Here is a 72,089-nt window from a genome sequence, read left to right as displayed (position 1 = left end):
AAGTTTAGTGTATTCACTTGATGTGTTGAATGTCACTTCGAATTAAGTAGCCTTTGTCTTTGTGGCGGACCCTACTTCGGATGGTGTATTGTAGTTAGTGGTTCTATGGAACATACGTTTCGGACGGTGTGTAAGGCGTATGGGTGCATTATCATTTACATAATATTCAGACTGTGATTATCATTGTTTGATTCGATCTATGATGTGAATTATGACTTTATGCACTTTAAAGCCACCGTGTGAATCTTTTTGTCAAGGTGTGTCACTATAGGATGTTATACTTTGTTTGTGAGGTTTCTGATTGACTTACATTTTCACTATTTATTACGATAATGATTGTTTTGCGATTATTTGTTGTCTGGTATTTTGTTCGAAAAATGCTACGTGAAATAATTGATATATCAGACTTAGAATTTATGTGATGTATTCGGATTATTTGTATAGGTAATATGCTTACACTCAGATGAAATTTGTTATAATTTTTTATTGGGTTGATATTGATAAGGGAAGTTTCATGTATTTATTCGATGGGGTGAAATTCACTTCGAATTCAGGGGTTTATGCTTTTGTAGTGAATCGTACTTCGAATGGTCTATTGGAGTTAGAGTGGTTCCGAAAACTTACTTTTCGAACGATGTGTAAGTCGTATGAGTGCATGATCATTTGCATAATATTAGGACTGATTAATGTTTGACTTGGATTATAATTTTTATTGGTTGATATGGACTATGATATGAATTGTGATTTTATGCTTTTTAAAGATATTGTGCAAATCGTTGGTCGTTGTTATAATATTTTTTCACAGTGTATCTCTCTAGGGTGTTGTATTTTGTTTCTGAGTTATGTAATTGACCGACATTTTTTTTGTTTATTATGAGCATGATTGTTTTTTTTTGTTTGGAAAATGTTGTGTGAAATATTTTATATTTCAGACATAGAATTTATGCGGTGCATTTGTATTATTTGTATATGTAATATTCTTCCATTTAGATGAAATATGTTATCAATTTATATTGGGTTGGGATTGATACGAAGTTTTAGTGTATTCACTCCATAGGGTGAATGTAACTTTAGATTCTGGGGCATATGCCTTTTGGTGGACCACACTTCGGATGGTGTGTTATAATTAGAGTGGTTCTCGGACTTTACTCTTTGAACAATAAGTTGTATGTGTATGATCGTTTGCATAGTATTCAGACTCTGATTATTAATGTTTATTTTGGAATATGTTTTTTTATTGTTGTTTAGGGCTATGATGTGAATTGCGATTTTACACTTCAAAGATTGGGAATTGTTGGTCGCTGCTAGAATATTTTGTCAAGGTGTGTATTTATAGGGTGTTATATTTTGTTTGTGAGTTATCTGATTAATTAATTTTTTTATTTATTACGGACTTGGAATTTATGCGATGCATTTGAATTATTTTATATTTAATTTTTTACATTTGGATCAGATTAGTGTTCGAGTGAAATATCTTATCATGTTATATTGAGTCTTGATTGATAGTTCAATGTATTCACTCGACATAGTGAATATCACTTCAAATTCAATGGCCTTTTCCTTTGTGTCAAGCCCTACTTTGAATGGTCTGTAAGGTGTATGGGTCTATGAGTATTTGCATAATATTTGAATATGATTATCGTTGTTTGATTTGTCAAGGTGTGTTCCTATATGGTGTTATATTTGGTTTGTGAGTTTTTTTTTGATTGGGTGTCATTTTCTTTGTTTATTTCGAGATTTATTGTTTTGCGATTTTTAGTTGTCTGGTATTCTGCTTGAAAAACGTTATGTAAATATGTAGATATATTGCACTTAGAATTTATGCGATGCATTCGAATTATTTGTATATATAATATTCTTACATTGTATCTGATAAGAATTTGAATGAATGTATTATCATGTTATATAAGGTTTGGATTGATAAGAGAAGTTCAGTGAATTCATATGACGGGGTAAATGTCACTTAGAATTTCGAAATTAATGGTATATTTTTGTGATGGACCCCATGGGATTTCCAAAATGTCTGATAGTAAATCAAATTTTTTGGTCCCATCCCCCTACGGGATTTCTAAAGCTGAACGTGGATGCTGCTATTAATGTTGATTGGAAGGCTTGTGATTTAGGCGGGATTTTAAGAGACGAGTGTTGCACAGTGTTAGGATCTTTTCAAGAAGCTGCTGGTCTGGGTCATTCTTTAATGGAATTTAAGGCCATTAAACATGGTTTAATTTTCTTTGAATCTTCTAGCTGGTGCTCTAAGAGACGGTTGATTATTGAGAGTGATAGTAAGTTGTCTGTGGAGTGGATTAAGAAATTGCAGATAAGATAAGGAACTTGGAGGGCGTTATTCGTTGGATAGCTAGGCTAGCAAACTTAGAGGCAGACATTTTGGCAAAGTCTAAAATTGGCTACGATAGGGAGTTTTGGTTTGGTTTTGCTTTTTTCTTGTTTTTTGGTATTATCTATTGTACGGAGGGTAAGTTTGGTTTTAGCAAAATCCCAAATACATTGTGATGAATGTAGATGCGGCCATGTTTCTTGATTTTTTAGTTTTTTTTTTAATTTGATTTATTTTCTGATTATATATTTGGGATTTTGTTTTTTACCTAAATCTAATAAACTGTTGACATTTTGGGTTTTCTTTTCTGATTACATGTTAGTGTTGTTTTATTTGTAAAGGTTTGTCGGTTCTACATGTGACCAATTCATTTTCATGTATGCCTGGTTTGGTTTCTCTTTTTATGTTTTTCTATGTCTTTGCTTTCTAAGAAAAATTATTAGAAATAAAATTTAGGACATTGTTATTTTATATTATTTGTTTGTAAAAGTAGTTTCTATATATATGTCTACTTTTACAAACAAATATGTCTTCTTGCTCTATACTTTACCTATAAATATGTCTTATTTTCTCTCTTTCATATGGGAATTAATTTTTATGGAAATTGTAAAGTAGGTTTGGGACTCGGAAAAGAGGCTCTTGTCTCATGTATATGTCTTTAAAGAAGAAATTACTTCTTTTGCAGTTATGCAAACTAGTCCCGACATGCAAGTCTAGCTTCGGTTCTTTGCTCTACTGTAGGTTATTTCAACTTTCAAGAGAGCACATGCGACAATTGAATTTTTCATATCGAATTAATTTCTAAATTTGCAGGTATGTTGATGATTCTGATGGCAACATCAAGAGTTTTAAGATTTAACCAGAAATACGTCATGTTATACAAATGAAATACACTATACCTTTCTCAGCTTCTCATGGTAAGTAGACGTACATATTAGCTTAAGATTTGAAGTGTGTTAAGCATTATCGTGCATCGTAATCTTTTAACAAATAAACTTGACAAGGCTCAAGCCTTACACCTTTGGGACGTTCTTGTTTACTCTCTAGTCTAGGCTTGATGACAGTGACATCATTATGCTCTCCTTGCCTACAAAATCCTCTTAAATGAATAAAGGATGCTACATGATTCATTTGGAGTTTCTAATGGCTCCTTTGAAACCTACAATGCCAAACCTCAGAGTTGACCGTTTATTTGAAAACAGAAAGCTCTATGACCTTAATACTATCCCTGATTACAGGGTATATTGTTCATGTGTTAGTTCTGTTGCTGTCATTCTGAGAATTCTTGAAGTTTACTTTGTGGTACCATGTCTTACTTTATTGATATATCAAAGTGGATTGACCATCTTGTTTAGGATATCCAATTGAAGTTTTAGCTGATAGGGCTGTTATATCCATACTTCCTCAGCCAACAACTGAAAGTAAAAGGTACTCTTACTTTCTCATTCTGTTAATTTTTGTTTATAATTTAAGTTCCAAGGAGATGCCGTTTTTCAAGTACCCTTGACTCTTACTTGTAATATTTAGAGATGGTTTTATGATTTTGTGGGAAATTTTAGAAAACAATGCAACTCGACGGTTTAAACACTGAAAAATGCTTTGTAACACATAATGGAAGAAAAATAGCTGCTCAAAGTTTGAGAAGATCGTTCCGTATGCTTTAGTAATCCCAAGTGGCAGGTTTGAGTTATCTAATTAAGCCTTCATCATTTGTCTTTTGATCTGATGTTAATAGTTAATGAGCTTTTTATCCATCTTTGCACTGGCAGTAGTAGGTTCTTTTATCTAATGAAGTCCGACAAATGAAAATATGATTAAACAGAAGTCCTCATTTCCCACTCCACTCCCTTGGCTCATGAAAGTGGTGCAAAACAGGTTAGAAAAGGATCAATTAAATGTGCTTGGGCAGTAAAGTTGACTACAAGTTTGAAAAGTGAAAAAGCCTCAAATTGTAAGAAAAGATGAAAGTTTCTTTTAGCGGTGACACAAAACTGTGTTGGCTGAAGATCAACAGTAGCAAGGAAATAATAATATGGCTCTAGAAGACTAAATGAAAAGGTTAATGGGAATCCCACTGTTGGAATTTCATATGGTCATGGTTCAACAGTAAATAGGTTGCCTTTAGCAAATGAAGCGACCTTGTGTAAATGTGAGACCATTACAAATAAAACACAATGTTTTTAGTCTTTCAATAGAAGACTTTGAGGTTTAGTATTTCATGTCAAGTCTATGATATGACTAAAATTGCCCATCTTTTCAATCAAATTGATGAAGTTTATTTGCTATATAAAATTGCAGGCTACAGGAGAGATGGTTAATTACTATGAAGGCAGACCTGTACCTCAAGATTACAATGGTGGCTCTAAGGTCATACATTCGCACAAGAACTGCACTGAATGGTAAAAGTGTTCATAACCGAATATGCTCTTTCGGTACAGTTTCGATAATTTTAATATATAATAATGTTATTTTTTTTTTCAGGGCTCCTAATGTTTATTTTGAAAAATGAACTCCAGAAGTCGAAAAATAAAATGCTCCTGTTGCGGACTCAAAAGTGCAGTGTTTGGTTGTTTCGAAAAGAGTTGTCATAAGAGTTTCCATGTTCCCTGTGCAAAATTAGTCTCACAATGCCGGTGGGATACTGTAAGCGATACAGATTGGGCAGTTTTCTGGACTTCATATGATTTTTTGGGAAGTTAAAGACTATGTTCCTTGTTAACGAGTATATATTTATTTTGGATCACAATAGGATAACTTTGAAATGTTGTGCCCTCTCCATGCTTCTTCTAAGTTACCTAATGAAGAGTCAGAATCTCAAGGAAGTAGAAAAACAAGTGTTTTAAGAGGGTATGTTGAAGTTTCATCCAGTTTATTCTAGTTTCTTTACAAACTTCACCTTTTCATGCTCATGGAAATTTCATTAAGTTATTGCTTCATTTGTAGACATTTTCCAGTTCACAACAAGGAATATCCTACAAGAGAAGAAGTCAATAGGCAGAAGAAAATGAATCTTTGTGAATCGAGCGACAAATTGGTTCTCTGTTTCTCAGCTCTATAGTTGAAGAAAATGTAAGTGTCACAATTTATTGTCCTTATGCATTTTTGCTTTTTCATTCACATTAGGAAAATCCTCGACATTTACTATAATATTATTTATTTAAATTAAAATATCATAAATTAAATTAATTAATTTATAAATATAATAAGGATTAGGATCCACTTATATTGTGTAAAACACTTTTAGGTTTGCATCTTTTTTTAGTCTCATTGGATTGAGAGAAATCAAAGGATGATATTAATTTGTTTTTTAGTGAATATCTGTTCATTTTCCATGGTTAATCTTAGTCTTTAATTTCTTTCATCCAATGATCCTAAAATGATGTAAAATTAAAGAGTTTTACACACTATAATTGGATTTTGCCCCCCATATAATAATATTAATATTTAAATTATAATATTAATATATTCTTAAATTAAATTGATTTAAATTATTATAATATTATTTAAATATTTTTATATAATTTATTCTTAAATTAAATTAATTAATTTATATAATTTTTAAATATAATAAGGATTAGGATCCATTTATACTATGTAAAACTCTTTTAGTTTTACACATTTTTAGAGCCATTGGATTGAATAAATCAAAGATTGAGATTAATTCGTTTTTTTAGTGAATATCTTTTCATTTTCCACAATTAATTTCACTCTTTAATTTCTCCCATCTACTGGTCTTAAAATGGTATAAACTAAAAGAGTTTTACTCAGTATAATTAGATCCTGCCCTATATAATAATATTAATATTTAAATTATAGATTTAAATTATATTAATATGTTCTTAACATAAATAATTTAAATTATTCTAATATTATTTAAATATTTTTAAATTAAATTAATTTATTCTTAAATTATATTGTTTATATAGTTTATAAATATAATAATATTATAAATATCATAAGAATTTAGGTATAATTACCCTTTTATCCTAAGCCAACGGTTGAAATCCCATCTATAAAAATAAAAACTGAGCACTACTTATCACCCATTTAAGAAACTTGCCCATTGATTATATCAATCAATTCTTTAGATTCTCAGGTTAGTTTCTTTTACCCAATTCTTGTATCTGTTACATTTTTCTTTTAATTTATACTTTTGTTAGATTATATTTTGTGATGAATTTTTTCTGGGTTTTTTAAAAATTTGATTTATATTCTGATTACAGATTAGGGATTTTGTTTTTTTTTACCTAAATCTAATAAATTGTTGACATTTGAGTTTTCATTTCTGATTACATGTTAGTGTTGTTTTGAACCTGTTATTTCATTTGCAAAGGTTTCTCAGTTCTGCATGTGACCAATTCCCTTTCATTTATGTCTGGTTTGGTTTCTCTTTTGTTGTGTTTCTCTGTGTTTGCTTAGTAAGAAAAATATGAAAAATAAAATTTAGGACATTGTATTATTTGTTTGTAAAAATAGTTTCTATGTACTTCCATTTTCATTGTTTTCGCATGTTGATGCCTTTGGTCTAGTGATTCAATTTTCTTTCTTAAGTTAACTCTGCCATTTTTTATTCAAATTATTTTTTTAATGTGACAATCGATGAGTTATTTTTTTATTGCATGAATATGTTTTATAATAGGCTTTCAATTCAGGTTTATTCTTCATAATTTCTCATATTTTGTTCCTTTTAATTTTGGTTTTTTCTTGACTTAAAATCTTTGAAACGTTTCAAATATGGATGATATTTTACTTTTATACAAGGGTTTGTTTACCTGATATTGATACAGCTTCAAGGGTTTACTATGAAACAAATGGTGTATCCATGGAAGACATGTGAAACTATCTGGTGTTCTCATGGACTAACCAAGGGTTCACTGGTTTACCTTAATTGTCCTGTCCAATTTATGTTTAAATCTACAAAGGTAACTATCCTTGAATCCAGGAACAACACAGGTTTAGCCTTAAAAATTCTCTTTCTTTTTTGTTTGAAACTTGAAATAAATAAGCAAATGAAGTAGTGTCAATTTTTATGAATATGGATAATTTGTTTACAGATGGAGATGCTATTTTGCTCAACAGTAGTTGATATTTCTTTCTTACTTGAGCCAATGGTTCTAACTAGAAAGATCTTTAAGGCATGGAATTCTTGTTCTCAAGTAAGCAACAATACCCTTTTTTTATTATTTGATTGACTTCTTTCTTGCACCCCTACCCTTCTGCATTGCCAGGGGTAGGGCTGCATGAAATAATATATCTGACATTGAAGATTTAATGTAGAAATCCAAAGGTGAGGAGACTGGCGAGCACACTCTAGAAATGCTTAAGGCAGAGAAAGAGACTAGAATCACCACTTCACAATGAGAAATGGTTGTCTATCCAGCTAAAGCAAGAACTAGCATATGCAGAGGCTTAACGCAGACATGTACAAGGTATAATTTTATTAATTTATTCTTAAATTAATTTATTTGTATAATTTATAAATATAATAATAATATTTAACTATAGATTATAAAATATTATAAGAATATACTAATTTAAATTATATCAAGGGTTTGGTGATCAATTTTATTCACTCCTTTTGACCATCACTGTTGAAAGTAAAATCATTCATGGTTAAGTTTATAACTCCTATTGTGAAGGTATTATTGGCTAGAATTTACATGTTCAATATTTTGCAGCAAGCTTTCTTGTTGTTTATGCTCTCTTTTTTTCGCATAGGCTTCTCACATGGTCAACAATATGAAGGAAGAGATACCATATTATTCCATGCCGGAGTACCATTCTCGGAAGGAAAGCTTGGGTGGTAATACAAAGGGCTAGATCATTAAGTACCGTTTTTTATTTCTATCCCTTTATTTATTTATTTATTCTGCATATATGAAATGAATATGCTTTTGCTTCATATATTAGACAAAAGAAATGAAAAACAAGATGCTTTGTTTCTATCCTATCATGATCCTTGATATGTGTAATATTTAGAGAAATATATAAAGACTATGAGGTTAGAAATGCATGTGTTTACACATATTTCATCTATCTTGATTTTTTCTTTTCTCAATCTTGTACATATATGTGCCTATGAAAGCATGCAAGCTGGTATGTACCGACTTAAACATTTAGGAATCACTCAACTAACAACTCTAACCAGTGCTATGAGTTAACTCTTGCTACTGCATCAAACATTGAATTGGAGCTGCAGATAACTCCATGGAATCTAAGTGGCAATTTTGTTGCATGTACAAGCCATCATCAAACATTGAATTGGAGTTGCATCAAACATTTAAGGTATGTTTTTGTTACCTCTGTTGAACAGATTAATATGGACTTGATGCAACTAAAGGCAGGTCATATCTGATTAATTATCACATGAGAAAGAAACGTGACAGTTTAACATGTTTATGATGCTATATTTCTCAATCTGGATTTCTTGATACTATCATTAATAATGCTATATCAGTATTTCTTTTTTCCTTGTAAATTTTTTTTAAAGTTATTTCAAGGTACTTATATGAACCTTAATTTTTCTTCAGTTTGTCCAGAATCAAGGCATCCTTAATATATCAATGTAAATTTCAAGAACCATATTGAGGCAAGTTACTTACTTGGTTAATTGCTGATTCTATCATATTAGATATGAGAGTAATCTACTTTTACTGTCATCAGAATCAGTATTGCCTATGTTTTCTTTCTCTATACTTTACCTATAAATATGTCTTCTTTTCTCTCTGAATTTGCAGGTATGTTGGAGATTCTGATGGCAACATCAAGGTTTTTAAGATTGAACAAGAAGTACGCCATGTTATACAAATGAAATACACTATACCTTTCTCAGCTTCTCATGGTAAGTCAGCTCACGGACAGCAATCAATGTGTGTACACAGCACCGCTTGAACTTCCCTCTTTCAGTGATATGAAGGATTCTGATGATGAAGGGTTTTCTAATGTAAGTTTTCTCTTGCTTTCGGCAATGCTAGCTAAGTGCATTTAGTAAAATTTGCTACTCAAGTATCCAAAACAATTTGTATAAATAATATATGATTCTTCATTCCTTTTAATGGCAACTGAACTCTGTGATGGTCATCATCTAGTAATGGTCTGAAACATTTTACTTTGTCTTCATAAAATCATATAGGAGGAGATGCTCTGTTTTTTATCCTATTATTATTTAAATGCTATTACTATTGGAATGTTGTGAATTTGAATTGTAGTGTCTTAATGGTTGGATCCCATGTCAGAGATGCAACCTTTTCGGTGTTGAAAGATGTAGCAAAGGTAATATTCACTCATTGTCTTTTAATCTCTTTAATTCCACAAAATTTATCCTTATATAAATAAAGATTGGATGCTCGAGTTTATTATGTGTTTTACATATATATTTTTAATTAAATAGACTACCATTGACTTTCTTGCCAAAAGAGTTAAATATATAAATCATATACGTGGTTTAAGGGGTGATTTTTCCCCGGAACAAACAAATGCCATATGACAACCTTTTTGTTGTCAGGATCTTAGGTTTTGCATAGTTTTCTTTGTAATTTAAACTTTCTATGAAATTAATTCCGTGGATGCGTATTTAATGTTAACCTACTGGGTTTTGGGTGAATAATTAGAAAAAGTTATAATGTAAGTTGAGAGTGGATGATTTGGGTTGTGATAATCGTATGTGTGAAATTAGGCACATCATGTTTATGCATGGAATAAAATGTATGTTTATGAACATAAGTTTTTGATGCTAACGAATTGTTAATTTAAGGCATCATATTTGTTAAACTTTGGGAAGTTTGTTGCATGCTAAGTAGTTTCAGATTGAGAACTATTGTGTCTGCTCCAATGAAAAATGGTACATTGTAAATGTAGTTTTGATGTTTATTGCATCTCCACTTTTAGGTTGGGATTTCTTTGCCTATTTCTAAGTGATTTTTAGGTTGGATGCTTAGCAAGGCCTTAGTGATAGGTTGCTTGTTGTTTGTCACATTTTTATTCTCCTGGTTTTGCAATTTTCAAGATAAATCCATGTGGCTGAACTTGAAATCTTCTGATACAAAACACATACTCTGTGTATGTCTTGAATGCTTTTATTTTATATATATGACATTGAAGATTTAATGGGTTCATTCTCATTTTCTGTATCGTTAGGTTTATTTATTTCACTTAAAGTTTAGAGTGTATGCAGAAATCCTGAGGTGAGGAGACATTACGAGCACACTCTAGCAATGTTCAAGGAAGAGAAGAAAGAACTAGAATCACCATTCCACAATGAGAAATTGTTGTCTTCCCAGTTAAAGCAAGAACTAGCATATGCAAAGGCTTAAATATTATAATAGTATGCCATTAAAATTTTATACAAATTGTTTTGGATACTTGAGTAGAAAATTTTACTAAATGCACTTAGCTAGCATTGCCAAAAGCAAGAGAAAACTTACATTAGAAAACCCTTCATCATCAGAATCCTTCATATCACTGAAAGAGGGAAGTTCAAGCGGTGCTGTGTACACACATTGATTGCTGTCCGTGAGCTGACTTACCATGAGAAGCTGAGAAAGGTATAGTGTATTTCATTTGTATAACATGACGTACTTCTTGTTCAATCTTAAAAACCTTGATGTTGCCATCAGAATCTCCAACATACCTGCAAATTCAGAGAGAAAAGAAGACATATTTATAGGTAAAGTATACCTCCAACGTACTTCTTGTTCAATCTTAAAAACCTTGATGTTTTAAGCCTTTGCATATGCTAGTTCTTGCTTTAACTGGGAAGACAACAATTTCTCATTGTGGAATGGTGATTCTAGTTCTTTCTTCTCTTCCTTGAACATTGCTAGAGTGTGCTCGTAATGTCTCCTCACCTCAGGATTTCTGCATACACTCTAAACTTTAAGTGAAATGGTCTGAAACTCTGTGATGGTCATCATCTAGTAATGGTCTGAAACATTTTACTTTGTCTTCATAAAATCATATAGGAGGAGATGCTCTGTTTTTTATCCTATTATTATTTAAATGCTATTACTATTGGAATGTTGTGAATTTGAATTGTAGTGTCTTAATGGTTGGATCCCATGTCAGAGATGCAACCTTTTCGGTGTTGAAAGATGTAGCAAAGGTAATATTCACTCATTGTCTTTTAATCTCTTTAATTCCACAAAATTTATCCTTATATAATAAAGATTGGATGCTCGAGTTTATTATGTGTTTTACATATATTTTTAATTAAATAGACTACCATTGACTTTCTTGCCAAAAGAGTTAAATATATAAATCATATACGTGGTTTAAGGGGTGATTTTTCCCCGGAACAAACAAATGCCATATGACAACCTTTTTGTTGTCAGGATCTTAGGTTTTGCATAGTTTTCTTTGTAATTTAAACTTTCTATGAAATTAATTCCGTGGATGCGTATTTAATGTTAACCTACTGGGTTTTGGGTGAATAATTAGAAAAAGTTATAATGTAAGTTGAGAGTGGATGATTTGGGTTGTGATAATCGTATGTGTGAAATTAGGCACATCATGTTTATGCATGGAATAAAATGTATGTTTATGAACATAAGTTTTTGATGCTAACGAATTGTTAATTTAAGGCATCATATTTGTTAAACTTTGGGAAGTTTGTTGCATGCTAAGTAGTTTCAGATTGAGAACTATTGTGTCTGCTCCAATGAAAAATGGTACATTGTAAATGTAGTTTTGATGTTTATTGCATCTCCACTTTTAGGTTGGGATTTCTTTGCCTATTTCTAAGTGATTTTTAGGTTGGATGCTTAGCAAGGCCTTAGTGATAGGTTGCTTGTTGTTTGTCACATTTTTATTCTCCTGGTTTTGCAATTTTCAAGATAAATCCATGTGGCTGAACTTGAAATCTTCTGATACAAAACACATACTCTGTGTATGTCTTGAATGCTTTTATTTTATATATATGACATTGAAGATTTAATGGGTTCATTCTCATTTTCTGTATCGTTAGGTTTATTTATTTCACTTAAAGTTTAGAGTGTATGCAGAAATCCTGAGGTGAGGAGACATTACGAGCACACTCTAGCAATGTTCAAGGAAGAGAAGAAAGAACTAGAATCACCATTCCACAATGAGAAATTGTTGTCTGCCCAGTTAAAGCAAGAACTAGCATATGCAAAGGCTTAAAACATCAAGGTTTTTAAGATTGAACAAGAAGTACGTTGGAGGTATACTTTACCTATAAATATGTCTTCTTTTCTCTCTGAATTTGCAGGTATGTTGGAGATTCTGATGGCAACATCAAGGTTTTTAAGATTGAACAAGAAGTACGTCATGTTATACAAATGAAATACACTATACCTTTCTCAGCTTCTCATGGTAAGTCAGCTCACGGACAGCAATCAATGTGTGTACACAGCACCGCTTGAACTTCCCTCTTTCAGTGATATGAAGGATTCTGATGATGAAGGGTTTTCTAATGTAAGTTTTCTCTTGCTTTTGGCAATGCTAGCTAAGTGCATTTAGTAAAATTTTCTACTCAAGTATCCAAAACAATTTGTATAAATAATATATGAATCTTCATTCCTTTTAATGGCAACTGAACTCTGTGATGGTCTGAAACATTTTACTTTGTCTTTATAAAATCATATAGGAGGAGATGCTCAGTTTTTTATCCTATTATTATTTAAATGCTATTACTATTGGAATGTTGTGAATTTGAATTGTAGGGTCTTAAAGGTTGGATCCCATGTCAGAGTTGCCTTTTAATGGCAACTGAACTCTGTGATGGTCATCATCTAGTAATGGTCTGAAACATTTTACTTTGTCTTCATAAAATCATATAGGAGGAGATGCTCTGTTTTTTATCCTATTATTATTTAAATGCTATTACTATTGGAATGTTGTGAATTTGAATTGTAGTGTCTTAATGGTTGGATCCCATGTCAGAGATGCAACCTTTTCGGTGTTGAAAGATGTAGCAAAGGTAATATTCACTCATTGTCTTTTAATCTCTTTAATTCCACAAAATTTATCCTTATATAATAAAGATTGGATGCTCGAGTTTATTATGTGTTTTACATATATATTTTAATTAATAGACTACCATTGACTTTCTTGCCAAAAGAGTTAAATATATAAATCATATACGTGGTTTAAGGGGTGATTTTTCCCCGGAACAAACAAATGCCATATGACAACCTTTTTGTTGTCAGGATCTTAGGTTTTGCATAGTTTTCTTTGTAATTTAAACTTTCTATGAAATTAATTCCGTGGATGCGTATTTAATGTTAACCTACTGGGTTTTGGGTGAATAATTGAAAAAGTTATAATGTAAGTTGAGAGTGGATGATTTGGGTTGTGATAATCGTATGTGTGAAATTAGGCACATCATGTTTTGCATGGAATAAAATGTATGTTTATGAACATAAGTTTTTGATGCTAACGAATTGTTAATTTAAGGCATCATATTTGTTAAACTTTGGGAAGTTTGTTGCATGCTAAGTAGTTTCAGATGAGAACTATTGTGTCTGCTCCAATGAAAAATGGTACATTGTAAATGTAGTTTGATGTTTATTGCATCTCCACTTTTAGGTTGGGATTTCTTTGCCTATTTCTAAGTGATTTTTAGGTTGGATGCTTAGCAAGGCCTTAGTGATAGGTTGCTTGTTGTTTGTCACATTTTATTCTCCTGGTTTTGCAATTTTCAAGATAAATCCATGTGGCTGAACTTGAAATCTTCTGATACAAAACACATACTCTGTGTATGTCTTGAATGCTTTTATTTTATATATATGACATTGAAGATTTAATGGGTTCATTCTCATTTTCTGTATCGTTAGGTTTATTTATTTCACTTAAAGTTTAGAGTGTATGCAGAAATCCTGAGGTGAGGAGACATTACGAGCACACTCTAGCAATGTTCAAGGAAGAGAAGAAAGAACTAGAATCACCATTCCACAATGAGAAATTGTTGTCTTCCCAGTTAAAGCAAGAACTAGCATATGCAAAGGCTTAAAACAAAAACCTGTACGAGGTATAGTTTAATTAATTTATTTTAAAATTAAATTATTTATAAATTATAAATTATAAAATATCATAAGATTATATTAATTGAAATTATGTTAATATATTCTTAAATGAAATTTTTCTAATATTATTTAAAATATTTTTATATAATTTATTCATAAGATTATATTAATTGAAATTTTGTTAATATATTCTTAAATTAAATTTTTCTAATATTATTTAAAATATTTTTATATAATTTAATCATAAATTTAATTAATTTATATAATTTATGAATATATTAAGGATTAGGATCCATTTACACTGCGCAAAACTCTTTTAGTTTTACACTTTTTAGTGCCATTGGATTTAGAGAAATCAAAGGTTGAGACTAACTCGTTTTTTAGTGAATATCTGTTCATTTTCCACGGTTAATCTCATTCTTTAATTTCTTTCATCTAATGGTCCTAAAATGGTGTAAAACTAAAAGATTTTTACATAGTGTAATTAGATCTTGCACCATATAATAATATTATTTAAATTATAAATTTAAAATTATATTAATAAATTCTTAAATTAAATTAAATTTAAATTATTATAATATTAATTAAAACACACTCTAGAAATCCAAAGGTGAGGAGACTGGCGAGCACACTCTAGCAATGCTCAAGGCAGAGAAAGAAGAACTAGAATCACCCCTCCACAATGAGAAATTGTTGTATGTCCAATTAAAGCAAAAACTAGCATATGTAGCATAGGCTTAAAGCAGACATGCACAAGGTATAGCTTTTTTAGATGTATTATGATGGGCCACATAGTTCTTCGACCGTTTTAATTGTATAAGTTTGGAAAAGTAGCTTAGAAAATTTACTTACTAAATTCCTTTTGCATCTTAGTAGCTCCAATCCGTACGCGATCAACTTGTCTTGAGCAGTGAAGATGTTTCAAAATAGAGATATACTTGAAACAAGAGGACAATGGTACGTTACTTATAATGTTTTGATTTGTTTCCCTTACTGATTGGTTTTCAAACTCTGATTTATTAATTTATTCTTAAATTAAATTATATAATTCAAACTCGGATTATTAATGTTTGATTTGGATAATGATTATCATTGTTTGATTCAGATTATGATGTGAATTGTGACTTTATAGATTTTAAAGACATGATGTGTTAGATGATGTGAATTATGATGTGATTTGTATAATGTTTGATTCAATGTCTCTCTGTAGGGTGCAATATTTTTTTGTTAGTTATTTGATTGATAAACATTTTCTTTGTTTATTTTGAGCATAATTGTTTTGAGATTATTGATTGTATGGTATTTTGTTTGGAAAATGTCTTGTGAAATGTTGATATATCGAACTTAGAAATTAGGCAATGCATTTGGATTATTTATATATGTTATATTCTTACATTCAGATAAAATTAGAATTCTGATGATATATGTTGTCAAGTTATATAAGGATGTCACTTTGGATTCAGTGGCCTCAGCCTTTGTGGCAGACCCAACTTCGGATGATTTGTAAGGTGTACCGGTGCATGATTATTTGCATAATATTCGAACAATGATTATTATTGCTTGTTTTAGATTATTATTATTATTATTTGTTGTTTGAAAAATGTTATGTGAAATATGTTGATATATCAGATTTAGAATTTATGCGATGCATTTAGATTATTTGTATATGTAATATTTTACATTCGGATTAGATCAAAATTCGAATGAAATATTTTATCATGTTATATTGGGTTTGGATTGATAGGGGAAGTTTAGTGTATTCACTTGATGTGTTGAATGTCACTTCGAATTAAGTAGCCTTTGTCTTTGTGGCGGACCCTACTTCGGATGGTGTATTGTAGTTAGTGGTTCTATGGAACATACGTTTCGGACGGTGTGTAAGGCGTATGGGTGCATTATCATTTACATAATATTCAGACTGTGATTATCATTGTTTGATTCGATCTATGATGTGAATTATGACTTTATGCACTTTAAAGCCACCGTGTGAATCTTTTTGTCAAGGTGTGTCACTATAGGATGTTATACTTTGTTTGTGAGGTTTCTGATTGACTTACATTTTCACTATTTATTACGATAATGATTGTTTTGCGATTATTTGTTGTTTGGTATTTTGTTCGAAAAATGCTACGTGAAATAATTGATATATCAGACTTAGAATTTATGTGATGTATTCGGATTATTTGTATAGGTAATATGCTTACACTCAGATGAAATTTGTTATAATTTTTTATTGGGTTGATATTGATAAGGGAAGTTTCATGTATTTATTCGATGGGGTGAAATTCACTTCGAATTCAGGGGTTTATGCTTTTGTAGTGAATCGTACTTCGAATGGTCTATTGGAGTTAGAGTGGTTCCGAAAACTTACTTTTCGAACGATGTGTAAGTCGTATGAGTGCATGATCATTTGCATAATATTAGGACTGATTAATGTTTGACTTGGATTATAATTTTTATTGGTTGATATGGACTATGATATGAATTGTGATTTTATGCTTTTTAAAGATATTGTGCAAATCGTTGGTCGTTGTTATAATATTTTTTTCACAGTGTATCTCTCTAGGGTGTTGTATTTTGTTTCTGAGTTATGTAATTGACCGACATTTTTTTTGTTTATTATGAGCATGATTGTTTTTTTTTGTTTGGAAAATGTTGTGTGAAATATTTTTATATTTCAGACATAGAATTTATGCGGTGCATTTGTATTATTTGTATATGTAATATTCTTCCATTTAGATGAAATATGTTATCAATTTATATTGGGTTGGGATTGATACGAAGTTTTAGTGTATTCACTCCATAGGGTGAATGTAACTTTAGATTCTGGGGCATATGCCTTTTTGGTGGACCACACTTCGGATGGTGTGTTATAATTAGAGTGGTTCTCGGACTTTACTCTTTGAACAATAAGTTGTATGTGTGTATGATCGTTTGCATAGTATTCAGACTCTGATTATTAATGTTTATTTTGGAATATGTTTTTTTATTGTTGTTTAGGGCTATGATGTGAATTGCGATTTTACACTTCAAAGATTGGGAATTGTTGGTCGCTGCTAGAATATTTTGTCAAGGTGTGTATTTATAGGGTGTTATATTTTGTTTGTGAGTTATCTGATTAATTAATTTTTTTTATTTATTACGGACTTGGAATTTATGCGATGCATTTGAATTATTTTTATATTTAATTTTTTTACATTTGGATCAGATTAGTGTTCGAGTGAAATATCTTATCATGTTATATTGAGTCTTGATTGATAGTTCAATGTATTCACTCGACATAGTGAATATCACTTCAAATTCAATGGCCTTTTCCTTTGTGTCAAGCCCTTACTTTGAATGGTCTGTAAGGTGTATGGGTCTATGAGTATTTGCATAATATTTTGAATATGATTATCGTTGTTTGATTTTGTCAAGGTGTGTTCCTATATGGTGTTATATTTGGTTTGTGAGTTTTTTTTTGATTGGGTGTCATTTTCTTTGTTTATTTCGAGATTTATTGTTTTGCGATTTTTAGTTGTCTGGTATTCTGCTTGAAAAACGTTATGTAAATATGTAGATATATTGCACTTAGAATTTATGCGATGCATTCGAATTATTTGTATATATAATAATATTCTTACATTTGTATCTGATAAGAATTTGAATGAAATGTATTATCATGTTATATAAGGTTTGGATTGATAAGAGAAGTTCAGTGAATTCATATGACGGGGTAAATGTCACTTAGAATTTCGAAATTAATGGTATATGTTTTTGTGATGGACCCCATGGGATTTCCAAAATGTCTGATAGTAAATCAATTTTTTGGTCCCATCCCCCTACGGGATTTCTAAAGCTGAACGTGGATGCTGCTATTAATGTTGATTGGAAGGCTTGTGATTTAGGCGGGATTTTAAGAGATGAGTGTTGCACAGTGTTAGGATCTTTTCAAGAAGCTGCTGGTCTGGGTCCTTCTTTAATGGAATTTAAGGCCATTAAACATGGTTTAATTTTCTTTGAATCTTCTAGCTGGTGCTCTAAGAGACGGTTGATTATTGAGAGTGATAGTAAGTTGTCTGTGGAGTGGATTAAGAAATTGCAGATAAGATAAGGAACTTGGAGGGCGTTATTCGTTGGATAGCTAGGCTAGCAAACTTAGAGGCAGACATTTTGGCAAAGTCTAAAATTGGCTACGATAGGGAGTTTTGGTTTGGTTTTGCTTTTTTCTTGTTTTTTGGTATTATCTATTGTACGGAGGGTAAGTTTGGTTTTAGCAAAATCCCAAATACATTGTGATGAATGTAGATGCGGCCATGTTTCTTGATTTTTTAGTTTTTTTTTAAATTTGATTTATTTTCTGATTATATATTTGGGATTTTGTTTTTTACCTAAATCTAATAAACTGTTGACATTTTGGGTTTTCTTTTCTGATTACATGTTAGTGTTGTTTTATTTGTAAAGGTTTGTCGGTTCTACATGTGACCAATTCATTTTCATGTATGCCTGGTTTGGTTTCTCTTTTTATGTTTTTCTATGTCTTTGCTTTCTAAGAAAAATTATTAGAAATAAAATTTAGGACATTGTTATTTTATATTATTTGTTTGTAAAAGTAGTTTCTATATATATGTCTACTTTTACAAACAAATATGTCTTCTTGCTCTATACTTTACCTATAAATATGTCTTATTTTCTCTCTTTCATATGGGAATTAATTTTTTATGGAAATTGTAAAGTAGGTTTGGGACTCGGAAAAGAGGCTCTTGTCTCATGTATATGTCTTTAAAGAAGAAATTACTTCTTTTGCAGTTATGCAAACTAGTCCCGACATGCAAGTCTAGCTTCGGTTCTTTGCTCTACTGTAGGTTATTTCAACTTTCAAGAGAGCACATGCGACAATTGAATTTTTCATATCGAATTAATTTCTAAATTTGCAGGTATGTTGATGATTCTGATGGCAACATCAAGAGTTTTAAGATTTAACCAGAAATACGTCATGTTATACAAATGAAATACACTATACCTTTCTCAGCTTCTCATGGTAAGTAGACGTACATATTAGCTTAAGATTTGAAGTGTGTTAAGCATTATCGTGCATCGTAATCTTTTAACAAATAAACTTGACAAGGCTCAAGCCTTACACCTTTGGGACGTTCTTGTTTACTCTCTAGTCTAGGCTTGATGACAGTGACATCATTATGCTCTCCTTGCCTACAAAATCCTCTTAAATGAATAAAGGATGCTACATGATTCATTTGGAGTTTCTAATGGCTCCTTTGAAACCTACAATGCCAAACCTCAGAGTTGACCGTTTATTTGAAAAACAGAAAGCTCTATGACCTTAATACTATCCCTGATTACAGGGTATATTGTTCATGTGTTAGTTCTGTTGCTGTCATTCTGAGAATTCTTGAAGTTTACTTTGTGGTACCATGTCTTACTTTATTGATATATCAAAGTGGATTGACCATCTTGTTTAGGATATCCAATTGAAGTTTTAGCTGATAGGGCTGTTATATCCATACTTCCTCAGCCAACAACTGAAAGTAAAAGGTACTCTTACTTTCTCATTCTGTTAATTTTTGTTTATAATTTAAGTTCCAAGGAGATGCCGTTTTTCAAGTACCCTTGACTCTTACTTGTAATATTTAGAGATGGTTTTATGATTTTGTGGGAAATTTTAGAAAACAATGCAACTCGACGGTTTAAACACTGAAAAATGCTTTGTAACACATAATGGAAGAAAAATAGCTGCTCAAAGTTTGAGAAGATCGTTCCGTATGCTTTAGTAATCCCAAGTGGCAGGTTTGAGTTATCTAATTAAGCCTTCATCATTTGTCTTTTGATCTGATGTTAATAGTTAATGAGCTTTTTTATCCATCTTTGCACTGGCAGTAGTAGGTTCTTTTATCTAATGAAGTCCGACAAATGAAAATATGATTAAACAGAAGTCCTCATTTCCCACTCCACTCCCTTGGCTCATGAAAGTGGTGCAAAACAGGTTAGAAAAGGATCAATTAAATGTGCTTGGGCAGTAAAGTTGACTACAAGTTTGAAAAGTGAAAAAGCCTCAAATTGTAAGAAAAGATGAAAGTTTCTTTTAGCGGTGACACAAAAACTGTGTTGGCTGAAGATCAACAGCAGCAAGGAAATAATAATATGGCTCTAGAAAGACTAAATGAAAAGGTTAATGGGAATCCCACTGTTGGAATTTCATATGGTCATGGTTCAACAGTAAATAGGTTGCCTTTAGCAAATGAAGCGACCTTGTGTAAATATGAGACCATTACAAATAAAACACAATGTTTTTAGTCTTTCAATAGAAGACTTTGAGGTTTAGTATTTCATGTCAAGTCTATGATATGACTAAAATTGCCCATCTTTTCAATCAAATTGATGAAGTTTATTTGCTATATAAAATTGCAGGCTACAGGAGAGATGGTTAATTACTATGAAGGCAGACCTGTACCTCAAGATTACAATGGTGGCTCTAAGGTCATACATTCGCACAAGAACTGCACTGAATGGTAAAAGTGTTCATAACCGAATATGCTCTTTCGGTACAGTTTCGATAATTTTAATATATAATAATGTTATTTTTTTTTTCAGGGCTCCTAATGTTTATTTTGAAAATGAACTCCAGAAGTCGAAAAATAAAATGCTCCTGTTGCGGACTCAAAAGTGCAGTGTTTGGTTGTTTCGAAAAGAGTTGTCATAAGAGTTTCCATGTTCCCTGTGCAAAATTAGTCTCACAATGCCGGTGGGATACTGTAAGCGATACAGATTGGGCAGTTTTCTGGACTTCATATGATTTTTTGGGAAGTTAAAGACTATGTTCCTTGTTAACGAGTATATATATTTATTTTGGATCACAATAGGATAACTTTGAAATGTTGTGCCCTCTCCATGCTTCTTCTAAGTTACCTAATGAAGAGTCAGAATCTCAAGGAAGTAGAAAAACAAGTGTTTTAAGAGGGTATGTTGAAGTTTCATCCAGTTTATTCTAGTTTCTTTACAAACTTCACCTTTTCATGCTCATGGAAATTTCATTAAGTTATTGCTTCATTTGTAGACATTTTTCCAGTTCACAACAAGGAATATCCTACAAGAGAAGAAGTCAATAGGCAGAAGAAAATGAATCTTTGTGAATCGAGCGACAAATTGGTTCTCTGTTTCTCAGCTCTATAGTTGAAGAAAATGTAAGTGTCACAATTTATTGTCCTTATGCATTTTTGCTTTTTCATTCACATTAGGAAAATCCTCGACATTTACTATAATATTATTTATTTAAATTAAAATATCATAAATTAAATTAATTAATTTATAAATATAATAAGGATTAGGATCCACTTATATTGTGTAAAACACTTTTAGGTTTGCATCTTTTTAGTCTCATTGGATTGAGAGAAATCAAAGGATGATATTAATTTGTTTTTTAGTGAATATCTGTTCATTTTCCATGGTTAATCTTAGTCTTTAATTTCTTTCATCCAATGATCCTAAAATGATGTAAAATTAAAGAGTTTTACACACTATAATTGGATTTTGCCCCCATATAATAATATTAATATTTAAATTATAATATTAATATATTTCTTAAATTAAATTGATTTAAATTATTATAATATTATTTAAATATTTTTATATAATTTATTCTTAAATTAAATTAATTAATTTATATAATTTTTAAATATAATAAGGATTAGGATCCATTTATACTATGTAAAACTCTTTTAGTTTTACACATTTTTAGAGCCATTGGATTGAGATAAATCAAAGATTGAGATTAATTCGTTTTTTTAGTGAATATCTTTTCATTTTCCACAATTAATTTCACTCTTTAATTTCTCCCATCTACTGGTCTTAAAATGGTATAAACTAAAAGAGTTTTACTCAGTATAATTAGATCCTGCCCTATATAATAATATTAATATTTAAATTATAGATTTAAATTATATTAATATGTTCTTAACATAAATAATTTAAATTATTCTAATATTATTTAAATATTTTTAAATTAAATTAATTTATTCTTAAATTATATTGTTTATATAGTTTATAAATATAATAAATATTATAAATATCATAAGAATTTAGGTATAATTACCCTTTTATCCTAAGCCAACGGTTGAAATCCCATCTATAAAAATAAAAACTGAGCACTACTTATCACCCATTTAAGAAACTTGCCCATTGATTATATCAATCAATTCTTTAGATTCTCAGGTTAGTTTCTTTTACCCAATTCTTGTATCTGTTACATTTTTCTTTTAATTTATACTTTTGTTAGATTATATTTTGTGATGAATTTTTTCTGGGTTTTTTAAAAATTTGATTTATATTCTGATTACAGATTAGGGATTTTGTTTTTTTTACCTAAATCTAATAAATTGTTGACATTTGAGTTTTCATTTCTGATTACATGTTAGTGTTGTTTTGAACCTGTTATTTCATTTGCAAAGGTTTCTCAGTTCTGCATGTGACCAATTCCCTTTCATTTATGTCTGGTTTGGTTTCTCTTTTGTTGTGTTTCTCTGTGTTTGCTTAGTAAGAAAAAATATGAAAAATAAAATTTAGGACATTGTATTATTTGTTTGTAAAAATAGTTTCTATGTACTTCCATTTTCATTGTTTTCGCATGTTGATGCCTTTGGTCTAGTGATTCAATTTTCTTTCTTAAGTTAACTCTGCCATTTTTTATTCAAATTATTTTTTTAATGTGACAATCGATGAGTTATTTTTTTATTGCATGAATATGTTTTATAATAGGCTTTCAATTCAGGTTTATTCTTCATAATTTCTCATATTTTGTTCCTTTTAATTTTGGTTTTTTCTTGACTTAAAAATCTTTGAAACGTTTCAAATATGGATGATATTTTACTTTTATACAAGGGTTTGTTTACCTGATATTGATACAGCTTCAAGGGTTTACTATGAAACAAATGGTGTATCCATGGAAGACATGTGAAACTATCTGGTGTTCTCATGGACTAACCAAGGGTTCACTGGTTTACCTTAATTGTCCTGTCCAATTTATGTTTAAATCTACAAAGGTAACTATCCTTGAATCCAGGAACAACACAGGTTTAGCCTTAAAAAATTCTCTTTCTTTTTTGTTTGAAACTTGAAATAAATAAGCAAATGAAGTAGTGTCAATTTTTATGAATATGGATAATTTGTTTACAGATGGAGATGCTATTTTGCTCAACAGTAGTTGATATTTCTTTCTTACTTGAGCCAATGGTTCTAACTAGAAAGATCTTTAAGGCATGGAATTCTTGTTCTCAAGTAAGCAACAATACCCTTTTTTTATTATTTGATTGACTTCTTTCTTGCACCCCTACCCTTCTGCATTGCCAGGGGTAGGGCTGCATGAAATAATATATCTGACATTGAAGATTTAATGTAGAAATCCAAAGGTGAGGAGACTGGCGAGCACACTCTAGAAATGCTTAAGGCAGAGAAAGAAGGACTAGAATCACCACTTCACAATGAGAAATGGTTGTCTATCCAGCTAAAGCAAGAACTAGCATATGCAGAGGCTTAACGCAGACATGTACAAGGTATAATTTTATTAATTTATTCTTAAATTAATTTATTTGTATAATTTATAAATATAATAATAATATTTAACTATAGATTATAAAATATTATAAGAATATACTAATTTAAATTATATCAAGGGTTTGGTGATCAATTTTATTCACTCCTTTTGACCATCACTGTTGAAAGTAAAATCATTCATGGTTAAGTTTATAACTCCTATTGTGAAGGTATTATTGGCTAGAATTTACATGTTCAATATTTTGCAGCAAGCTTTCTTGTTGTTTATGCTCTCTTTTTTTCGCATAGGCTTCTCACATGGTCAACAATATGAAGGAAGAGATACCATATTATTCCATGCCGGAGTACCATTCTCGGAAGGAAAGCTTGGGTGGTAATACAAAGGGCTAGATCATTAAGTACCGTTTTTTATTTCTATCCCTTTATTTATTTATTTATTCTGCATATATGAAATGAATATGCTTTTGCTTCATATATTAGACAAAAGAAATGAAAAACAAGATGCTTTGTTTCTATCCTATCATGATCCTTGATATGTGTAATATTTAGAGAAAATATATAAAGACTATGAGGTTAGAAATGCATGTGTTTACACATATTTCATCTATCTTGATTTTTTCTTTTCTCAATCTTGTACATATATGTGCCTATGAAAGCATGCAAGCTGGTATGTACCGACTTAAACATTTAGGAATCACTCAACTAACAACTCTAACCAGTGCTATGAGTTAACTCTTGCTACTGCATCAAACATTGAATTGGAGCTGCAGATAACTCCATGGAATCTAAGTGGCAATTTTGTTGCATGTACAAGCCATCATCAAACATTGAATTGGAGTTGCATCAAACATTTAAGGTATGTTTTTGTTACCTCTGTTGAACAGATTAATATGGACTTGATGCAACTAAAGGCAGGTCATATCTGATTAATTATCACATGAGAAAGAAACGTGACAGTTTAACATGTTTATGATGCTATATTTCTCAATCTGGATTTCTTGATACTATCATTAATAATGCTATATCAGTATTTCTTTTTTCCTTGTAAATTTTTTTTAAAGTTATTTCAAGGTACTTATATGAACCTTAATTTTTCTTCAGTTTGTCCAGAATCAAGGCATCCTTAATATATCAATGTAAATTTCAAGAACCATATTGAGGCAAGTTACTTACTTGGTTAATTGCTGATTCTATCATATTAGATATGAGAGTAATCTACTTTTACTGTCATCAGAATCAGTATTGCCTATGTTTTCTTTCTCTATACTTTACCTATAAATATGTCTTCTTTTCTCTCTGAATTTGCAGGTATGTTGGAGATTCTGATGGCAACATCAAGGTTTTTAAGATTGAACAAGAAGTACGCCATGTTATACAAATGAAATACACTATACCTTTCTCAGCTTCTCATGGTAAGTCAGCTCACGGACAGCAATCAATGTGTGTACACAGCACCGCTTGAACTTCCCTCTTTCAGTGATATGAAGGATTCTGATGATGAAGGGTTTTCTAATGTAAGTTTTCTCTTGCTTTCGGCAATGCTAGCTAAGTGCATTTAGTAAAATTTGCTACTCAAGTATCCAAAACAATTTGTATAAATAATATATGAATCTTCCTTCCTTTTAATGGCAACTGAACTCTGTGATGGTCATCATCTAGTAATGGTCTGAAACATTTTACTTTGTCTTCATAAAATCATATAGGAGGAGATGCTCTGTTTTTTATCCTATTATTATTTAAATGCTATTACTATTGGAATGTTGTGAATTTGAATTGTAGTGTCTTAATGGTTGGATCCCATGTCAGAGATGCAACCTTTTCGGTGTTGAAAGATGTAGCAAAGGTAATATTCACTCATTGTCTTTTAATCTCTTTAATTCCACAAAATTTATCCTTATATAAATAAAGATTGGATGCTCGAGTTTATTATGTGTTTTACATATATTTTTAATTAAATAGACTACCATTGACTTTCTTGCCAAAAGAGTTAAATATATAAATCATATACGTGGTTTAAGGGGTGATTTTTCCCCGGAACAAACAAATGCCATATGACAACCTTTTTGTTGTCAGGATCTTAGGTTTTGCATAGTTTTCTTTGTAATTTAAACTTTCTATGAAATTAATTCCGTGGATGCGTATTTAATGTTAACCTACTGGGTTTTGGGTGAATAATTAGAAAAAGTTATAATGTAAGTTGAGAGTGGATGATTTGGGTTGTGATAATCGTATGTGTGAAATTAGGCACATCATGTTTATGCATGGAATAAAATGTATGTTTATGAACATAAGTTTTTGATGCTAACGAATTGTTAATTTAAGGCATCATATTTGTTAAACTTTGGGAAGTTTGTTGCATGCTAAGTAGTTTCAGATTGAGAACTATTGTGTCTGCTCCAATGAAAAATGGTACATTGTAAATGTAGTTTTGATGTTTATTGCATCTCCACTTTTAGGTTGGGATTTCTTTGCCTATTTCTAAGTGATTTTTAGGTTGGATGCTTAGCAAGGCCTTAGTGATAGGTTGCTTGTTGTTTGTCACATTTTTATTCTCCTGGTTTTGCAATTTTCAAGATAAATCCATGTGGCTGAACTTGAAATCTTCTGATAAAACACATACTCTGTGTATGTCTTGAATGCTTTTATTTTATATATATGACATTGAAGATTTAATGGGTTCATTCTCATTTTCTGTATCGTTAGGTTTATTTATTTCACTTAAAGTTTAGAGTGTATGCAGAAATCCTGAGGTGAGGAGACATTACGAGCACACTCTAGCAATGTTCAAGGAAGAGAAGAAAGAACTAGAATCACCATTCCACAATGAGAAATTGTTGTCTGCCCAGTTAAAGCAAGAACTAGCATATGCAAAGGCTTAAAACAAAAACCTGTACGAGGTATAATTTTATTAATTTATTTTAAAATTAAATTATTTATAAATTATAAATTATAAAATATCATAAGATTATATTAATTGAAATTATGTTAATATATTCTTAAATGAAAATTTTCTAATATTATTTAAAATATTTTTATATAATTTATTCATAAGATTATATTAATTGAAATTATGTTAATATATTCTTAAATTAAATTTTTCTAATATTATTTAAAATATTTTTATATAATTTATTCATAAATTAATTAATTTATATAATTTATGAATATATTAAGGATTAGAATCCATTTACACTACGCAAAACTCTTTTAGTTTTACACTTTTTAGTGCCATTGGATTTAGAGAAATCAAAGGTTGAGACTAACTCGTTTTTTAGTGAATATCTGTTCATTTTCACGGTTAATCTCATTCTTTAATTTCTTTCATCCAATGGTCCTAAAATGGTGTAAAACTAAAAGATTTTTACATAGTGTAATTAGATTTTGCCCCATATAATAATATTATTTAAATTATAAATTTAAAATTATATTAATAAATTCTTAAATTAAATTAAATTTAAATTATTATAATATTAATTAAAACGCACTCTAGAAATCCAAAGGTGAGGAGACTGGCGAGCACACTCTAACAATGCTCAAGGCAGAGAAAGCAGAACTAGAATCACCCCTCCACAATGAGAAATTGTTGTATGTCCAATTAAAGCAAAAACTAGCATATGTAGCATAGGCTTAAAGCAGACATGCACAAGGTATAGCTTTTTTAGATGTATTATGATAGGCCACATAGTTCTTCGACTGTTTTAATTGTATAAGTTTGGAAAAGTAGCTTAGAAAATTTACTTACTAAATTCCTTTTGCATCTTAGGAGCTCCAATCCGTACGCGATCAACTTGTCTTGAGCAGTGAAGATGTTTCAAAATAGAGATATACTTGAAACAAGAGGACAATGGTACGTTACTTATAATGTTTTGATTTGTTTCCCTTACTGATTTGTTTTCAAACTCTGATTTATTAATTTATTCTTAAATTAAATTATTTATATAATTTATTAATATAATAATAATAACATTTAAATTATAAATTATAAAATATCATAAGAATACATTAATTTAAATTATATTAATATATTCTTAAATGAAATTAATTTAAATTATCATTGTTTCATTTGGATAATGATTATCATTGTTTGATTTGGATAATTTATTCTTAAATTAAATTATATAATTCAAACTCGGATTATTAATGTTTGATTTGGATAATGATTATCATTGTTTGATTTGGATTATGATGTGAATTGTGACTTTATAGATTTTAAAGACATGATGTGTTAGATGATGTGAATTATGATGTGATTTGTATAATGTTTGATTCAATGTCTCTCTGTAGGGTGCAATATTTTTTTGTTAGTTCTCTGATTGATAAACATTTTCTTTGTTTATTTTGAGCATAATTGTTTTGAGATTATTGATTGTATGGTATTTTGTTTGGAAAATGTCTTGTGAAATGTTGATATATCGAACTTAGAAATTAGGCAATGCATTTGGATTTTTTATATATGTTATATTCTTACATTCAGATAAAATTAGAATTCTGATGATATATTTTGTCAAGTTATATAAGGATGTCACTTTGGATTCAGTGGCCTCAGCCTTTGTGGCAGACCCAACTTCGGATGATTTGTAAGGTGTACCGGTGCATGATTATTTGCATAATATTCGAACAATGATTATTATTGCTTGTTTTAGATTATTATTATTATTATTTGTTGTTTGAAAAATGTTATGTGAAATATGTTGATATATCAGATTTAGAATTTATGCGATGCATTTAGATTATTTGTATATGTAATATTTTACATTCGGATTAGATCAAAATTCGAATGAAATATTTTATCATGTTATATTGGGTTTGGATTGATAGGGGAAGTTTAGTGTATTCACTTGATGTGTTGAATGTCACTTCGAATTAAGTAGCCTTTGTCTTTGTGGCGGACCCTACTTCGAATGGTGTATTGTAGTTAGTGGTTCTATGGAACATACGTTTCGGACGGTGTGTAAGGCGTATGGGTGCATTATCATTTACATAATATTCAGACTGTGATTATCATTGTTTGATTCGATCTATGATGTGAATTGTGACTTTATGCACTTTAAAGACACCGCGTGAATCTTTTTGTCAAGGTGTGTCACTATAGGATGTTATACTTTGTTTGTGAGGTTTCTGATTGACTTACATTTTCACTGTTTATTACGATCATGATTGTTTTGCGATTATTTGTTGTCTGGTATTTTGTTCGAAAAATGCTACGTGAAATAATTGATATATCAGACTTAGAATTTATGTGATGTATTCGGATTATTTAAATAGGTAATATGCTTACACTCAGATGAAAATTGTTATAATGTTTTATTGGGTTGAGATTGATAAGGGAAGTTTCATGTATTTATTCGATGGGGTGAAATTCACTTCGAATTCAGGGTTTATGCTTTTGTAGCGAATCTTACTTCGGATGGTCTATTGGAGTTAGAGTGGTTCTGAAAACTTACTTTTCGAACGATGCGTAAGTCGTATGGGTGCATGATCATTTGCATAATATTAGGACTGATTAATGTTTGATTTGGATTATAATTATTATTGGTTGATATGGACTATGATATGAATTGTGATTTTATGCTTTTTAAAGATATTGTGCAAATCGTTGGTCGTTGTTACAATATTTTTTCACGGTGTATCTCTCTAGGGTGTTGTATTTTGTTTCTGAGTTATGTAATTGATTGACATTTTTTTTTATTATGAGCATGATTTTTTTTGTTTGGGAAATGTTATGTGAAATATTTTTATATTTCAGACATAGAATTTATGCTGTGCATTTGTATTATTTGTATATGTAATATTCTTCCATTTAGATGAAATATGTTATCAATTTATATTGGGTTGGGATTGATACAGAAGTTTTAGTGTATTCACTCCATAGGGTGAATGTAACTTTAGATTCAAGGGCATATGCCTTTTTGGTGGACCACACTTCGGATGGTGTGTTATAATTAGAGTGGTTCTCGGACTTTACTCTTTGAACAATAAGTTGTATGTGTGCATGATCGTTTGCATAGTATTCAGACTCTGATTATTAATGTTTAATTTGGAATATGTTTTTTATTGTTGTTTTGAGTTATGATGTGAATTGTGATTTTACACTTCAAAGATTGGGAATTGTTGGTCGCTGCTAGAATATTTTGTCAAGGTGTGTATTTATAGGGTGTTATATTTTGTTTATGAGTTATTTGATTAATTAATTTTTTTTATTGCGCGCATGAATATTTTACGATAAATGATTATCTGATATTTTGTTCAGAAAATGTTGTGTGAAATATGTTGATATATCAGACTTGGAATTTATGCGATACATTTGAATTATTTTTATTTTTAATTTTTTTACATTTGGATCAGATTAGTGTTCGAGTGAAATATCTTATCATGTTATATTGAGTCTTGATTGATAGTTCAATGTATTCACTCGACATAGTGAATGTCAATTCAAATTCAATGGCCTTTTCCTTTGTGTCGAGCCCCACTTTGAATGGTTTGTAAGGTGTATGGGTCTATGAGTATTTGCATAATATTTTGAATATGATTATCGTTGTTTGATTTTGTCAAGGTGTGTCCCTATAGGGTGTTATTTTTGGTTTGTGAGTTTTTTTGATTGGGTGTCATTTTCTTTGTTTATTGCTAGAAAAACGTTATGTAAATATGTAGATATATTGTACTCAGAATTTATGCGATGCATTCGAATTATTTGTATATATAATATTCTTACATTCGGATCTGATTAGAATTCGAATGAAATATATTATCATGTTATATATTGTTTGGATTGATAAGAGAAGTTCAGTGAATTCATATGACGGGGTGAATGTCACTTAGAATTTCAAAATTAATGGTATATGTTTTTGTAATGGACCCCATGGGATTTCCAAAATGTCTGATAGTAAATCAAATATTTTGGTCCCATCCCCCTACGGGATTTCTAAAGCTGAACGTGGATGCTGCTATTAATGGTGATTGGAAGGCTTGTGATTTAGGCGGGATTTTAAGAGACGAGTCTTGCACAGCGTTAGGATCTTTTCAAGAAGCTGCTGGTCTGGGTCCTTCTTTAATGGAATTTAAGGCCATTAAACATGGTTTAATTTTCTTTGAATCTTCTAGCTGGTGCTCTAAGAGACGGTTGATTATTGAGATTGATAGTAAGTTGTCTGTGGAGTGGATTAAGAAATTGCAGATAAGATAAGGAACTTGGAGGGCGTTATTCGTTGGATAGCTAGGCTAGCAAACTTAGAGGCAGACGTTTTAGCAAAGTCTAAAACTGGCTAAGATAAGGAGTTTTGGTTTGGTTTTGCTTTTTTCATGTTTTTTGGTATTATCTATTGTACGGGGAGTAAGTTTGGTTTTAGCAAAATCCCAAATACATTGTGATGAATGTAGATGCGGCCATGTTTCTTGATTTATTTAGGTTTTTTAAAAATTTGATTTATGTTCTAATTATATATTTGGGATTTTGTTTTTTACCTAAATCTAATAAACTATTGACATTTTGGGTTTTCTTTTCTGATTACATGTTAGTGTTGTTTTAAATCGTTATTTTATTTGTAAAGGTTTGTCGGTTCTACAGGTGACCAATTCATTTTCATGTATGCCTGGTTTGGTTTCTCTTTTTATGTTTTTCTCTGTCTTTGCTTTCTAAGAAAAATTATTAAAAATAAAATTTAGAACATTGTATTTTTATATTATTTGTTTGTAAAAGTAGTTTCTATATATATGTCTACTTTTACAAACAAATATGTCTTCTTGATCTATACTTTACCTATAAATATGTCTTATTTTCTCTTTCATATGGGATTTAATTTTTTATGGAAATTGTAAAGTAGGTTTGGGACTCGGAAAAGAGGCTCTAGTCTCATGTATATGTCTTTAAAGACGAAATTACTTCTTTTGCAGTTATGCAAACTAGTCCCGACATGCAAGTCTAGCTTCGGTTCTTTGCTCTACTGTAGGTTATTTCAACTTTCAAGAGAGCACATGCGACAATTGAATTTTTCATATCGATTTAATTTCTAAATTTGCAGGTATGTTGGAGATTCTGATGGCAACATCAAGGGTTTTAAGATTGAACAAGAAATACGTCATGTTATACAAATGAGATACACTATACCTTTCTCAGCTTCTCATGGTAAGTAGACGTATATATCAACTTAAGATTTGAAGTGTGTTAAGCATTATCGTGCATCGTAATCTTTTAACAAAAAAACTTGACAAGGCTCAAGCCTTACACCTTTGGGACATTCTTGTTTACTCTCTAGTCTAGGCTTGATGACAGTGACATCATTATGCTCTCCTTGACTACAAAATCCTCTTAAATGAATAAAGGATGCTACATGATTCATTTGGAGTTTCCTAATGGCTCCTTTGAAACCTACAATGCCAAACTTCAGAGTTGATCGTTTATTTGAAAAACAGAAAGCTCTGTGACCTTAATACTATCCCTGATTACAGGGTATATTATTCATGTGTTAGTTCTGTTGCTGTCATTCTGAGAATTCTTGAAGTTTACTTTGTGGTACCATGTCTTATTTTATTGATATATCAAACTTGATTGACCATTTTGTTTAGGACATCCAACTGAAGCTTTAGATGATAGGGCTGTTATGTCCATACTTCCTCAACCAACAACTGAAAGTAAAAGGTATTCTTACTTTCTCATTCTGTTAAATTTCGTTTAAAATTTAAACTCCGAGGAGATGCCGTTTTTCAAGTACCCTTGACTCTTACTTGTAATATTTAGAGATGGTTTTATGATTTTGTGGGAAATTTTAGAATGCAATGCAACCCGACGGTTTAAACATTGAAAAATGCCTTATAACACATAATGGAAGAAAAATAGCTACTCAAAGTTTGAAAAGACCGTTCCTTATGCTTTAGTAATCCCAAGTGGCAGGTTTGAGTTATCTAATTAAGTCTTCATCATTTGTCTTTTGATCTGATGTTAATAGTTAATGAGCTCTTTTATCTATCTTTGCACTGTTAGTAATAGGTTCTTTTATCTAATGAAGTCCGACAAATGAAAATATGATTAAACAGAAGTCCTCATTTCCCACTCCACTCCCTTGGCTCATGAAAATGGTGCCAAACATGTTAGAAAATGATCAATTAAACGTGCTTGGGCAGTAAAGTCAACTACAAGTTTGAAAAGTGAAAAAACCTCAAGTTGTAAGAAAATATGAAAGTTTCTTTTAGCGGTGACACAAAAAGTGTGTTGGCTGAAGATCAACAGCAGTAAGGAAATAGTAATATGGCTTTAGAAAGACTAAATGAAAAGGTTAATGGGAGTCCCACTATTGGAATTTCAGATGGTCATGGTTCAACAGTAAATAAGTTGCCTTTAGCAAATGAAGCGACCTTGTGTAAATGTGACACCATTACAAATAAAACACAATGTTTTTTGTCTTTCAATAGAAGACTTTGAGGTTTAGTATTTCCTGTAAAGTCTATGATATGACTAAAATTGCCCATCTTTTCAATCAAATTGATGAAGTTTATTTGCTATATCAAATTGATGAAGTTTATTTGCTATATCAAATTGCTATATCAAATTTTTGCTTTTTCATTCACATTAGGAAAATTCTCGACATTTACTATAATATTATTTATTTAAATTAAAATATCAAAAATTAAATTAATTTATTCTTAATTTAAATTAATTAATTTATAAATATAATAAGAATTAGGATCCACTTATATTGTGTAAAACTCTTTTAGGTTTGCATCTTTTTAGTCTCATTGGATTGAGAGAAATCAAAGGTTCAGATTAATTCGTTTTTAGTGAATATCTGTTCATTTTCCATGGTCAATCTTAGTCTTTAATTTATTTCATTCAATGGTCCTAAAATGATGTAAAATTAAAGAGTTTTACACACTATAATTGGATTTTGCCCCCATATAATAATATTAATATTTAAATTATAATTTTAAATTATATTAATATATTCTTAAATTAAATTGATTTAAATTATTATAATATTATTTAAATATTTTTATATAATTTATTCTTAAATTAAATTAATTAATTAATATAAATTTTAAATATAATTAGGATTAGGATCCATTTATACTATGTAAAACTCTTTTAGTCACATTTTTAGAGCCATTGGATTAAGATAAATCAAAGATTGAGATTAATTCATTTTTTTAGTGAATATCTTTTCATTTTCCACGATTAATTTCACTCTTTAATTTCTCCCATCTACTGGTTTTAAAATGGTATAAACTAAAAGAGTTTTACACAATATAATTAGATCATGCCCTATATAATAATATTAATATTTAAATTATAGATTTAAATTATATAAATATGTTCTTAACATAAATAATTTAAATTATTCTAATATTATTGAAATATTTTTAAATTAAATTAATTTATTCTTAAATTATATTGTTTATATAGTTTATAAATATAATAATATTATAAATATCATAAGAATTTAGGTATAATTACCCTTTTATCCTAAGCCAACGGTTGAAATCCCATCTATAAAAATAAAAACTGAGCTCTACTTATCACCCATTGATTATATCAATCAATTCTTTAGATTCTCAGGTTAGTTTCTTTTACCCAATTCTTGTACTGTTACATTTTTCTTTTAATTTATACTTTTGTTAGATTATATTTTGTGATGAATTTTTTCTGGGTTTTTTAAAAATTTGATTTATATTCTGATTACAGATTAGGGATTTTGTTTTTTTACCTAAATCTAATAAATTGTTGACATTTGAGTTTTCATTTCTGATTACATGTTAGTGTTGTTTTGAACCTGTTATTTCATTTGCAAAGGTTTCTCAGTTTTGCATGTGACCAATTCCCTTTCATTTATGCCTGGTTTGGTTTCTCTTTTGTTGCGTTTCTCTGTGTTTGCTTAGTAAGAAAAAATACGAAAAATAAAATTTAGGACATTGTATTATTTGTTTGTAAATATAGTTTCTATGTACTTCCATTTTCATTGTTTTCACATGTTGATGCCTTTGGTCTAGTGATTCAATTTGCTTTCTTCAGTTAACTCTGTCTTTTTTTATTCAAATTATTTTTTTAATGTGACAATCGATGTGTTATTTTTTTATTGCATGAATATGTTTATAATAGGCTTTCAATTCAAGTTTATTTTTCATAATTTCTCATATTTTGTTCCTTTTAATTTTGGTTTTTTCTTGACTTAAAATCTTTGAAACGTTTCAAATATGGATGATATTTTACTTTTATACAAGGGTTTGTTTAATTGATATTGATACAGCTTCAAGGGTTTACTATGAAACAAATGGTGTATCCATGGAAGACATGTGAAACTATCTGGTGTTCTCATGGACTAACCAAGGGTTCACTGGTTTACCTTAATTGTCTTGTCCAATTTATGTTTAAATCTACAAAGGTAACTATCCTTGAATCCAGGAACAACACAGGTTTAGCCTTAAAAATTCTCTTTCTTTTTTGTTTGAAACTTGGAATAAATAAGCAAATGAAGTAGTGGTAATTTTTATGAATATGGATGATTTGTTTACAGATGGAGATTCTATTTTGCTCAACGGTAGTTGATATTTCTTTCTTACTTGAGCCAATGGTTCTAAATAGAAAGATCTTTAAGGCATGGAATTCTTGTTCTCAAGTAAGCAACAATACCCTTTTTTTATTATATTGATTGACTTCTTTCTTGCACCCCTACCCTCCTGCATTGCCAGGGGTGGCGCTGTATGAAATAATATATCTGTTATTGAAGATTTAATGCAGAAATCCAAAGGTGAGGAGACTGGTGAGCACACTCTAGCAATGCTTAAGGCAGAGAAAGAAGGACTAGAATCACCACTTCACAATGAGAAATGGTTGTCTGTCCAGCTAAAGCAAGAACTAGCATATGCAGAGGCTTAACACAGACAAGTACAAGGTATAATTTTATTAATTTATTCTTAAATTAATTTATTTGTATAATTTATAAATATAATAATAATATTTAAACTATAGATTATAAAATATTATAAGAATATACTAATTTAAATTATATCCAGGGTTTGGTGATCAGTTTTATTCACTCCTTTTGACCATCACTGTTGAAAGTAAAATCATTCATGGTTAAGTTTATAACTCCTATTGTGAAGGTATTACTGGCGAGAATTTACATGTTCAATATTTGCAGCAAGCTTTCTTGTTGTTTATGCTCTTTTTTTTTTGCACAGGCTTCTCACATGGTCAACAATATGAAGGAAGAGATACCATATTATTCCATGCCGGAGTACCATTCTCGGAAGGAAAGTTTGGGTGGTAATAGAAAGGGCTAGATTGTTAAGTACCGTTTTTTATTTCTATCCCTTTATTTATTTATTTATTCTGCATATATGAAATGAATATGCTTTTGCTTCATATATTAGACAAAAGAAATGAAAAACAAGATGCTTTGTTTCTATCTTATCATGATCCTTGATATGTGTAATATTTAGAGAAAATATATAAAGACTATGAGGTTAGAAATGCAAGTGTTTACACATATTTCATCTATCTTGATTTTTTCTTTTCTCAATCTTGTACAGGTGTGTGCCTATGAAAGCATGCAAGTTGGTATGTACCAACTTAAACATTTAGGAATCACACAACTAACAACTTTAACCAGTGCTATGAGTCAACTTTTGCTACTGCATCAAACATTGAATTGGAGCTGCAGATAACTCCATGGAATCTAAGTGGCAATTTTGTTGCATGTACAAGCCAGGTAAAATGTTACTTCTACTAGTAAGGAAGTACTAATGTTTTTGCGTTTCAAATAAGCTATAAATCAACAAAATCACATATTTTGAAGCTGACATTTCCAATCATATTCTATAAAATTATATTAATATATTCTTAAATTAAATTAATTTAGATTATTCTAATATTATTTAAAATATTTTTATAAAGCATTTTCCGTACATTGCTTATAGTGTTGTGATTTGTTTTCCTTATTGAATGGTTTTCAAACTTTGATTTATTAATTTATTCTTAAATGAAATTAAATTATTTGTATAATTTATCAAAATCATAATATTAATATTTAAACTATAAATTATAAACTATAAATTATTATATATTTGTTTTTTGGGGATTAAAATTGTTTGTGCTTGAAATGCTGGCGTTGGGGGCTTAATATATGGGCTTTGTTATCAGTCTTAATGTACCTTTTAGATTGAAACCTTAATTAATGGCATGCAATTGCTTGTTCTTTTTGATATTTTTCATAGTTCCTATGCAGTTTCTGCCCAAATTCGTAAAAACTTGATTGTTTGTGTAAATTTCGTTAGAGGAGTAAAGTTTCTAGGTAGTTGAGGATTTGATCGACTAATGATATGTAATTTGAAAGCTGACTGTTACACTTTTTTCAGGATGGTTATAATTCGGACAAGTCAAAGCAAAGTACTGTTGATTTTACTGTTTGTGTGAGTTCCTAACCTTTTCTTTCTAAGATTAAAGAACTACTTTTAAAACTAGGCGTTTTCAAAATTCAAATTTTCACGTGCCCATGCGTCTTTCCACCGACAACCACCAGTCGTCCGCCGCCTTCGTCCGCCACGCGCCGCCGCCGCCGTCAACCGTCATCCTCCACACTCCGACCACCGTTTTGAAGTCGTTTTCCCTGGGAAGATCGCCAGCACAAGGTGTTTCCTTTTCTGGGTTTGGTTTTCCGATTAAGACTCTTATTTGTTGTAGATCTAAACGCCGCTCACGACCGTTTTCATCTCCATCCGTTGAACGTACACCGGACATTGCATCTCCTCTGTACTCAGAGCCTTTCTGCGACCATAACACATTTTCTTAGTGTCGAGAATAGTTGCATCTCTCCATGATTTTGTAGTGAGCAGTTTCAGCAAGAACAGACTCACTACTCCAAACCTTCTGCTTTTCTCCTCTGCCGACCCAGTCTTCAGACTCATCTATTGGTGGATTTCCTCCGACACTGCCCATTTAGCTTTGAGCTCTTGTTCTGGGAATTTTATATCTAGGGGTGATACGTAGACTTCAGTTTACTTCGCCGGTAGAACAGATGCAGTGAGCAGTTTTGCAGTGAGCAGTTTCAGCAAGAACAGACGTTCACTGCTCTAAACCTTCTGCTTTTCTCCTCTGTTGTCCCAGTCTTCAGACTCATTTATTGGTGGATTTCCTCCGACACTGCCGATTCAACTCTGAGCTCTTATTCTAGGAATTTTTTTTTCCAGATTAGTTCGTCAAGTATCTGGGTTTTTTACTTCATCAGTCTTTCATCACATGCCGGGTGCTAGAATCCACTGTTCTCTCCAGCAGAGACCTTCGGTCCATGCTCATACACCCTCTGCAGCTGCATCTTCTCCGTCATCTCACCATTCTAATCGTGACGAGGTTCGTACTATCTTCATTATGGGTCTGCCTGAAGACGTCAAAGAGAGAGAGCTACAGAATCTACTTAGATGGCTTCCAGGTTATGAAGATTCGCAATTGAACTTCAAGGGAGAAAAGCCTAAGGGTTTCGCTCTCTTCTCAAATGCAAAATTTGCGATTGCTGCCAAGGATGTCCTTCAGAAAATGGTTTTTGATGCTAAGTTGAAGTCTCTTTTGCACATTGAGATGGCAATGAAGAATCTTGTTGTTAAAAGAGGATTAGTTTCTGATTCTGATGCTTTTGACAATGGACGTTTTCCTGTTCATCCAGTATTGTCATTGCCAAATCCAGCTTCTGTAGGATCTCCTAGTACTCATGTGCCTGTTAAAACTGGGTGTTGCGTTAAAAAGTCTGCAGTAGATGGTGTCCATGAGGGAATCGGGGAGTCACCACAAAGGGGTGCAGTAATGACAAGTCTGGATGTTACATGTTATTTATTGAGAATTTACCAGAGAAGATCCATTAGAAGAGGTTTGGATCTTTATTTTGCTCTCAAGGTTGGGTACTTGATGCTTTTATTCCAAATAAAAGAAATTCAAAAGGAGTTCGCTTTGGTTTCATTCGCTTCGCATCAATCGAAGAAGCAAGGAGAGCGATCTCAAAAATGAATGGCTATCATATCAACGGTAACAAAATTGGAGTTTCTTTCGCTAAATTCAAACCTCGACATTCCTATTGGAGAAAGTCCTCGACAGGTGTTTTTCGTAAGTCCGAGATGAGAGCTGTTGGTAATGCAGTATTAATGATTTTCGAAGACTTTGCTTCATTGAGAAGTGTTGAGAACGATAAATCAAATACTCTCGCAGAGTGGTTCTCCATAGTCGAAGCTTGGTCAGAGAGTTTGGTAATGGAGTGTCGCCGAGTATGGTTAGTTTGCAAGGGTGTTCCGTTTCACGTATGGAATTGGGATACTTTCAAGAACATTGCTGATTGTTGGGGTCAGTTACTAGCAATCGATGAAAGCTGTCAGTCACCATCATCCTTTGATCGGCTAAAAATTCAAGTCATCGCAAAGGCTGGTACGAGAATTGATGCGACGTTGGAATTGAAGGTTGGTGACAACTCCTTCAAGATCATGGTGCATGAGATAGATCCTTCATTCAAGCAAAACTCTTGGACTCCTGAAGAAGACGAATCTCATTAGATCTTGTCTCTCTAATTGTGTTTTGATTTAGTTTATATGGTTGCAGGTGTTGCGTCCCTTTTGTATTATTTTCTGTTGCGTTGTTTTAATTCTATTGCTGGAGGTGTATTTAGAAATAAGGTGATTCGATTGTGACTTTGGATGAGGTTTTATGAGCTTAAGGTGTTTGTTGTAATGGTGAATATCACCATAGGAGGATATTCCGTGTTATCTTTTGTATTGGGTATTATTATTAATAAACTTTGAGGTACTTTTTTCTTCCTTCCAATGTTCGTTAACATACTTCTTAGTATGTGAACGAATACGAAGGGAGTTTTTAATGAGACATCCAACTTCTATAAAAAAAATACTTTTAAAGTATGATGTTTATGCTACTACCATGGTGGCATAATCACTGTCGATTTTGATTCATTTTGAACTGTTAAGATTGTCCTTGTCGGATAATACTCTCTAATGGATGTAAAACAGTAATAAGTTTCTTTGGTTTGCTAATTTCCTCTATGTGTTTGATAACGATTTCTTTGATTTTTATAGGTGCAAAATCTTCTTCAACAAATGGTGAGTTATAATTGAACCCTCTTTTGTTAGATTTTTTTATTTGTGTTAACGGAATTTTGTTTGCAGCAATCTAAGTTTCAAACAATGTATGGTTCTATTATCACCAGAAATATCCTTTCAAATGTTCTTTCATAAGAGAAAAACTTTTGTCAACAATGTCTGATTAAGTAAATAGTTTATCGTAAATGTTAGTATCATTTAACGATATTTCTAGAAACCTAGAAATGGAGAAGATCTATAGCCGAAAAATGATGTCTTTTTCTTCTATAATCCTATGGACGTAATGGACGTCAGGTATAACTAGAATGTACAAAACACCCCCTCACCGCAAGTAGGCGACGAGGGTCAAAGCTCAGCTTTGATCCACCACCGGGATACGTTACAGACTTACTTTTTACTAAATAATTTCTCTTTCCTGTTGAGCTTCTAGTTCTATTGTTACATAAATAGATTGAATTGTATAAATTAGTCTTTAGTTTAGTTATACATTTGAGACACTCTTTTCCTTCTATGTTTATTGAGATACCTTCTTGTATTTCAATGGATATGAAGTGGGTTTTAATGAGGCCTCCCTTTCTTATAAAAAAAAAGTTTAGTTATGCATTTGCATGAAATCATAGACTATATTGACTAAGATTCTTTTTGAGATAGTGATGTGAACCTATATCTAATAGTTGCATTGATGGCCAAATTTGAAGTTCGAAACTTTCTTATGTTTCAATGGTTTAGCATTATTTTTTAAGTGAAAATAGTTATGCATTACTGTCAAGTATGGGACAGTAAATGTAGTTCATTGCCTAACCCATGCAAGGAGAACACTCGAGACTCGAAATCTGTATTCAAAATCAATTAAATTTAAGCTTAATTGAAAATCTATGGTTGAACTTGAACTCCTCTGATACAAAACACATACTCTGAGTATGTCTTGAATGCTTCTGTTTTATATATCTGCCATTGAAGATTTAATGTGTTCAGATTCACATTTTCTGTATCATTTGGTTTATTTCTTTCACTTAAGTATTGAGTGCATGCAGAAATCCAAAGGTGAGGAGACTGACGAGTACACTCTAGCAATGCTCAAGGAAGAGAAAGAAGAACTAGAATCACCCCTCCACAATGAGAAATTGTTGTCTGTCCAGTTAAAGCAAAAACTAGCATTTGTAGCAGAGGCTTAAAACTCAGACCTGCAGAAGGTATAGCTTTTTCAAATGTATTATGATGGGCCACATAGTTCTTCGACTGTTTTAATTGTATAAGTTCGGAAAAGTAGCTTAGAAATTTTACTTACTAAATTCCTTTTGCATCTTAGAAGCTCCAATTCGTACGCGGTCAACTTGTCTTGAGCAGTGAAGATGTTTCAAATTAGAGATATACTAGAAACAAGGGAACAATGGTATGTTTCTTATAATGATTTGATTTGTTTCCCTTACTGATTGGTTTTCAAACTCTGATTATTTTATTCTTAAATAAAATTATTTATATAATTTATTAATATAATAATAATAATATTTAAATTATAAATTATAAAGTATCATAAGAATATATTAATTTAAATTATATTAATATATTCTTAAATGAAATTAATTTAAATTATCATTGTTTGATTTGGATAATATATTCTTAAATTAAATTATATAATTCAAACTCAGATTATTAATGTTAGATTTGGATAATGATTATCATTGTTTGATTCAGATTATGATGTGAATTGTGACTTTATAGATTTTAAAGACACGATGTGCTAGATGATGTGAATTAAAATGTGATTTGTATAATGTTTGATTTAATGTGTCTCTCTGTACGGTGCAATATTTTTTTTGTTAGTTATCTGATTGATTGACATTTTCTTTGTTTATTGTGACCATAGTTGTTTTGAGATTATTGATTGTATGGTATTTTGTTTGGAAAATGTCTTGTGAAATGTTGATATATCGAACTTAGAAATTAGGCAATGCATTTGGATTATTTATATATGTAATATTTATTCATTCGGATAAAATTAGAATTCTGATGATATATGTTGTCAAGTTATATAAGGATGTCACTTTGGATTCAGTGGCCTCTGCCTTTGTGGCAGACCCAAATTTGGATGATTTGTAAGGTGTAAGGGTGCATGATTATTTGCATAACATTCGAACAATGATTATTATTGCTTGTTTTAGATTATTATTATTATTATTATTTGTTGTTTGAAAAGTGTTATGTGAAATATGTTGATATATCAGATTTAGAATTTATGCGATGCATTTAGATTATTTGTATATGTAATATTTTGCATTCGGAGTAGATCAAAATTCGAATGAAATATTTTATCATGTTATATTGGGTTTGGATTGATAGGGGAAGTTTAGTGTATTCACTTGATGTGTTGAATGTCACTTCGAATTAAATGGCCTTTGTCTTTGTGGCAGACCCTACTTCGGATGGTGTGTTGTAGTTAGTGGTTGTATGGAACATACGTTTCGGACGGTGTGTAAGGTGTATGGGTGCATTATCATTTACATAATATACAGACTGTGATTATCATTGTTTGATTCGATCTATGATGTGAATTGTGACTTTATGCACTTTAAAGACATCGTGTGAATCTTTTTGTCAAGGTGTCACTATAGGATGTTATACTTTGTTTGTGAGGTTTCTGATTGACTTACATTTTCACTTTTTTATTACGATCGTGTGATTATTTGTTGTTTGGTATTTTGTTCAAAAAATGCTACGTGAAATAATTGATATATCAGACTTAGAATTTATGTGATGTATTCAGATTATTTGTATAGGTAATATGCTTACACTCAGATGAAATTTGTTATAATGTTTTATTGGGTTGAGATTGATAGGAGAAGTTTCGTGTATTTATTCGATGGGGTGAAATTCACTTCGAATTCAGGGGTTTATACTTTTGTAGCGAATCCTACTTCGGATGGTCTATTAGAGTTAGAGTGGTTCTGAAAACTTTCTCTTCGAACGATGCGTAAGTCGTATGGGTGCATGATCATTTGCATAATATTAGGACTGATTAATGTTTGATTTGGATTATGATTATTATTGGTTGATATGGACTATGATATGAATTTTGATTTTATGCTATTTAAAGATATTGTGCAAATCGTTGGTCGTTGTTATAATATTTTCTCATGGTTTATCTCTCTAGGGTGTTGTATTTTGTTTCTGAGTTATGTAATTGACTGACATTTTTTTTTTATTATGAGCATGATTGTTTTTTTTGTTTGGAAAATGTTATGTGAAATCTTTTTATATTTCAGACATAGAATTTATGCGGTGCATTTGTATTATTTGTATATGTAATATTCTTCCATTTAGATGAAATATGTTATCAATTTATATTGGGTTGGGGTTGATACAGAAGTTTTAGTGTATTCACTCTATAGGGTGAATGTAACTTCAGATTAAGGGGCATATGCCATTTTGGGGGACCACACTTCGGATGGTGTGTTATAATTAGAGTGGTTCTCGGACTTTACTCTTCGAACAATAAGTTGTATATGTGCATGATCGTTTGCGTAGTATTCAGACTCTGATTATTAATGTTTAATTTGGAATATGTTTTTTATTGTTGTTTCGGGTTATGATGTGAATTGTGATTTTGCACTTTAAAGATTGAGAATTGTTGGTCGCTGTTAGAATATTTTGTCAAGGTATGTATTTATAGGGTGTTATATTTTGTTTGTGAGTTAGCTGATTAATTAAAATTTTCTTTATTTATTGCGCTCATGAATATTTTACGATTAATGATTATCTGATATTTTGTTCAGAAAATGTTGTGTGAAATATGTTGATATATCGGACTTGGAATTTATGCAATGCATTTGAATTATTTTTATATTTACTTTTTTTACATTTGGATCAGATTAGTGTTCGAGTGAAATATGTTATCATGTTATATTGAGTCTTGATTGATAGTTCAATGTATTCACTCGACATAGTGAATGTCACTTCAAATTCAATGGCCTTTTCCTTTGTGTCGAGCCCCACTTTAAATGGTCTGTAAGGTGTATGGGTCTATGAGTATTTGTATAATATTTGGAATATGATTATCGTTGTTTGATTTTGTCAAGGTGTGTCCCTATAGGGTGTTATATTTGGTTTGTGAGTTTTTTTATTGGGTGTCATTTTCTTTGTTTATTGCGAGATTTATTGTTTTACGATTATTAGTTGTCTGGTATTTTGCTCAAAAAACGTTATGTAAATATGTATATATATATTGTACTCAGAATTTATGTGATGCATTTGAATTATTTGTATATATAATATTCTTACATTCGGATCTGATTAGAATTCGAATGAAATATATTATCATGTTATATATTGTTTGGATTGATAAGAGAAGTTCAGTGAATTCATATGACGGGGTGAATGTCACTTAGAATTTTGAAATTAATGGTATATGTTTTTTGTGATGGAGCTCATGGGATTTCAAAAAAGTCTGATTGTAAATCAGATTTTCTGGTCCCATCCCCCTACGGGATTTCTAAAGCTGAACGTGGATGCTGCTATTAATGGTGATTGGAAGGCTTGCGATTTAGGAGGGATTCTAAGAGACGAGTCTGGCACAGTGTTAGTATCTTTTCAAGAAGCTGCTGGTCCGGGTCCTTCTTTAATGGAATTTATGGCCATTAAACATGGTTTAATTTTCTTTGAATCTTCTAGCTGGTGCTCTAAGAGACGGTTGATTATTGAGAGTGATAGTAAGTTGTCTGTGGAGTGGATTAAGAAATTGCGGATAAGATAAGGAACTTGGAGGGCGTTATTCGTTGGATAGCTAGGCTAGCAAACTTAGAGGCAGACGTTTTAGCAAAGTCTGAAATTGGCTAAGATAGAGAGTTTTGGTTTGGTTTTGCTTTTTTCTCGTTTTTTGGTTTTATCTATTGTACGGGGGAAAAGTTTGGTTTTAGCAAAATCCCAAATACATTGTGATGAATGTAGATGCGGCCATGTTTCTTGATTTTTTTGGGTTTTTAAAAATTTGATTTATTTTCTGATTATATATTTGGGATTTTGTTTTTTTTCCTAAATCTAATAAACTGCTAACATTTTAGGTTTTCTTTTCTGATTACATGTTAGTGTTGTTTTAAACCGTTATTTCATTTGCAAAGGTTTGTCGGTTCTACATGTGACCAATTCATTTTCATGTATGCCTGGTTTGGTTTCTCTTTTTATATTTTTCTCTGTCTTTGCTTTCTAAGAAAAATTATTAAAAATAAATTTAGGACATTGTATTTTTATATTATTTGTTTGTAAAAGTAGTTTCTATATATATGTCTACTTTTAGAAACAAATATGTCTTCTTGCTCTATACTTTACCTATAAATATGTCTTATTTTCTCTCTTTCATATGGGAATTATTTTTTTATGGAAATTGTAATGTAGGTTTGGGACTCGGAAAAGAGGCTCTTGTCTCATGTATATGTCTTTAAAGAAGAGATTACTTCTTTTGCAGTTATGCAAACTGGTCCCTACATGCAAGTCTAACTTCGGTTCTTTGCTCTACTATAGGTTTTTTCAACTTTCAAGAGAGCACATGCGACAATTGAATTTATCATATCGATTTAATTTCTGAATTTGTAGGTATGTTGGAGACTCTGATGGCAACATCAAGGGTTTTAAGATTGAACAAGAAGTACGTCATGTTATGCAAATGAAATACACTATACCTTTCTCAGCTTCTCACGGTAAGTAGATGTACATATCAGCTTAAGATTTGAAGTGTGTTAAGCATTATCGTGCATCGTAATCTTTTAACAAATAAACTTGACAAGGCTCAAGCCTTACACCTTTGGGACGTTCTTGTTTACTCTCTAGTCTAGGCTTGATGACAGTGACATCATTATGCTCTCCTTGACTACAAAATCCTCTTAAATGAATAAAGGATGCCAAACTTCAGAGTTGACCGTTTATTTGAAAAACATAAAGCTCTGTGACCTCAATACTATCCCTGATTACATGGTATATTGTTCATGTGTTAGTTCTGTTGCTGTCATTCTGAGAATTCTTGAAGTTTACTTTGTGGTTTCATGTATTACATTACTGATATATCAAACTTGATTGACCATCTTATTTAGGACATCCAACTGAAGTTTTAGCTGATAGGGTTGTTATGTCTATACTTCCTCAGCCAACAACTGAAAGTAAAAGGTACTCTTACTTTCTCATTCTGTTAATTTTCGTTTATAATTTAAGTTCCGAGGAGATGTCGTTTTTCAAGTACCCTTTGACTCTTACTTGTAATATTTAGAGATGGTTTTATGATTTTGTGGGAAATTTAGAAAGCCATGCAACCCGACGGTTTAAACACTGAAAAATGCCTTGTAACACATAATGGAAGAAAAAACAACTGCTCAAAGTTTGAAAAGACCGTTCCGTATGCTTTAGTTATCCCAAGTGGCAGGTTTGAGTTATCTAATTAAGTCTTCAACATTTGTCTTTTGATCTGATGTTAATAGTTAATGAGCTCTTTTATCTATCTTTGCACTGGCAGTAATAGGTTCTTTTATCTAATGAAGTCCGATAAATGAAAATATAATTAAACAGAAGTCCTCATTTCCCACTCCACTCCCTGGCTCATGAAAGTGGTGCCAAACAGGTTAGAAAAGGATCAATTAAACGTGCTTGGGCAGTAAAGTTGACTACAAGTTTGAAAAGTGAAAAAACCTCAAGTTGTAAAAAAAAGATGAAAGTTTCTTTTAGTGGTGACACAAAAAGTGTGTTGGCTGAAGATCAACAGCAACAAGGAAATAGAAATATGGCTTTAGAAAGACTAAATGAAAAGGTTAATGGGAGTCCCACTATTGGAATTTCATATGGTCATGGTTCAACAGTATATAAGTTGCCTTTAGCAAATGAAGCGACGTTGTGTAAATGTGAGACCATTACAAATAAAACACAATGTTTTTTGTCTTTCAATAGAAGACTTTGAGGTTTAGTATTTCCTGTAAAGTCTATGATATGACTAAAATTGCCCATCTTTTTAATCAAATTGATGAAGTTTATTTGCTATATAAAATTGCAGGCTACAGGAGAGATGGTTAATTACTATGAAGGCAGACTTGTACCTCAAGATTACAATGGTGGCTCTAAGGTCATACATTCGCACAAGAACTGCAGTGAATGGTAAAAGTGTTCATAACCGAATATGCTCTTTCGGTATTGTTTCAATAATTTTAATATATAATAATGTTATTTTTTTCAGGGCTCTTAATGTTTATTTTGAAAATGAACTCCAGAAGTCGAAAAATAAAATGCTCCTGTTGCGAACTCAAAGGTGCATCGTTTGGCTGTTTCGAAAAGAGTTGTCGTAAGAGTTTCCATGTTCCCTGTGCAAAATTAGTCTCACAATGTCGGTGGGATACTGTAAGTGATACAAATTGGGCAGTTTTCTAGACTTCATATGATTTTTTGGGAAGTTAAAGACTACGTTCCTTGTTAACGAGTGTATATTTATTTTGGATCACAATAGGATAACTTTGTAATGTTGTGCCCTCTCCATGCTTCTTCTAAGTTGCCTAATGAAGAGTCAGAATCTCAAGGAAGTAGAAAAACAAGTGTTTTAAGAGGGTATACTGAAGTTTCATCCAGTTTATTCTAGTTTCTTTACAAACTTCACCTTTTCATGCTCATGGAATTTTCATTAAGTTATTGCTTCATTTGTAGACATTTGTCAGTCACAACAAGGAATATCCTACAACCGAAGAAGTCAATAGGCAGAAGAAAAAGAATCTTTGTGAATCGCGCGACAAATTGGTTCTCTGTTTCTCAGCTCTCATAGTTGAAGAAAATGTAAGTGTCACAATCTATTGTCCTTATGCATTTTTGCTTTTTCATTCACATTAGGAAAATCCTTGACATTTACTATAATATTATTTATTTAAATTAAAATATCATAAATTAAATTAATTTATTCTTAATTTAAATTAATTAATTTATAAATATAATAAGGATTAAGATCCACTTATATTGTGTAAAACTCTTTTAGGTTTGCATCTTTTTAGTCTCATTGGATTGAGAGAAATCAAAGGTTGAGATTAATTCGTTTTTTAGTGAATATCTGTTCATTTTCCATGGTTAATCTTAGTCTTTAATTTCTTTCATCCAATACTCCTAAACTGATATAAATTAAAGAGTTTTACACACTATAATTGGATTTTGCCCCCATATAATAATATTAATATTTAAATTATAATTTTAAATTATATTAGTATATTCTTAAATTAAATTGATTTAAATTATTATAATATTATTTAAATATTTTTATATAATTTATTCTTAAATTATATTAATTTTTATATAATTTCACTCTTTCTTGCACCCCTACCCTCCTGCATTGCCAGGGGTGGGGCTGCATGAAATAATATATCTGACATTGAAGATTTAATGCAGAAATCCAAAGGTGAGGAGACTGACGAGCACACTCTAGCAATGCTTAAGGCAGAGAAAGAAGACTAGAATCACCACTTCACAATGAGAAATGGTTGTCTGTCCAGCTAAAGCAAGAACTAGCATATGCAGAGGCTTAACGCAGACATGTACAAGGTATAATTTTATTAATTTATTCTTAAATTAAATTATTTGTATAATTTATAAATATAATAATAATATTTAAACTATAGATTATAAAATATTATAAGAATATACTAATTTAAATTATATCAAGGGTTTGGTGGTCAGTTTTATTCACTCCTTTGGACCATCACTGTTGAAAGTAAAATAATTCATGGTTAAGTTTAAAACTCCTATTGTGAAGGTATTACTGGCGAGAATTTACATGTTCAATATTTTGCAGCAAGCTTTCTTGTTGTTTATGCTCTCTCTTTTTCGCACAGGCTTCTCACATGGTCAACAATATGAAGGAAGAGATACCATATTATTCCATGCCGGAGTACCATTCTCGGAAGGAAAGTTTGGGTGGTAATACAAAGGGCAAGATCATTAAGTATCGTTTTTTATTTCTATCCCTTTATTTATTTATTATGCATATATGAAATGAATATGCTTTAGCTTCATATATTAGACAAAAGAAATGAAAAACAAGATGCTTTGTTTCTATCCTATCATGATCCTTGATATGTGTAATATTTAGAGAAAATATAGAAAGACTATGAGGTTAGAAATGCATGTGTTTACACATATTTCATCTATCTTGATTTTTTCTTTTCTCAATCTTGTACATGTGTGTGCCTATGAAAGCATGCAAGCTGGTATGTATCGGCTTAAACATTTAGGAATCACACAACTAACAACTCTAACCAGTGCTATGAGTCAACTCTTGCTACTGCATCAAACATTGAATTGGAGCAGCAGATAACTCCATGGAATCTAAGTGGCAATTTTGTTGCATGTACAAGCCAGGTAAAATGTTACTTCTACTAGTAAGGAAGTACTAATGTTTTTGCGTTTCAAAAAAGCTATAAATCAACAAAATCACATATTTTGAAGTTGACATTTCCAATCATATTCTATAAAATTATATTAATATATTCTTAAATTAAATTAATTTAGATTATTCTAATATTATTTAAAATATTTTTATAAAGCATTTTCCGTACATTGCTTATAGTGTTTTGATTTGTTTCCCTTATTGAATGGTTTTCAAACTTAGATTTATTAATTTATTCTTAAATGAAATTAAATTATTTATATAATTTATCAAAATCATAATATTAATAGTAATATTTAAACTATAAATTATTATATATTTATTTTTGGGGGATTAAAATTGTTTGTGCTTGAAATGCTGGCGTTGGGGGCTTAATATATGGGCTTTGTTATTAGTCTTAATGTACTTTTAGATTGAAATCTTAATTAATGGCATGCAATTGCTTGTTCTTTTTGAGATTTTTCATAGTTCCTATGCAGTTTCCGCCCAAATTCGTAAAAACTTGATTGTTTGTGTAAATTTTGTTAGAGGAGTAAAGTTTCTAGGTAGTTGAGGATTTGATCGGCTAATGATATGTAATTTGAAAGCTGATTGTTACACTTTTTTTCAGGATGGTTATAATTCGGACAAGCAAAGCAAAATACTGTTGATTTTATTGTTTGTGTGAGTTCCTAACCTTTTCTTTGTATGATTAAAGAACTACTTTTAAAGTATGATGTTTATGCTAGTACCATGGTGGCATAATCACTGTCGATTTTGATTCATTTTGAACTGTTAAGATTGTCCTTGCGGATAATACTCTCTAATGGATGTAAATCAGTAATAAGTTGCTTTGGTTTGCTAATTTCCTCTATGTGTTTGATAACGATTTCTTTTGATTTTTATAGGTGCAAAATCTTCTTCAACAAATGATGAGTTATAATTGGACCCTTTTTTGTTAGATTTTTTTATTTGTGTTGACGGAATTTTGTTTGCAGCAATCTAAGTTTCAAACAATGTATGGTTCTATTATCACCAGAAATATCCTTTCAAATGTTCTTACATAAGAAAAACTTTTGTCAACAATGTCTGATTAAGTAAATAGTTTATCGTAAATGTTAGTATCATTTAACGATATTTCTAGAAACCTAGAAATGGAGAAGATCTATAGCCGAAAAATGATGCCTTTTTTCTTCTATAATCCTATGGACGTAATGGACGTCAGGTATAACTAGAATGTACAAAACACCCCCTCATCGCAAATAGGCGACGAGGGTCAAAGCTCAGCTTTGATCCACCACCGGGATACGTTACAGACTTACTTCTTACTAAATAATTTCTCTTTCCTGTTGAGCTTCTAGTTCTATTGTTACATAAATAGATTGAATTGTGTAAATTAGCCTTTAGTTTAGTTATACATTTGAGACACTCTTTTCCTTCTTTCTATGTTTATTGAGATACCTTCTTGTATTTCAATGGATATGAAGTGGGTTTTTAATGAGGCTTCCCTTTCTTATTGAAAAAAGTTTAGATATGCATTTGCATGAAATCATAGACTATATTGACTAAGATTCTTTCTGAGATAGTGATGTGAACCTATAGCTAATAGTTGCATTGATGGCCAAATTTGAAGTACGAAACTTTCTTATGTTTCAATGGTTTAGCATTATTTTTTAAGTGAAAATAGTTATGCATTACTGTCAAGTATGGGACAGTAAATGTAGTTCATTGCCTAACCCTTGCAAGGAGAACACTCGAGACTCGAAATCTGTATTCAATATCAATTCCATTTAAGCTTAATTGAAAATCTATGGTTGAACTTGAAATCCTCTGATACAAAGCACATACTCTGAGTATGTCTTGAATGCTTCTGTTTTATATATCTGCCATTGAAGATTTAATGTGTTCAGATTCACATTTTCTGTATCGTTTGGTTTATTTATTTCACTTAAGTATTGAGTGCATGCAGAAATCCAAAGGTGAGGAGACTGACGAGCACACTCTAGCAATGCTCAAGGTAGAGAAAGAAGAACTAGAATCACCCATCCACAATGAGAAATTGTTGTCTGTCCAGTTAAAGCAAAAACTAGCATTTGTAGCAGAGGCTTAAAACTCAGACCTGCACAAGGTATAGCTTTTTCAGATGTATTATGATGGGCCACATAGTTCTTCGACTATTTTAATTGTATAAGTTTGGGAAAGTAGCTTAGAAATTTTACTTACTAAATTCCTTTTGCATCTTAGGAGCTCCAATCCGTACGCGGTCAACTTGTCTTGAGCAGTGAAGATGTTTCAAATTAGAGATATACTTGAAACAAGGGAACAATGGTACGTTGCTTAATATGTTTTGATTTGTTTCCCTTACTGATTGGTTTTCAAACTCTGATTTATTAATTTATTCTTAAATAAAATTATTTATATAATTTATTAATATAATAATATTTAAATTATAAATTATAAAGTATCATAAGAATATATTAATTTAAATTATATTAATATATTCTTAAATGAAATTAATTTAAATTATCATTGTTTGATTTGGATAATAATTATCATTGTTTGATTTGGATAATATATTCTTAAATTAAATTATATAATTCAAACTCAGATTATTAATGTTAGATTTGGATAATGATTATCATTGTTTGATTCAGATTATGATGTGAATTGTGACTTTATAGATTTTAAAGACATGATGTGTTAGATGATGTGAATTAAAATGTGATTTGTATAATGTTTGATTCAATGTGTTTCTCTGTACGGTGCAATATGTTTTTTGTTAGTTATCTGATTGATTGACATTTTTCTTTGTTTATTGTGAGCATAACTGTTTTGAGATTATTGATTGTATGGTATTTTGTTTGGAAAATGTCTTGTGAAATGTTGATATATCGAACTTAGAAATTAGGCAATGCATTTGGATTATTTATATATGTTATATTCTTACATTCGGATAAAATTAGAATTCTGATTATATATGTTGTCAAGTTATATAAGGATGTCACTTTGGATTCAGTGGCCTCAGCCTTTGTGGCAGACCCAACTTCGGATGATTTGTAAGGTGTACCGGTGCGTGATTATTTGCATAATATTCGAACAATGATTATTATTGCTTGTTTTAGATTATTATTTGTATAATATTCGACGGTGTGTAAGGTGTATGGATGCATGATCATATGAATAATATTTCGATTATGACTATTATTGTTTGGTTAGCCCTTAGAATATTTTATCAATGTGTCTTTATAGGGTGCTATATTTTTTGTTTGAGTTATTTGATTGAGTGATATTTTCTCTATTTATTGCAAGTATGAATGTTTTACGATTATTGATTTTTTGGTATTTTGTTCAAAAAATGCTATGTGAAATGTGTTAATATATCAAACTTAGAATTTATACGATGTATTTATATTATTTGTATATTGTGTTGGGACTGATAGGGAAGTCCAGTGTATTTACTCGATGGAGTGAATGTCGCTTCGGATTTAAGGGCATCTGCCATTTTGGTGGATTTCACTTTCGATGGTGTGTTATAATTTCAGTGCTTTTGGGAAACTTAGTTTTTGAATGATGTGCAAGGGTGTAGGGGCATTATCATTTGTATAATATTTTGTTGGTCTCTGTTAGAATATTTTGTTAAGGTGTGTGGGTGCATGATTTTTGGTTGATTTGAACAATGATGTATAGGGGACAAAGTGTGTTGGTACACCTCGACAAGATGACAACGACGATGACGATGATCAATGCCTACGACCTCGTTGTACTTGACGAGCCCCGTAGTATTATCATTCGACCACTCTTGGATATCGTCAAGAACTTAAAAGAGTATGATTTACTTACATTATGTAAAACTCTTTTAGTTTTACACCTTTTTATTGCCATTTGATTGAGAGAAATCAAAGGATGAGATAAACTCGTTTTTTTTAGTGAATATCTGTTCATTTACCACGATTAAACTCAGTCTTTAATTTTTCTCATCCAATGGCCCTAAAATGATGTAAAACTAAAAGAATTTTACACAGTGTAATTGGTCCTGCACTATGTAATAATATTATTAATTAAATTATATATTAACATATTCTTAAGAAATGTACCCCTTGACTCTATTAAACAATTCTTTGGATTCTCAGGTTAGTTTCTTTACCCAATTCTTTAATAATATGACTAAATTGAGATAATATGTAAATAATATGGATCGAATGTGTGATTATATTAAAATATTTAACTACCACGTCAACTAATCTGTTAAATGTTAACTCATGGTGACCACATATTAATTAAATAAAAACGAAAGTTACCATCTATTATGTTTTTTTGAAATAAGTGAGGGAAAATTGGCAAAACACAAGCATAAATGATTAATCATGTAGTTAACATTTTTTTTATTTTTATCTGCAAATTCAAATATATTCTTTTATCGATGAATTATAGAAGTAAAATTATATGAATATGATAAATGTCAAGCATTGCAGAAATGCAAAGCTTAGAAATCTCAAGAAGAAACAAGAAAACGTTTATTGAATTAATCTGCTTTACACATCACCTTTGTCTACTACTTATTTGTTGCCCTGAAAATATTCTTCATTTGGTGTTTTACATTTGTGCTTCTCTTCCACTATGTTGCAGAGTGCAATCCTTGCCTTAGATGATACAGCATTAGACCCTGATCAGATTGAGAACCTTATTAAGTTTTTTCCTACAAAAGAAGAGATTGAATTACTCAAGGTATTGAATATATGCGTTTCTATTATTCTCTATCTGTGCTCTTGAAGTAATAGTTTTCAGATTGTAAGACTTTTAGATGCTCATAACAGAGTAGATGGCATCGTGTACATTATGCAAATAATCACGTTTGAGGTGATGATTATATTTTTATTTTAAGGGTCATACGGGAGACAGGGAAAACTTGGGAAAATGCGAACAGGTCAGCAGAGTATCTTTGGGTTGTACACGTTTCTTTAACAATTTAGTTTGCATATAATTTGATTACTTGCTCAGTATTTGGTGACAGTTTTTTCCTAGAATTGATGACAGTGCCACCAGTAGAGTCTAAGCTAAGAGTTTTCTTATTCAAAATACAATTTTATTCCCAGGTATGAGGAGAACCTGTGTACTCAGATTGGTATGAGATGCTTTCTACTGTTGTTGTCACCTAATTGGTACTTCTTGCACCTTTGCAGGTTTCTGATCTTAGAAATAGTTTGGACATTGTAAACTCTGCTGTTGGAGAGGCAAGTTAAGCTTTTTTTGGACATAAATTAGCTTTTCCAATTAAAGGTATTATTTCTCCTGAAGATTTTAGTCATTTAAACCATTTCACCAATGCATTCACCAGGTGAGGAATTCGGTCAAATTGAAAAGGATCATGCAAACTATTCTTTCTCTGGGAAATGCTTTGAACCAAGGAACTGCTAGGGGTGAGTGATTTAACTGAGGAGGTATATTTTATTAATAGATGAAGAACTATCTTATTTTAGTCATCTTTTTGTATCCCATTCTGCTTAGATAAATTTGTTAATGGGAAACAAGGTCAGTCTTTTCACTGCTGATTTGCCTTCTGTTATTCTTCTTGAATGAGTTGTGTATTTTCACTGTTTCCTTATTGTTAATTGAGTCTCTTAAATGTTTAACACGGTCCTGTAATCCTGTATTTTTACCTTAACTGCTAAGAATAGAAATCGAATCCCTAGATGTCATATCTGTACAAATTTTTCAAGAAGCATCAATTTGCTCCAAACATTTCAGTAATTTATGGTTCGTCCCCACAGGTTCTGCTGTTGGTTTTCGGTTGGATAGTCTCCTTAAACTCACAGATACACGAGCTCGGAATAAAAAGATGACTCTCATGCATTATCTTTGTAAGGTACAAGACCATCTACCTTAATTTTCTTGATTCTGATCTTTCCTGTTAAATTTGTTTGAATAACTTGAATATTCTTGTACTCCTACACTTATGTTTCAAGATGGAATGCCTGTCTTATTGTACCAAGTAAAATGCTTGAATGCGTGCAGACATTCACTGCATCCTTTTTCAATTTTGTTGAAGACTAATTTTCAAATTTAAAGGTTACTAATATCATGAAAATTATTGCAGAAAATGCATGGTATGTTGGGTTGTTTTACTTTTGCAATCATTAACTTATTGCCATTGTAGAAAATGCTTTTATTGACATTGCAAACCATACCTTATTATATGTGAGAATGTCGATTTATACTTTACTCTTTACGGCCTCTAACTTTTAGGTCCTGAGCCAAAAGTTGCCAGAATTAATAGATTTTCCAAAAGACCTTGCGACTTTGGAATCTGCAACAAAGGTAAGATTTTTATGGCCTTTTCAGGTCATATTTAAATTGCTTAACCTTTTCCATGTGATGTTAAGCAAAATTATTGATTACCATGCAGGTACAATTGAAATGTTTGGCAGACGAGATGCAAGCCATTAGTAAAGGGTTGGAGAAGGTCATCCAAGAACTAGCTGCCTCGGAAAAGGATGGTCCAGTGTCTGCAACATTTTGTAAGGTATTTCCTATATATTAAATTGTTATTTTGCATATCAATCAGGTTCTGCACATTTACATGTTGGTTGGATTTTCTTCTTATATTTCATGCAGTGCCTGTTAGGGACACCACAATCTTGGCTTTCCAAGTCTCCAAACCAGCTCTCCCCCCGCGCCCCTTCCCTTAACTAAAATACATAATCTTTAAAGAGGAACAAGATGGTGCATTAAAGTTCTCAATCAGGATCTTTAGTAATTATTAGGTCAGTTTTGGCCTTTGCAGAAGCTAAATGGGAAGTTTAACTCAACATTGGTTAAAAGAAACTTGATTAGAGCTGTTTTGATCCGAGACTTTGATCAAAATCTCTTGAGCTTTAATCTCATGCAATAGTCTATGATTCAGCGTTGGCTTTTGATAAAAATGGACTGCTGTGAACAGCCTTCCGAATTATTTTGCCAAATATTCATTCGTTTTGACACCTATGTGCCTAAAGGCAGCACTTCTTCAGCCTTCAAAATGTTCAAGTGCTAATCAAGAGTACCATGACCATTGAGCTACTATACAACTCTATCTCTTGTCTCGGGAATCATATTTCGTTTGGATCAGTCTTCAAATAACTTGTGCTCTCTCTAATTCTCATTTTTCTTGTTCTTCATATTTCTCTAACAGTAAATGCTTTTATTTATATAATCTTCAGACTGTAAAGGAGTTCCTTAGTTTTGCTGAAGGGGAAGTCAAGTCTTTGACTGCGCTTCATACTTACGTGGTATGCATTATGTTAAGGAGGCTTTATTCTTGCATATTTGATGTGCCACCAAGAAAACAAATTCATAAGCATCTCTAAATTGATGCCTTCAGGGTAAAAATGCAGATGCATTGGCTCATTATTTTGGAGAAGATCCTGCACGTTGCCCATTTGAGCGAGGTGGTTGTTTGGTCTTAATAAGTCCAATTAATGTTTAACCCTGCATCATTTTAGGACCCAAAAGTTATCAAGTCAACACTTCGTTACTTTTGATAATGGAAATATAATGGTTTTCTTTTATGGTACTAATATTTCTACTTATCCCCGAAAGCAATAATTTGACTGATGTTGTCCTAAATGATGGCTGTGACCCCTGCTTGATCTATAACCAATTGTCGTTTTCGCATCAGGATGCTATCAAGGTCACTTTGGATGCCTACAGTAAAGTTGATCTACTTTGGATATCATAGCTAGCATTTGTGCTAATATGTTCCCATCTTAAGTAATTTGTGCTTTCGGAAAACTATTAGCACCCTTGTGAATCTCAGCTGCAGTTTTATCTCTAGAGTGTATTTTACTCAGATTTATCACTTTCCCTTTTGTCTGCAACTTTTTCTATAGTCATGGCTACTCTGCTCAGCTTTTCGAGGATGTTTGTCAAAGCACATGAGGAAAACTGCAAGCAACTTGAAAATGATAAGAAGAAAGCTAAGGAGGCAGAAAATGAGAAGCCAAAAAATTAGTACTTCCATGAAGGAGTCTGAAGCTCTCAGCACTTGATACAAGGTCCAATCGCGAGCACTGCTATTCAATGATGGATTCTACCGCTTAACTTGACATTCTGAATGTTTTGCTCAGTGGAGGGAAAACTCTTGGAAGCTTAGAGCACAAATGTATCGGAGAAGAACGCGTAGTCTAAGATGAGACTGCGAGAATGAGGAGTTGTAAATTTCAAATACATGCAGGTGGTGAATGGTGAGTCCAAATACTAATTTCAAATTGTAAGTTATTTAACTGCATTAATTCTTTAACATGTTTTCTGGTTTTGGAGCAGAACCGATGGATGAGGTTCATATTAGGTCCTCTCAAGCTACTTGTACGGTGCCAAAAAAGCTTTGTTGTAAAATATATAGGAACACAACTTTATATAATAGTTTTACTTTTGTTCTCCTTTTCAGTATATATATATAAACATTGTGTAAAATTTTAGTCAAAAGGAATGCAAGTGTGAATACTTTTTAAGAATTGGTTGTAGATTATCATCGATACAAAATAATAGCATCTTCTCTTGTATGAAGTTGGGTCTCAACACTCAAGTGTACATATGGAGCTACCAACCTACGAAAAGCCAACTCATTTCTGGATTAGTATTCCTAATTTTAACAGTGATAATATATAACTCGGTATATAGCCTTTTGACTGTCATGGACCGGACTGACCAGCTGGCACGATACTGCTTAGGGTGGTTGAGAGTACCTTCCCAGTTGGCCAGGCTGTTCCACTGACTATATTAGATCACTCATCAGTATAAAGAAAATGAATTTCACAAAATGAAATGAGGCTTTGCCAACTCAATTGACGATGAACAAAACATATTCCTTGAAAGTCTAGTGATGAAGAAACCGAATTATGTTGTCGGAAATAGGCGTAGTTAAAGTAACAAAATTGTTGTATGTCGGTAACTCAGACCAGAGTCCGGGTTTTATAATAACCTCTAGCATTTTAGTTTCTTTTCAAGTTAATGAGATTGATGGTTTAGGCAGTCCAGCAGTTCGGGAGCGGGCAACTGCAGCGGCTAAAGCATAAGGAAATTTAGTTGCCGAAGAAGACAATGATTGTCCTCCTGGTGATGTAGAACAAACATCATGATTGTGCTGTCCATATGTTGCCATCACAATTCATCCTCCACGCATCGCTGAACCTATAAACAAAGATCCCAAAACAAGTTCAAGAAACAAGCTCAGTTTGAGCATATAATTTTACTATATACCTTCTTTTGACCGGACATCCAGGAGCCACAGAGCACTTGAAATAAGCTCGGGGTGAGGGTTTGTTTTTAGTAACTTTCTGGCCATATTTCCTCCATTGAAAACCATCTTTAACTATCTGAAAATCTAGCTGTTACACACAGTAATGCTAAGAAAGTAGCTTGTCTCTAGGGTCCGTTTTCACAAAAACATGTGACGCCTTAGCAACTTGAGGCCTTGCTCCCTTGTTTGATTCTTGGACATAGGCTTCGTGAAGCACTTATACTTGCTGCTCATTGCTTCTAACAATAATCTAAGCCTTTGGTTCTCTTTCTGCAAATTTTCCAACTCTGTTTCCACCTGCAAATTTTTCCTAAAATTTATCACAAAACTCTCTATAAGGAAGATGCATATCAAAGATGACAATATTCATAAAGTAATAATCAACCTTCCTTTGTTAAAGTGTGGTGCATCCATGATAGTAGGTGAAATTAAAAGCAAAATCTTATTGATTTATATCAATGAAAACGAGAGTGGGTTCTGGAAATATTTTCCAAAGTGGAAAAGCGAATTGAGCCTTCCTTTCTAGTTTTCAAAGAGATTTTTTCAGTGTTTCATAATCATGGCCATAGGTATCTAATAAAGTGTATATGGGAATTGATAACGCAATGGGTAGACATCATGTGACTGAAGTAAGCACTTAGATCTTAATTAATTATTTGAATGCATCACTTTCTTGTTTGTTTTTTTGCACCAACTTTGCTGGTTATGACTTATGAGGTCCATGGTGTTAGTGGACAGATGTAGACAAACTCGTGGACTTTGAGCTTTCCCGTCTTCGTTAATTTTCTCTTTTCTTTTCCGAGAAGAAAACGAGTGATGACCGATTAACACGAGTCATTTAAACGATGGCCCGTTGCCTTGAGGGAATCTCTATTTTGGCCCAAACCGGGAAAAGTAAGTATATATAGACAAGTTATCAGCTGGCAGCTGCGAAGTTTGAATATAAAGAAATTGATTGACAGAGTAGTACAAGTCTCTGTACTATATGTATCATTTCATTTCAGTCCCTATACTTTAAAAATGACATTTTAGTCTCTGTATGTTAATTTATTCATTGAACGGCTTATGATTTGTATGTAATTGAGAAGGGAAGCTCTGATAATATTTGGACTGCAATAGAATATTCTTTTCACATTTTCAACTGAGCCAAGAAAAAAGAAGATACAAAAACTATGACTTTCTTATCATATTTGGTTTACAACTCGGCCTGAAATGGCTGCAGCAAGAGCTACTGTGAAATGAGGGTCTCTAGTCAAAGAAGCAGCCATTTAATGAACTAAGAGTTGGTGGATAGCTGGTGCATCAATTAGTTGAGCTGGATTTTGGGTATCATCCCCAATCCAGCTAGTTGCATCAAATCAAGAGTGACCCTAGGAGCTGAAGCTTTGGTTTGGGCAGATGCTGAACCCTGTTGCTGCTGGGCTTAATGATCCTTGTTCTGCCGGAGCATTATGGTCGTGGTTGTGCGCTCCTTCATATGTAGCCACTAATACCGATGGGTCTTCAGCACTTCTTTGCACCTGGAAACCAATACCGAAAACAACAATCAGAAACAAATATTGTTTCTAGACCTGTCAATTCGACCCATAAGATCAGCCTGAATTCAAATACCCGATACAATCAGGAGCAAGACTCACCTTTTTCTTAACTGGACAAGTTGAGGCAAAGGAGCACCTGAAATATGCTCTCGGACAGGGGTTATCTCTTGTGACCTTTTGACCATATTTCCTCCACTGATATCCATCCCTCACAATCTGTAAACATCCATCATTAGAAGATTCAATCTGGGAAGAAATATTGAACAGCGGGGAACCTACCAGGCTGGTATCCGAGGGATTTGTGGGGACTAGAACCCTTGATATATTGGGTTTAACACACTCCTTGGGCTTTTTGCTCCACTCTTCATGGCTAGAGCTGCTCTCACTGAATCCAATCACGTGGTTCGTGTAATCCTCGCACTCTGATTTTCTCTTCTTTGATGGAGCTTCGTTTTCATAGGTCTTGCTCTTTACTTGATTGAATTGGTGCTGCAAAGCGTAGTATTGTTCGCATAAAACTGTTAGCATCTCGGTTAGCCTCTTGTTCTCGGCGCTCACCCTATTCAATTCCTCCACCAAAACTCCACTATGTTTTAAAGATAACATTCACATGAGTGTTTACACACTTGTATTTGTCAAATACAATTAACTTGCCTTGAAGTTTAAACTGGCCTCATCTTTAACCGGAACCTTAACACCAGAGTCGGCCACATCTCCCTCGAATTCTCGTTTCTGGTTTAAAAAAAAGTTTCAACTTTTTGTAAGTCCAAGTCCAGCACTACAATAAAAAACAAGCTTTGGAGGAAGGAAAGCCAGACTCACCATAGCTTTATTGTTGCGAGATTGGCAAGGATTGATGTTAAGATCCAAAGTAGTATCCACCCAAGCCGAGTCCATAACTGGAAAATCGTAGTATAGAAGAAGCAAAAGCAAAGAGGAGAGAATAATAAAACCCAGGAATAGGGAAATAAAATATATAGACTCGAGAGAGAGAGAGAGAGAGAGAGAGAGAGAGATGTTTCAAAGGAAAGTTGGTGGAAGATGATGAGGATGAATTGAGCTAAAAGGTTTGCAAACATAGATAGATAGATCCCACTATCCCTCGAGTTGGCTGTTAGTGTCAGCTAAAACATTGAAATTTGAAAGTCAATTCCCAATCAGATGATTGCAATTTGCATTACCTTTTTTGAACTTCAACACTAAAACCATAAGCTTCGCCTTCTTGACCTCAACTTTCTGCCTTCCACCTTCTTTCCTTTTTAATTTCCCGAGCTTTAATATTAACTATAGTAAAAGTAATTAATAATATACATGGGTTGCCACGTGCTGACGCCGTTTTATTTGACACACATTGTATTTTTGTATTGATCTGGGTAAATACAAGGCGATAAACTAGCTAGAAAGGATATTTGTAGTGATATAGTAGAATATATTAAGAGACTAGATGTAGGAAGAAAGAAAAGTTAAATAATGTTTCAATTTCTTGGTCTTGGTCTGGTTAAATTGACCCATAATTTGACTACCAATACTCGATTAAAACCCCATGTGAAGTGAAGTGAAGCAGTTACACCTCTTTTTAATCTCCAATTTCCTTCATCAAAAGTAGGATTCAATGTCAAATGATTTTGGCCAGAGAAATATTATAAAAGACGCAGAGCCAAATGCCAATGAAGCATTGGCTTAATGGCAAGGTTGAGTACTTGAAAAATTTTGGCTTGAACTCGTACTATGTAAATCATATACAGGTTATCTAATTGAATTATACATTTCAGTTGAATATTCACCATATGTATATCTTATTCAACTTTGAATATATTTCTACTATAAATTTAATATGGTAATAGTTAATTCTAATGATAACGATGAGCCTGGGTGCTCATATTGGGATTCAAACATGTACGAAACCACCGCCGGAGACCAGCTTACTGCAAAACGATGTCTTGGAAGTTAATAGCATCTAAAACTTCAACAAAAGAGGTGGAGCAACACAAAAATTAGACCAAAGGCAAAGTAGTGTGAACAAGTAGGTTATTTGGGCGGCTGGAAATCCGGAATGCGGCCGAAGATGTGATGTTTATTCCTACCAAAGAGTCTAAATTTATAATTTCTTCATACTATATTAACAAACCCTGTTATTGTCGCTCACCTACTTTCTCTCTCTATGTTTACTATTTGTTAGTATAGCTCGAAGATTGATAGGGAGACCAAATGCTTTTCTGGGTTGAAAAATCGACTATTAAATGACTTCAATTACTGCTTAGAAACTTAAAAGGACAACACCACGTCATTGTTTGCGCATTCTCCTTCCAAAACATCTTAAGCGATCGTGTAATTACCATCTGTACTTCAAATTTTTTTCTTGCAATTCCATCAATGTGTCTTTTCTTGACTAGCTTTTGGGTGCTTTTTGAAAGTGTCAAACACGAACTCGTGCTTTTAATTGGACGTCTTAAGCTTAAAAATATTTCTCAAGCATAAAAAAATTTAAATAATATCAAAATTTCAACCGTTTGATATTGTACGTTCATATTATTATTATTTTTTGTGCTTGAACTGAATAACGATATTACTTCTTTCCAGCCTCACGTGCGTTTGTGTGACACCTATCTCACGTAAATATCACCACTTAATTGTTTCTTAGGGTTAGTGGGAGACTTGGTTTGTTTAATATATATGTTTTTTATGATTAGGGTATCATCAACGTGTTTTGTTAGTGTATAATTTAATCTAATATTTTAAAGTTGTGATTTTAGAGACTAAAATGTAAAGATCGCAAAATTGAAAATCTATGAAGCCTATTTTACCAAGGGTTATGATTAGTGTTTTTCCTTCTAAACTAACCGTTGTTGGAAGTCTTGACGATTGTCGGAGTCGGAGCAGCCGTTGTTGCTACCCACTTTATGTTCTGAACACATTTATGAATGTAACGATTTCATTCGTTTTGAATTTTGAGATTTTTCGAATCCATTTTTACGGATAACGAAATGTAACTTCGACGCCTTATATGGCCTTGGCACTTGTCCCTATCTCCCTACAACCAAGGAGTCATTTACTTTCAAATCCAACGGTACTATTTTGTCCGACGCCTTATATGGCCTTGGCACTTGTCCCTACAACTCTACCATTTATTTATATGTTTTCAACAGAGGCAGCTGTCAAGAAAGCAGGTGTGGGTCATTTTCCTCTGCATACAAACAAGGGCCATTGGCTGTAATTTCTATCTGGTCATTTTTTTAATTACAACATTTTGATCATTTCATTAAGAATCTCTAGATTTACATAGTGGAATTCCAACTTTTTTTGGACTTGTTCTGTATTAATTTTGTATAATTTATCTTCCTCCATTGACTTTGGTTACTAAGTGTGTGTGTTACATTATATAATTGAAATTACAGATGGAGAGGGTTTTAGCAAGCAACATGCCAAATAAGGACAGCAGGAAGAAGAATCCGAGTTATGGGTTACAATGGTCGGCTCACTGTTGTCAACATTATATTAATTTTGTATAATTTATCTTCCTCCATTGACTCGGGCTCAATGTTTTAGCTGACACTAACAGCCAACTCGAGGGATAGTGGGATCTATCTATCTATGTTTGCAAACCTTTTAGCTCAATTCATCCTCATCATCTTCCACCAACTTTCCTTTGAAACATCTCTCTCTCTCTCTCTCTCTCTCTCTCTCTCTCGAGTCTATATATTTTATTTCCCTATTCCTGGGTTTTATTATTCTCTCCTCTTTGCTTTTGCTTCTTCTATACTACGATTTTCCAGTTATGGACTCGGCTTGGGTGGATACTACTTTGGATCTTAACATCAATCCTTGCCAATCTCGCAACAATAAAGCTATGGTGAGTCTGGCTTTCCTTCCTCCAAAGCTTGTTTTTTATTGTAGTGCTGGACTTGGACTTACAAAAAGTTGAAACTTTTTTTTTAAACCAGAAACGAGAATTCGAGGGAGATGTGGCCGACTCTGGTGTTAAGGTTCCGGTTAAAGATGAGGCCAGTTTAAACTTCAAGGCAAGTAATTGTATTGACAAATACAAGTGTGTAAACACTCATGTGAATGTTATCTTTAAAACATAGTGGAGTTTTGGTGGAGGAATTGAATAGGGTGAGCGCCGAGAACAAGAGGCTAACCGAGATGCTAACAGTTTTATGCGAACAATACTACGCTTTGCAGCACCAATTCAATCAAGTAAAGAGCAAGACCTATGAAAACGAAGCTCCATCAAAGAAGAGAAAATCAGAGTGCGAGGATTACACGAACCACGTGATTGGATTCAGTGAGAGCAGCTCTAGCCATGAAGAGTGGAGCAAAAAGCCCAAGGAGTGTGTTAAACCCAATATATCAAGGGTTCTAGTCCCCACAAATCCTCGGATACCAGCCTGGTAGGTTCCCCGCTGTTCAATATTTCTTCCCAGATTGAATCTTCTAATGATGGATGTTTACAGATTGTGAGGGATGGATATCAGTGGAGGAAATATGGTCAAAAGGTCACAAGAGATAACCCCTGTCCGAGAGCATATTTCAGGTGCCCTTTGCCTCAACTTGTCCAGTTAAGAAAAAGGTGAGTCTTGCTCCTGATTGTATCGGGTATTTGAATTCAGGCTGATCTTATGGGTCAGAATTGACAGGTCTAGAAACAATATTTGTTTCTGATTGTTGTTTTCGGTATTGGTTTCCAGGTGCAAAGAAGTGCTGAAGACCCATCGGTATTAGTGGCTACATATGAAGGAGCGCACAACCACGACCATAATGCTCCGGCAGAACAAGGATCATTAAGCCCAGCAGCAACAGGGGTTCAGCATCTGCCCAAACCAAAGCTTCAGCTCCTAGGGTCACTCTTGATTTGATGCAACTAGCTGGATTGGGGGATGATACCCAAAATCCAGCTCAACTAATTGATGCACCAGCTATCCACCAACTCTTAGTTCATTAATGGCTGCTTCTTTGACTAAGACCCTCATTTCACAGTAGCTCTTGCTGCAGCCATTTCAGGCCGAGTTGTAAACCAAAATATGATAAGAAAGTCATAGTTTTTTGTATCTTCTTTTTTCTTGGCTCAGTTGAAAATGTGAAAAGAATATTCTATTGCAGTCCAAATATTATCAGAGCTTCCCTTCTCAATTACATACAAATCATAAGCCGTTCAATGAATAAATTAACATACAGAGACTAAAATGTCATTTTTAAAGTATAGGGACTGAAATGAAATGATACATATAGTACAGAGACTTGTACTACTCTGTCAATCAATTTCTTTATATTCAACTTCGCAGCTGCCAGCTGATAACTTGTCTATATATACTTACTTTTCCCGGTTTGGGCCAAAATAGAGATTCCCTCAAGGCAACGGGCCATCGTTTAAATGACTCGTGTTAATCGGTCATCACTCGTTTTCTTCTCGGAAAAGAAAAGAGAAAATTAACGAAGACGGGAAAGCTCAAAGTCCACGAGTTTGTCTACATCTGTCCACTAACACCATGGACCTCATAAGTCATAACCAGCAAAGTTGGTGCAAAAAAACAAAACAAGAAAGTGATGCATTCAAATAATTAATTAAGATCTAAGTGCTTACTTCAGTCACATGATGTCATACCCATTGCGTTATCAATTCCCATATACACTTTATTAGATACCTATGGCCATGATTATGAAACACTGAAAAAATCTCTTTGAAAACTAGAAAGGAAGGCTCAATTCGCTTTTCCACTTTGGAAAATATTTCCAGAACCCACTCTCGTTTTCATTGATATAAATCAATAAGATTTTGCTTTTAATTTCACCTACTATCATGGATGCACCACACTTTAACAAAGGGAAGGTTGATTATTACTTTATGAATATTGTCATCTTTGATATGCATCTTCCTTATAGAGAGTTTTGTGATAAATTTTAGGAAAAATTTGCAGGTGGAAACAGAGTTGGAAAATTTGCAGAAAGAGAACCAAAGGCTTAGATTATTGTTAGAAGCAATGAGCAGCAAGTATAAGGTGCTTCACGAAGCCTATGTCCAAGAATCAACAAGGAGCAAGGCCTCAAGTTGCTAAGGCGTCACATGTTTTTGTGAAACGGACCCTAGAGACAAGCTACTTTTCTTAGCATTACTGTGTGTAACAGCTAGATTTTCAGATAGTTAAAGATGGTTTTCAATGGAGGAAATATGGCCAGAAAGTTACTAAAAACAAACCCTCACCCCGAGCTTATTTCAAGTGCTCTGTGGCTCCTGGATGTCCGGTCAAAAGAAGGTATATAGTAAAATTATATGCTCAACTGAGCTTGTTTCTTGAACTTGTTTTGGGATCTTTGTTTATAGGTTCAGCGATGCGTGGAGGATGAATGTGATGGCAACATATGGACAGCACAATCATGATGTTTGTTCTACATCACCAGGAGGACAATCATTGTCTTCTTCGGCAACTAAATTTCCTTATGCTTTAGCCGCTGCAGTTGCCCGCTCCCGAACTGCTGGACTGCCTAAACCATCAATCTCATTAACTTGAAAAGAAACTAAAATGCTAGAGGTTATTATAAAACCCGGACTCTGGTCTGAGTTACCGACATACAACAATTTTGTTACTTTAACTACGCCTATTTCCGACAACATAATTCGGTTTCTTCATCACTAGACTTTCAAGGAATATGTTTTGTTCATCGTCAATTGAGTTGGCAAAGCCTCATTTCATTTTGTGAAATTCATTTTCTTTATACTGATGAGTGATCTAATATAGTCAGTGGAACAGCCTGGCCAACTGGGAAGGTACTCTCAACCACCCTAAGCAGTATCGTGCCAGCTGGTCAGTCCGGTCCATGACAGTCAAAAGGCTATATACCGAGTTATATATTATCACTGTTAAAATTAGGAATACTAATCCAGAAATGAGTTGGCTTTTCGTAGGTTGGTAGCTCCATATGTACACTTGAGTGTTGAGACCCAACTTCATACAGAGAAGATGCTATTATTTTGTATCGATGATAATCTACAACCAATTCTTAAAAAGTATTCACACTTGCATTCCTTTTGACTAAAATTTTACACAATGTTTATATATATATACTGAAAAGGAGAACAAAAGTAAAACTATTATATAAAGTTGTGTTCCTATATATTTTACAACAAAGCTTTTTTGGCACCGTACAGTAGCTTGAGAGGACCTAATATGAACCTCATCCATCGGTTCTGCTCCAAAACCAGAAAACATGTTAAAGAATTAATGCAGTTAAATAACTTACAATTTGAAATTAGTATTTGGACTCACCATTCACCACCTGCATGTATTTGAAATTTACAACTCCTCATTCTCGCAGTCTCATCTTAGACTACGCGTTCTTCTCCGATACATTTGTGCTCTAAGCTTCCAAGAGTTTTCCCTCCACTGAGCAAAACATTCAGAATGTCAAGTTAAGCGGTAGAATCCATCATTGAATAGCAGTGCTCGCGATTGGACCTTGTATCAAGTGCTGAGAGCTTCAGACTCCTTCATGGAAGTACTAATTTTTTGGCTTCTCATTTTCTGCCTCCTTAGCTTTCTTCTTATCATTTTCAAGTTGCTTGCAGTTTTCCTCATGTGCTTGACAACATCCTCGAAAAGCTGAGCAGAGTAGCCATGACTATAGAAAAGTTGCAGACAAAAGGGAAAGTGATAAATCTGAGTAAAATACACTCTAGAGATAAACTGCAGCTGAGATTCACAAGGGTGCTAATAGTTTTCCGAAAGCACAAATTACTTAAGATGGGAACATATAGCACAAATGCTAGCTATGATATCCAAAGTAGATCAACTTTACTGTAGGCATCCAAAGTGACCTTGATAGCATCCTGATGCGAAAACGACAATTGGTTATAGATCAAGCAGGGGTCACAGCCATCATTTAGGACAACATCAGTCAAATTTGCTTTCGGGGATAAGTAGAAATATTAGTACCATAAAAGAAAACCATTATATTTCCATTATCAAAAGTAACGAAGTGTTGACTTGATAAACTTTTGGGTCCTAAAATGATGCAGGGTTAAACATTAATTGGACTTATTAAGACCAAACAACCACCTCGCTCAAATGGGCAACGTGCAGGATCTTCTCCAAATAATGAGCCAATGCATCTGCATTTTTACCCTGAAGGCATCAATTTAGAGATGCTTATGAATTTGTTTTCTTGGTGGCACATCAAATATGCAAGAATAAAGCCTCCTTAACATAATGCATACCACGTAAGTATGAAGCGCAGTCAAAGACTTGACTTCCCCTTCAGCAAAACTAAGGAACTCCTTTACAGTCTGAAATTATATAAATAAAAGCATTTACTGTTAGAGAATATGAAGAACAAGAAAATGAGAATTAGAGAGCACAAGTTATTTGAAGACTGATCCAAACGAAATATGATTCCCGAGACAAGAGATAGAGTTGTATAGTAGCTCAATGGTCATGGTACTCTTGATTAGCACTTGAACATTTTGAAGGCTGAAGAAGTGCTGCCTTTAGGCACATAGGTGTCAAAACGAATGAATATTTGGCAAAATAATTCGGAAGGCTGTTCACAGCAGTCCATTTTTATCAAAAGCCAACGCTGAATCATAGACTATTGCATGAGATTAAGCTCAAGAGATTTTGATCAAAGTCTCGGATCAAAACAGCTCTAATCAAGTTTCTTTTAACCAATGTTGAGTTAAACTTCCCATTTAGCTTCTGCAAAGGCCAAAACTGACCTAATAATTACTAAAGATCCTGATTGAGAACTTTAATGCACCATCTTGTTCCTCTTTAAAGATTATGTATTTAGTTAAGGGAAGGGGCGCGGGGGAGAGCTGGTTTGGAGACTTGGAAAGCCAAGATTGTGGTGTCCCTAACAGGCACTGCATGAAATATAAGAAGAAAATCCAACCAACATGTAAATGTGCAGAACCTGATTGATATGCAAAATAACAATTTAATATATAGGAAATACCTTACAAAATGTTGCAGACACTGGACCATCCTTTTCCGAGGCAGCTAGTTCTTGGATGACCTTCTCCAACCCTTTACTAATGGCTTGCATCTCGTCTGCCAAACATTTCAATTGTACCTGCATGGTAATCAATAATTTTGCTTAACATCACATGGAAAAGGTTAAGCAATTTAAATATGACCTGAAAAGGCCATAAAAATCTTACCTTTGTTGCAGATTCCAAGTCGCAAGGTCTTTGGAAATCTATTAATTCTGGCAACTTTTGGCTCAGGACCTAAAGTTAGGGCCGTAAAGAGTAAAGTAAATCGACATTCTCACATATATAAGGTATGGTTTGCAATGTCAATAAAAGCATTTTCTACATGGCAATAAGTTAATGATTGCAAAAGTAAAACAACCCAACATACCATGCATTTTCTGCAATAATTTTCATGATATTAGTAACCTTTAAATTTGAAATTAGTCTTCAACAAATTGAAAAAGGATGCAGTGATGTCTGCACGCATTCAAGCATTTTACTTGGTACAATAACAGGCATTCCATCTTGAAACATAAGTGTAGGTACAAGAATATTCAAGTTATCAAACAAATTTAACAGGAAAGATCAGAATCAAGAAAATTAAGGTAATGGTCTTGTACCTTACAAGATAATGCATGAGAGTCATCTTTTTATTCCGAGCTCGTGTATCTGTGAGTTTAAGGAGACTATCCACCGAAAACCAACAGCAAACCTGTGGGGACGAACCATAAATTACTGAAATGTTTGGAGCAAATTGATGCTTCTTGAAAAATTTGTACAGATATGACATCTAGGGATTCGATTTCTATTCTTAGCAGTTAAGGTAAAATACAGGATTACAGGACCGTGTTAAACATTTAAGAGACTCAATTAACAATAAGGAAACAGTGAAAATACACAACTCATTCAAGAAGAATAACAGAAGGCAATCAGCAGTGAAAAGACTGACCTTGTTTCCCATTAACAAATTTATCTAAGCAGAATGGGATACAAAAAGATGACTAAAATAAGATAGTTCTTCATCTATTAATAAATATACCTCCTCAGTTAATCACTCACCCCTAGCATTTCCTGGTTCAAAGCATTTCCCAGAAAGAATAGTTTGCATGATCCTTTTCATTTGACCGAATTCCTCACCTGGTGAATGCATTGGTGAAATGGTTTAAATGACTAAATCTTCAGGAGAAATAATACCTTTAATTGGAAAGCTATTTATGTCCAAAAAAAGCTTAACTTGCCTCTCCAACAGCAGAGTTTACAATGTCCAAACTATTTCTAAGATCAGAAACCTGCAAAGGTGCAAGAGTACCAATTAGGTGACAACAACAGTAGAAAGCACTCATACCAATCTGAGTACACAGGTTCTCCTCATACCTGGGAATAAATTGTATTTTGAATACGAAAACTCTTAGCTTAGACTCTACTGGTGGCACTGTCATCAATTCTAGGAAAACTGTCACCAAATACTGAGCAAGTAATCAAATTATATGCAAACTAAATTGTTAAAGAAACGTGTACAACCCAAAGATACTCTGCTGACCTGTTCGCATTTTCCCAAGTTTTCCCTGTCTCCCGTATGACCCTTAAAATAAAATATAATCATCACCTCAAACGTGATTATTTGCATAATGTACACGATGCCATCTACTCTGTTATGAGCATCTAAAAGTCTTACAATCTGAAAACTATTACTTCAAGAGCACAGATAGAGAATAATAGAAACGCATATATTCATACCTTGAGTAATTCAATCTCTCTTTTGTAGGAAAAAACTTAATAAGGTTCTCATCTGATCAGGGTCTAATGCTGTATCATCTAAGGCAAGGATTGCACTCTGCAACATAGTGGAAGAGAAGCACAAATGTAAAACACCAAATGAAGAATATTTCAGGGCAACAAATAAGTAGACAAAGGTGATGTGTAAAGCAGATTAATTCAATAAACGTTTTTCTTGTTTCTTCTTGAGATTTCTAAGCTTTGCATTTCTGCAATGCTTGACATTTATCATATTCATATATTTTACTTCTATAATTCATCGATAAAAGAAATATTTGAATTGCAGATAAATAAAAAAAAATGTTAACTACATGATTAATCATTTATGCTTGTGTTTTGCCAATTTTCCCTCACTTATTTCAAAAAAACATAATAATGGTAACTTTCGTTTTTATTTAATTAATATGTCACCATGAGTTAACATTTAACAGATAGTTGACGTGGTAGTTAAATATTTTAATATAATCCACATTCGATCCATATTATTTACATATTATCTCAATTTAGTCATATTATTAAAGAATTGGGTAAAGAAACTAACCGAGAATCCAAGAATTGTTTAATAGAGTCAAGGGGTACATTTCTTAAGAATATGTTAATATAATTTAATTAATAATATTATTACATAGTGCAGGACCAATTACACTGTGTAAAATTCTTTTAGTTTTTACATCATTTTAGGGCCATTGGATGAGAAAAATTAAAGACTGAGTTTAATCGTGGTAAATGAACAGATATTCACTAAAAAAACGAGTTTATCTCATCCTTTGATTTCTCAATCAAATGGCAATAAAAAGGTGTAAAACTAAAAGAGTTTTACATAATGTAAGTAAATCATACTCTTTTAAGTTCTTGACGATATCCAAGAGTGGTCGAATGATAATACTACGGGGCTCGTCAGTACAACGAGGTCGTAGGCATTGATCATCGTCATCGTCGTTGTCATCTTGTCGAGGTGTACCAACACACTTTGTCCCCTATACATCATTGTTCAAATCAACCAAAAATCATGCACCCACACACCTTAACAAAATATTCTAACAGAGACCAACAAAATTATACAAATGATAATGCCCCTACACCCTTGCACATCATTCAAAAACTAAGTTTCCCAAAAGCACTGAAATTATAACACACCATCGAAAGTGAAATCCCCAAATGGCAGATGCCCTTAAATCCGAAGCGACATCACTCCTCGAGTAAATACACTGGACTTCCCTATCAGTC

General features: G+C 32.3%; 2 protein-coding genes, 4 long non-coding RNA genes and 2 pseudogenes across 6 annotated transcripts; 7 read left to right on the top strand and 1 right to left on the bottom strand.

Moving 5' to 3' along the window:
- Nucleotides 1-9,230: 9,230 nt before the first annotated feature.
- On the top strand, nucleotides 9,231-10,551 carry LOC120208844. Its single transcript, XR_005524350.1, has 3 exons — nucleotides 9,231-9,281; nucleotides 9,547-9,610; nucleotides 10,512-10,551. It is a non-coding gene; the product is annotated as an uncharacterized LOC120208844 (long non-coding RNA).
- Nucleotides 10,552-12,718: 2,167 nt separating this feature from the next.
- On the top strand, nucleotides 12,719-14,207 carry LOC120208845. The gene is made up of 3 exons (XR_005524351.1): nucleotides 12,719-12,769; nucleotides 13,211-13,274; nucleotides 14,168-14,207. It is a non-coding gene; the product is annotated as an uncharacterized LOC120208845 (long non-coding RNA).
- An 11,118-nt stretch (nucleotides 14,208-25,325) lies between these two features.
- LOC120208843 lies at nucleotides 25,326-26,642 on the top strand. Its single transcript, XR_005524349.1, has 3 exons — nucleotides 25,326-25,376; nucleotides 25,642-25,705; nucleotides 26,603-26,642. It is a non-coding gene; the product is annotated as an uncharacterized LOC120208843 (long non-coding RNA).
- A 6,507-nt stretch (nucleotides 26,643-33,149) lies between these two features.
- On the top strand, nucleotides 33,150-47,446 carry LOC120208840. The gene is made up of 4 exons (XR_005524348.1): nucleotides 33,150-33,221; nucleotides 46,967-47,067; nucleotides 47,181-47,307; nucleotides 47,414-47,446. It is a non-coding gene; the product is annotated as an uncharacterized LOC120208840 (long non-coding RNA).
- A 5,951-nt stretch (nucleotides 47,447-53,397) lies between these two features.
- LOC120208832 (formin-like protein 17) lies at nucleotides 53,398-57,472 on the top strand. The gene is made up of 13 exons (XM_039207990.1): nucleotides 53,398-53,439; nucleotides 53,936-54,034; nucleotides 54,095-54,166; nucleotides 54,280-54,402; nucleotides 54,490-54,540; nucleotides 54,645-54,726; nucleotides 55,078-55,172; nucleotides 55,553-55,624; nucleotides 55,713-55,829; nucleotides 56,506-56,574; nucleotides 56,667-56,733; nucleotides 57,175-57,295; nucleotides 57,412-57,472. Exons 1-13 carry the CDS (start codon nucleotides 53,398-53,400, stop codon nucleotides 57,470-57,472), a joined length of 1,071 nt encoding a protein of 356 aa, XP_039063921.1.
- Nucleotides 57,473-58,721: 1,249 nt separating this feature from the next.
- LOC120208831 lies at nucleotides 58,722-61,138 on the bottom strand (annotated as a pseudogene).
- A 2,618-nt stretch (nucleotides 61,139-63,756) lies between these two features.
- LOC120208839 lies at nucleotides 63,757-65,237 on the top strand (annotated as a pseudogene).
- Nucleotides 65,238-65,918: 681 nt separating this feature from the next.
- On the top strand, nucleotides 65,919-66,627 carry LOC120208830 (WRKY transcription factor WRKY71-like). Its single transcript, XM_039207989.1, has 4 exons — nucleotides 65,919-65,948; nucleotides 66,037-66,117; nucleotides 66,245-66,372; nucleotides 66,441-66,627. The coding sequence occupies exons 1-4, from the start codon at nucleotides 65,919-65,921 to the stop codon at nucleotides 66,625-66,627; spliced, it is 426 nt and encodes a 141-aa protein (XP_039063920.1).
- The last annotated feature ends 5,462 nt before the right edge of the window (nucleotides 66,628-72,089 follow it).

This window comes from Hibiscus syriacus, unplaced genomic scaffold (assembly GCF_006381635.1).
Source record: "Hibiscus syriacus cultivar Baekdansim isolate YM2019G1 unplaced genomic scaffold, ASM638163v2 tig00017725_pilon, whole genome shotgun sequence".
NCBI classification, from domain to species: domain Eukaryota; kingdom Viridiplantae; phylum Streptophyta; class Magnoliopsida; order Malvales; family Malvaceae; genus Hibiscus; species Hibiscus syriacus.
Note: the sequence above shows the minus strand (reverse complement) of the source record. Positions and strands in the feature narration are given on the sequence as shown.

Bases quoted from the DNA above. Each gene is read 5' to 3' on its own strand.
- LOC120208832 (XM_039207990.1), top strand. From the start codon at position 53,398: ATGTACCCCTTGACTCTATTAAACAATTCTTTGGATTCTCAG. The intron at 53,440-53,935 runs GTTAGTTTCTTT...ACTATGTTGCAG, and splicing joins ACAATTCTTTGGATTCTCAG to AGTGCAATCCTTGCCTTAGA. The intron at 54,035-54,094 runs GTATTGAATATA...AATAGTTTTCAG, and splicing joins AAGAGATTGAATTACTCAAG to ATTGTAAGACTTTTAGATGC.
- LOC120208830 (XM_039207989.1), top strand. From the start codon at position 65,919: ATGGATGCACCACACTTTAACAAAGGGAAG. The intron at 66,118-66,244 runs GTGCTTCACGAA...TGTGTGTAACAG, and splicing joins CAATGAGCAGCAAGTATAAG to CTAGATTTTCAGATAGTTAA. The intron at 66,373-66,440 runs GTATATAGTAAA...CTTTGTTTATAG, and splicing joins GGATGTCCGGTCAAAAGAAG to GTTCAGCGATGCGTGGAGGA.